Source organism: Aegilops tauschii, chromosome 2 (genome assembly GCF_002575655.3).
Source record: "Aegilops tauschii subsp. strangulata cultivar AL8/78 chromosome 2, Aet v6.0, whole genome shotgun sequence".
Classification (NCBI taxonomy): domain Eukaryota; kingdom Viridiplantae; phylum Streptophyta; class Magnoliopsida; order Poales; family Poaceae; genus Aegilops; species Aegilops tauschii.
The window spans coordinates 261965652-262037145 of NC_053036.3; the positions used below are offsets into that span (position 1 = coordinate 261965652).

Here is a 71494-nt window from a genome sequence, read left to right on the forward strand (position 1 = left end):
AGAGAGGGTGTGTGTGAGCAACATACAAGAGAACAATGGAGAAATATGAGACCCTGGGAGACAGAGTTTGTGTTTGTGTGTGAGAAAGAGATATTGAAGAGGAAGAGTCGTAGGTTCTCATATCTAAGGAGCGAAAGACATCTCTGTATGAGGGGTGTGCGAGTGGCACACATGGGAATAGTAGAGAGAAATGAGACCCCGGGAGACAAAGTTTTGTGTTTGTGTGAGAGAAAGAGATTCCACGTGGAGAATCATAGTTAGAGACACATAGCAGGGAGCGAGGTATACTTAGAGAGAGATAGAGTGATGAAGGTCGAGGGAGAGAGTACCGTCAGTGTGTTACAAAGATAAAAGATCATTGTCGACATACAGGTAGCACGAGATACACCTGAGAGACGATGAACGCGTATAGGTCCAGAGAGATAGTCCTATATAAGCATGAGTGATAGCTATATGAGATGAATATCTGGATTAAAGGGGATTCAAATATTTAAACTGGAGATCACGACATCGATAATATCATAACGCAAATTGGTGTATCAAACATGCATATTCATTTGAATTTGGGCACACGTGTAATGTTATATAGTTTATCAATATTGGTGATCCATAGATTCTTCAATTACAAACAATGCATGGTTTATATGCAATTAATGTCTAAACGGGATTACACTATATGTTGCGTGTGTGAAACACATTATACATGTTTGAGAAGTAAAAAAACCGCATGAAACACACATTAATTGGAGACAGTTAGCGAGGAATGCATACATTGGATTTCAACATAAAGTGGTTTCAAATATTTGAAAATCCAAATTGATGGATACAACCTTATGAATCTGAGATCATGCCATTTGCAAACCATATTTATGTATAAATGGTGTTGTGCTTTTGAAAGTATATATATAAAAAAATGATGTATATAGAATGTAATTCGAATTGAAAATGGATCCCGCCCGGAAAAAAAGAATACAAACGGGATTCGAATTGAGTTGGCACGGTAAACGTGCACTCTGCAAAATTTGAACGAAGCGGGGAAAGTCGCAGTAACCGCCCGAAACCAAAATCTGCGAGATGGAAATCACTACTGCCTATCCCTGCCACGCAAAGCCTATCTGCTGGATTTCTATAGGTTTCGATAGGGGTAGGTTTGTAATTTCACCCAAACGTGACGTAACTGCCTCTCACCCGGATTCATACACGGTGGGCGCCAAAACACAGTGTGTCCTCGGCCGAAATCGACTCCCTCCCCGATTCATATTCATACACGGTGGGCGCCAAAAACAAACTTTCGTCGGCAAATATTCGGTGTATGCGAGATTACCGTCCTATCCCCAACCGACTAATGTTGCTGTGATGTAGTAGAAATTTGAAACGGGGCTAAGTTTGTAAATTTCCTTGCATTTGAGACAAGCGCGCCCTGAATGGTTGCCCCCTTCCTCTCTACCTCCCTTTTCCCCATTCGTACTCCGTGGGCGCCAAAACACCCTCTCCACCCCACCCTCCTCCGTCTGCCGCCGTCCGCCACCCCATCCACCGTCGTCCTCCTCCACCATGCCGGAGCTGATACCCCGACGCCGCCGTCCATTACAAGAGATCGACCTCTCTCATCCACGGCTTCGGACCGGGATCCTTGCATCCCGTCCTCTCGCTTCATCCCCGTCGTCGTCCACCTTGCCGGCGCCGCTCCTACGACCGTCTCGTCCACCGTGCCCCGCCGCCATCGTCTACCCTCCTAGATTTGCTTCCACGCCGCCGACAGCCATCGCTACCGCAACACCGTCAAATTCTCAGCAGATGCGTACACGGCGCCGCACCAGAGGCGGTACTCTTTCGTATCTGCTCAACTTATTTATCGCAGCAAGAAAATAGATCGCCACTGCTTTATTCTGATTTCTTGTCTTGGTTGCGAAGTTGCCTTTGTCCGGTTTGCACCTTCAGATCCGCCATGGCACGCTCAACACTATACTCCCAATGCTTATGGTTTTCCCCTTTTATATTCCACACTAGTTAAATCACAGTAGACTAAATTTCAAAATTGGGTCAGTCGATTTTTCAGAGCTCGCCGGAGTTCGCCGGTGCAATCGAAGGGGCTCGGGTGGTTGTGGGGCCTCGCCGAACGAAGAAAACTCGATGCTGGTGGGGGTTGGGGCGGGGGTGGGGGGTGGGGGTGGCGGAGGAACACAGGCGGTGGGGGCCGGTGGTCCGGCCGGCGGCCCGTGCGGTGTTCTGTATGGGAAGAATCAGAGACGAGGAAGAAGAAGGGTTAGGAGACGTAGGATCTTCATCCAACCGCCTGAAATGGTCGAGAGACAGCTGGGAGTTGCATTCTTAATGCGCTGTGGTTCATCATGTGTGGGCACTGCGCAACCAACATTTTATTATCCAAAATCTGCTTGCTCTTCTTTACCATGTTCCTCTTCCGTTCTTCTTTAATATGTACTCTCTCCGTCCCTAAATACAAGTAAACATAGGAATAGGATTTGTAGTGGCCTGCCCACTTGAATCCTATAAGAATAGCAAGGAAATGCGGGGAGCTGTGTCGCCTTTGAGAGTTACACTGATATTAACAGTACCGCACCTTCAGTTGAAGAGAGCTGGTATCCGAAGCCTTTCTAGCCGTACCGGCAATACTAGCACATATATTCCAGCAAGTTCCACTTTGATGATTTTACTCTGATGCTTAAGGTTTTCCCGTTATATCTACACTATGATCTGTGTAGCTGCTTTGTGTCGCACTAGCAGCAGTCCACTCTTGAAGCTAAACACTGCAATGACTTACAAAATTAGCACCAAGGCATTGAGTGCCATTCTGGATGCAATGAAACTCATACGCTCCCCACCTGTTGATTCTTGTTCAGAATATGATCCTAATGACTATTCTAACCTCGAGGAGTCAAAGGAAGATGGCCTGTCCTGTTCACCCATCAAGGTGCCTGTTCTAATTTGGCAATGTTTTATTGATTGCGGGTATCTTGCATATGTTGTCTTGCATTTCTTCTACTTTGTTGCACCGCCATCTGCTTAGTTTACTCATCATATATGTCAAGATGCCATGCGCATCCATTATCAATACATATTCCATCTGTCATCATACCATGTTTTTCCACTCAAATGTTGTTCTTGTGCATCAGACATCAAAAAGTAAGAGGGTGATTGCCAAACCTGAAGGAGCACTAGCAAAGTCCTTGAAAAACGTGGTGGTGCCGGAGAAATCAGACAGCACCCCACTTATATTGGCTGTACAACCAGTGACACAAAACATAGGACCGACTCCAGCAGACTGTACCCATACTTCACTGGCCACACCACTAGCCCCACCACACAGGACCTGCACTCCAGCAAAAGGTATACCGATTTCATTTGCCATAGCACCAGCTGTACCACAGAAAAATCCCACTCCAGCAAAAAGTACAGCAAGTCCACCGGCCGAAGACCTATCCCAACTGCAGAGACGGCCAATTCCTGCAGATTGAAACCCCATTCCATTTATTCCCAGTTTAAAAGACAATGCTTTCAATGTTGTTAGGGACTACGTGCATATATTCCCATCATCGGAAGATTATTGTGAAGACAAACATCATTTTCACATCTTCCTGTCCAACTTACGTGTAAGTGCTATTATTCATGGTTATTATTTTCCTGTTTTCTGCTGATTGAACACATCAATGATTTACATTACATTGTTGTAACTAGGCGAGGGTCAATCTGGATAGTCATGACGAGCAAAGCTTGCTTGTGCTTTTCTAGGAAGCATTGAGTAGTATCGGTGTTACCTGAGGAAATCACACTTTGATGGCAAGTCTATAAACGAATTTCCGGTGAAGTCTCCTGTGCTAAATTTAGAAGACATTGAATGGAAAAACCTTGTTATGCACTGGTCTCGTTCCCAGGATGAGGTACTGTCTATGAAATCACATGACAATTTGAACTTCTACTTTTCCGCATGTGCCTTACGGATCTTTTTTGCAGGAAATCTGCTCGAAGAAGAATTGCGGTTTGACAAGAACGACAGGATATCGCAAATATGCTGCCCGCTGCTTTGCTCTTGTTAGTACCTGTTGTGCTGTATCACTGTACTTGCATACGTACCTGGTTCATTATGTGACAACAATATGCATGATAGCTTGCTTATCAATTGTTCGCTCCAAATTATCTGACCTGTATGAATGGTTACATTAGTGTAGAATATATCCAATGCCAATGTTTTTTAGCTCTGCGTTGTTCTTGTAAGTACATGCTGTCCTTTATCAGTGTACTTATAATGACAGGTAGTTGTTCATGTACCATCACTATGCAGCTTATTTTCCTTTGCCCTCCATTTTCTACACATCAGATCTATATTTACTCTTACCATAAGGTTGGTACTTAAGAAGTTTAGTTGTGCATTGCTCTTGGCTGTACCTTTTGCCTGTATCGCTGCACTTACATTTATAGCTACTTGGTTATGTAGCATCACTCTTCATCTTATCTTAAATATTCTCCATTTTTTCGTATATTATCACATCTATATTTACTCTTAACAAAATGTAGAATAAAGGCAATGATCTTGAAGAAGATTCTATGGTAAACTTCTTGAATTGCCCCCCCCCATCAGCATGGACAAGGCCTTTATAGAGCCTGTCTTCACCAATAATGTAAGTTTGTCCATCTCAAGCCTTCAAACTTTGTTGTATATATTTGGTTAGGCATGACTGCAACAGCTGTTTATTTTTGGTGTTTACATCAAATTGCTTGTTTAAAGTTTATTATGTAGTTCATAAACAAAAGTTTGTCCTTTCTCAATTTAAGTTTTCAGTTGTACAACCAAGTTCCTTCTTCATACCATGTAAATTAAACTATACAGAGCAAGTGATCTTCTTTTGCACTGCATGTATGCTTCTGTTCTTCATCCGTAATCCAGTGGTGTGGTGAACCTACCCACTACAGCACAATGTCATATTCTGCAATGTCTTAACTATGAACAATGTCATATCATTCTACTATTATTTAAACCGTCTCTTTATTTGCCAATCTGAAATGGTATAAATTGACAGGATACTAACCATTGATACTTATGAGTTCTTGATCTGTAATCCAGTGGTGTCGTGAAGCTGCCAACTCCTTCACAATGTCATTTCCTACCATGTCTTGACCTGAACAATACCATATTGTGTTAATGCAATTTTAAACTGTGTCACTTTATTCGTCAGTAAGAAATGTGATGAATTGTCAGCACTGATACTTTTATGTGCAAAACCTGTCATCTGTCTGCTTGTTTATCTTTCAGAGTGATGAAGATATAAGTGTTGAACAAGTGCAGTCTCATCATCTTGCTCAGCTGCTTGCGCTGCAACTCCCCAAAAGGCTAACCTTTCTTGAACTCTATTGAAGTGCTCTCGGTTTTGTATATTATTTTGTCGGCGTGTTTATTTGCACTGGTGGCGATCTTTGATGCCCAGTGTATGTAATCTGTTGTCTGCTTGTGCTTTATTATCATAGTGGCGAACTTTGATGCCCAGTGGATGTAATATGCCGTAATTTCTTTATTGTATAGTCTAGGTTTTTTCTTATTCATGATGCTGCAGTTATTTTACTGTATATATATCCTGTCTTCGCAGTAAACCGACCAAACCGTAAAATTATGGTACATAATCGGGCCGTCATGCAATCACGATGTAGGTTGGGCCTGAAACGTGCCGAACAGCTCACGGGCCGGCAGCAGCCCGAAATGAACCCCGGCCCATGATTGTGCGAATCAAATCATGGGCTTTTAACAGGACAAAATTGTCTCGGTCCTTGTTTGGCCCAATCAGATATCGGCTGCGAGCAGGCCGGATGCAAAACGGGCTGTAGTTAGGCCCAACTATATGACGGGCTTTTAACAGGCCGAAATTAATATAGGGCCGAAATGTTAAACGGGCCTTTAACAGGCCAAAACTAATATCAGGCCGAATTACTAAGTGGGCCTTTAGCAAGTGGGCCCAAAAGCATAGTGTCCAGTTGATGGACCGAATCTGATATGGGCCATAATTAAGCCCAAAGCCTCTTAAAGGGCCGGACCTGATCTGGGCCGTAATTTGGCCTAGAACGTGGTAGGCTTTTAACGGGCCGGATCTCATATGGGCCACTATTAGGCCCGGAGCATGGCAGGCCATTAATGGACCGGATCAAATATGGGCCGGCATTTGGCCCAAAACATGGCAGCCAGTTAATGGGCCGGCCTACTAGGGTCCTCAAAATCTTGTGGGCCTACAGCTAGGCCGGCCCATTAATGTCGGTGAAATCTCGTGGGCCTTTAGCTGGGCCGGCCCATTATGATCCGCAAGAATCTTGTGGGCCTTTACCTGGGCCGGCCCATTATGGCACACAAAAATCTTGTGGGCCTTTACCTGGGCCGGCCCATTATGGCCCACAAAATCTTGTGGGCCTTTAGCTGGGCCAGCCCATTATGGTCCGCAAAATCTCGTGGGCCTTTAGCTGGGCCGGCCCATTATGGTCCGCAAAACCTTGTGGGCGTTCAGTTGGGCCGACCCATTTAAACTTGATGGGCCGGTCCACGTGCCAAAATATCATAGGCGCGTCTCGCCCATTGGATGAGTGACACCTATGCCAACGCGGACCTGACACGTGTCTCCTCCAGCCAATGATGATTTTACACGTGGAAAATCCCCATTGGTCGGGGCTCTTAACGGGTTATCGGATCCAAAACCCGACCTGATAGCTTAACGGCGTTCTGTTACGGTGGATGCCACGTGTCGGTCACCCTTGACGAAAGCACTTCTGTGACGCGCGATTTATCGTCATGGAAGTGGACACTTCCGTGATGATAATTTTGGTAATGTCATGGAACACTTCTACGACAGGATAGGTATGACTATCTTGATTCTGTCATAAATTTGTCATGGATGTACATGCATGACAAAAAACGCGACCTACTGTGACAAACACGTATCATCACGGAAGTGTATTTTTTTGTAGTGCGTGCCATGAAGCACGCCTCCAAGTGGTGCCCAAGCGCCTCCCTCATGAGGTTGGCAAGGTCTGAGGCCCTCCAGAAGAGAGCCCCCGAGCCCTGCCCGAGAGGGGCGCCAGGCGCGCCTTCCTATGCGATGGAGGGATGCGCCCCTGGAGCGGGCGCTGATCCTGACGAGGCTCCTGCCGCGACGCCATCTTCCTGAGGTCCTGCGCGGCGTGGCTTCTTCTTCTCGGGGATGGCCTCCGGAGGGCCTTCACTTCTGCTCTCGGGGTCGTCGATTGCTGCGGCTTGGAAGGCGCGCTCGAGGGAGCACACCGCATCCCTCTCTTCACACGGGACTATGATGATTCCTCCACTTCCTGGCATCTTGAGAACGTTGTAGCCGTGATGAGTGACTGCCATGAACTTGGCCAGGGCTGGATACCCGAGGATGGCATTGTACGGCAGGCGGATGTGCACGACGTCGAAGTCGATGAGCTCGGTGCGGTAGTTCTTGCGCTCCCCGAAGGTGACAGGCAGGCGGACTTGCCCTATCGGTGTGGTGGAACCGTCGGTCACTCCTGAGAAAGGCTTGGTGGGCTCGAGCTGTTCATATGGCACTTGGAGGTTGTCGAACGTGTCGACGGACAGGACGTTGAGCCCTGCGCCGCCGTCGATGAGGGTCTTGGTGACCTGCACATTGCTAATGACTGGGGAACACAACATAGGGAGGGCGCCAGCGGTGGCTGCGCACTTGAGTTGATCCGCCGAGTTGAAAGTGATGGCGCATTGGGACCACCTGAGCGGGTGCGTGGCTTCGAGCTTGGGGAGCACCGCGTTCACCTCGCGAGCGAACTGTTTGAAGATGTGCTGAGAGGCCGGGGCCTTGGCACCGCCCAAGATGCAGGCGATCGCACGCGGCTCCTGGAAGCCCCCAGCCCCCTCGTCCTAATGGTGGTCATCGTTCCTCCTTGGTGGCGGCAGCGGGGGAAGACCGGTGTTGCCTTGGGGGCGATCCTCACGAGGCGGTTCCCTCCAGGCGCCCTGGCGAGGTTGGTCCTGCCAGCGGTCCTCGCGAGGCCGGTCGCGCCACTCCTGGCGCGGGCCACGGTCGTCCCAGCGTCCGCCTCCACGTCCTCCTCCGCGGCCGTAGCCCCGGTCGTTGCGCTCGGGGCGTCGACCGTAGCGTCCTTCCGATATGGCTCTGAGCTCTTGACAGTCGCTGGTGTTGTGGGTGTTCAGGTTGTGGAAGGCACAGAACGGTAGGCCGTTCTTGGATGACTCGGGCTGATCTCTACCCCGCTTGGTGTCGGGCTCCACTGCGAGCACGACCGCCTCCTTGCGCTTCACGTCCTTGGCCTTGGCCTTCTTCTCCTCCGCTCCTGCGGCTGGCAGCTCGAGGAGAGAAAGGCGCCCCTCCTCAGCTCTTGCGCACTTGGTCGCCAGGTTGAACAGCTCCTGAGAGGTGCAGAGCTCCTCATGGATGGCGAGCTCTTCCTTCATCTTGACGTCATGGAAGCCATCGGAAAACGCGGAGATGATGGCGTTGTCCGTGACCTTGGGGATCTTGAGGCGGGTGTTGTTGAAGCGTTGGATGTACTTCTGGAGGGTCTCTCCTGGTTGTTGCTTGATGCGGCGTAGATCACCCGCGGCCGGCGGGCGGTCGCGAGTGCCCTGGAAGTTGGCGACGAAGCGGTCACGCATCTCGTCCCAAGAAGAGATCGAGCCGTGCTGCAGGTTCAGGAGCCAGGAGCGGGCTCCATCCTTGAGAGCCATGGGAAACCAGTTCGCCATGACTTTTTCTTCGCTGTTGGCCGTTTCGATGCTAAGCTCATAGAGCTGCAGGAACTCCGCGGGGTCGGCGGTGCCGTCGTAGCGAGGAGGCAGATCCGGCTTGAACTTGCCTGGCCAGGCGACGCTACGCAGCTCGGGGGTGAAGGCGCGACAGCCAGCCGTGGTTACCGGGGCCCGCTTCGGAGGTGGAGCTTGGTCTTGGCGGGGTCCGCGCTACGCCGCTGCGGGCGGTGCGCGGTCTTGACGAGGTGGCGCAGGGAGCGCAGGTGCAGCTTCTCGCGGCCGCGGAATTTCTTGGCAGCTTCTCTCTTCGCGCGCGGGCGCCGGGCATGGTGGATCATGCCGCGGAGCCGCGCGCCTTGGTTCCAAGGCTCCATCTTGGGGCAGAGGTGGTGGAGGCATGCCATGAGCCCCGTCGCCCGCGGCTGGTTGAGGGGGAGGCAGAGAGTGGGACGGCGCCGGAGAGCCCCCTGCAGCGCGGACGAGCTCGGCGACGTGGTCGAGCCACTCCTCGTAGAGGTCGTCGACGGGGCGGTAACGCAGGAGCTCGTTCGCCGCAAGGAGCGCGGCCCGTGCCTCCATGGGAGCGCGGTGCGCGTGGGACGAAGAATCGGCAGGGGTCAGTGATGGAGTAGGGGTGCGGCCGTCCTGCCGCACCGAAGGATGCAGCGAGGACGCCTGCTACTCGTTCCCCGCCAGGCCGGTGGCAGCATTGGCGGCGGGAGATAGAGAATGACGAGGTGGCCCGCCGACGGGAGCCGTCTGAGCGACGCGGGCGGTGAGGGCAGCCCGACGCTCAGCTCGAGCACGGCGAGCGTCCGCCATGGAGGCGATGGAGCGACGAACTGATGGAAGGGAAGCTACGGCGCACCCCTACCTGGTGTGCCAAATGTCGGATGTGGGGTTCCGGCAAACCCTTGAGGTTCGAACACTAGGGTGCGTGCGAATTCTTTCCCTCCTACCGATCTACGCCCTAGCTTGCAAAGATCCCGCGGACGAACTCGACCAACTCGCAACACAGAGAGACACGAGGTTTATACTGGTTCGGGCCACCGTTGTGGTGTAATACCCTACTCCAGTGTGGTGGTGGTGGATTGCCTCTTGGGCTGATGATGAACAGTACAAAGGAAGAATAGCCTCCTGAGGTTGAGGTGCTCTTGTGCTTGTCGAACTTGTGCGGGTGAGGATTCGATGCCTCCTACTATGGTGGCTAGACCTATTTATAGAGGCCCTGGTCCTCTTCCCAAATATCGAGCGGGAAGGGAGCCAACAATGGCGGCGAATTTGAAGGGGGACAGCTAGTACAAGCTATCCTGACAAAAGCGGTCTTCGCCTGCGAAAAGCTCTGGTGGTGACGCCGTCTTGGGCTCCACGATGACCTCCGTCTTGCCGTCCTCCTGGTCTTGTTCTCGTTGCACCAATATAGCAACCTTTGCCTAATGCCTCGGTACTCTTCGCCTGCGCTGGCCTCCTTAGCACCAAAGAGCAAATAAGGACGCTGCGCACGCTGGCGCCCGCCTGGTGTCATTCGTCATGGCTCACGTCACGAGGGCCTCGTGAGGTTTTGCCTGCCTTGATATCTCCGCTCCTCGCGAGCCTGCCTGGTTAGGCTACTCCAGAGGAGGTCTTGTGTCGTCCGTCTCGCGAGGCTTGGACCCTCGCGAGGGTCCTGGATGCCTTGTTGATGAAGAAGGGCCGCACAGCCTGCTGGCTTGGCCACGCTGTGGGCCGCAGGCAGGCAAGTCTGGGGACCCCCGTTCCTAGAACGCCGACAGCAATTACAATGCATGAACATGATATCAACATAAGCATGAGGGTTCAACATAACTATCATCCATACCAACAATGAATCATATCCAACTGAGCATGGCATAATGACGAGCATGAATATCACAAGTAGAACACTACTCATAACATGACCACTAGCATCAACCATAAATACCATGCAATAACATTACGATAAAACTACCATGCAAGCATTTAACCAACTGGGTGCAAAAGAACATGCATAACAACGGTACTCGGAACAGACAATAGTCATGCACCGAGGACCATCACCAACATGTACTACTACCAAGCATGGCCAATATTAAGGTAATACTAGCATGAAGAACATAATAACAGAGTGCAAGAAAACATATCATGACGGTAACCACCGATCCGTAAGCATAACCGAAATAACGACAACAGTAGCAAAACAAACACACAGTTATTAAATATTCAAGTTGAAAACCAATGCTACTGCATGGCTATCATGCAAATGGTGGTTTTGGCTTGCCTCGGGGTGAAGAAGGCTCCGGGAAGAGGTGCGGTGAAGCCGCGGAAAGATTCGCCGGAAAGGGTACTCTCTCGGAGGGGGCTGATTAGGGGCAAGGGTAAGATGGTCATTTCCAATATGTCAAACCATAGTGAAAATGATAGCAAAAGTTTGGGCCCGAAGAGATGAAGAAGTGAGCGTGGGTTTCACCTCAATCGGAGTTACGGTTGCGGAGTTATGAGGTGTAGAAGATCAGGGACTTTTCTGTAAAAATAATATTCACAGCCGGGTCCCTGAGTGGATAAGACAGATGCGTAAAGTTAGAAATACGCTTTCTGACTAAGAAAACGTGTTCGAGTGTGAAACCGAGGGAAAATATACTTTCAGAAGAAGAAAGCGTAGCCAACGAGTTTACGTTTTCGGGCAAATGTAAACGTACTCTCGGACTTCCCGTGTCCACTTAAGTGACGTGGCAGGGCGGGGCCGGGCGCTGGGTCGCTGACGAGGGGGTCCCACGGGAGATGGGGCCCGCCTGGCCTGACCGTCTTCAACCTCTCGCTCGGTGAGCTCCTGGCCGAGGGCAGAGGCCCGCCCCGACGGCGCTGGACGGCGAGTCCGGCCACCGCAGGAAACGTGCGACCTACCCAGACGTTCAGGAGGACTAGACGCATCCGTTCCCGGCCTTGGAAATCGCTGGCGAGCTCTGTAGCGGCTGCAGTTGAGCTCGCGGCGGAGGGGTCTTCGGGTGGGGATGGGCGCGGCGCTCCATTGTGGGAGAGGAGGAGGCGAGGTGCTGGAGGGGTTCAGGAGGGGTGGTGGAGGCCCCTAGAGGTGGTGGAACGGAAGAAAAAGCTCGGGATGGCTCGGATTTAAGCCGTGGTGGGGCAGCGGCCATGGTAGCAGAGGGAGGACAGGAGAGCAGCCCCGGCTTGGGGAAGAAGTGGGGCGGGGTCCTGGGAGCGAGGTGAGGCCAGTGGTGAGGTCGAGCGGCCTCGGGGTGGCCTTAAATAGGCGGGGGCGAGGTGGCCGAGCTGGCGTCGCCGCGGACGCGTGGACGGCACCGCGGACGCATGCCCACGCTCCCGAGCTCGATGGTAGACGACGAACGAGGCACAGGCGAGAGCTCACGGGGTCAGAGGGAGCTAAGGAAGCACGGGGAGGAAACGGACGAAGGAAGATGACGACGACCGACTACAGCGTGTCCGTGGACGCGCCGCGACGAGCGCCATTAAAGCCCTGTCGGAGGGGGAGAGGAGTCCAAGGGGATGGTGACGACACGGGGAACATGCTGGACAGGCTCAAGCGCGCGAAGACGACAAGCATGACGAGCAGGGCCGAGGCAAAACAACGCTCTGGACATGGCCGCTGCACGCCAAAACGGCGGTCACCACTGGCACTGGCACGAAGAGGACAAGGGAGGCTGCGAGGAGTTGTCAAGTTACTAGTTCCTGCATAATAGAGGCCGAGGGAGGTGATGGATCAGGGAAAAGTGCCAAGGAGAGGTGTGACTGATCGTCTGAAGTTTGTTGTTGCAAACTTGATCATGAAACAGTGATCAACTGAGGTGAGATTAGAGCCAAAGGAGTTGCCTGGGAGGTTTAAGATAGGAAGGACAAGAATCCTGTGAAGTTTGGAAGGAAATGGGCCAAGATTTAATATAGTTGCTTCACAACTGCTTAAATTGGTCCAGAAAATGAATCATGAAGTAGCACTCACTAGGAGTAACCACTTGAGCTGAAATTTGACAAGGCTAGCTGATTTGGGCATATGAGAGTGCCATAAAAATTTCATGCCATTTGGCCAAGCCAAAATGGTACTTCCTTCATAGCTATCCTCCCTGTCCAGAAAATTGGGAAAATCCTGAGGGAAAATGGCTAGATGAAATGATTCCAAAACTTGTGTAGATAGGTTATATAGGTAGGAGAAGGCATAGGAAAATTTTCAGACATAATGGAGCAAGATAAAATATACTTGCTTCATTAACTAAAAATTTGGACAAAATCAAAGAATTGAAGACGAGCTCACATGGAGGCATGAAATAAGCTCAACTTCTTGAGGAGGGCTTCGATTTGATAAAATGAAAGATCATGCAAAAATTCAACTCAATTGGATTAACCTAGCTAGTACTTCCTTCACAACCAATTCCCTCAGACAGGAACTTTGAAAAATTGCTCAGGAATATTTACTAGGCAAATGAGGTTGCATTTTGGCGTGTGGTAATGATATGGACAGGAAAAGGTGTCCAAGGGGTTTGAGGTCAATTGGGAAAAGATAGATAGCACTTGCTTCATAATCTGCCATTCAGGATAGAATAGGAAAGTAATTAATTAAGCATGATGGGAAACATGGAAAATGAAATATTTTGCCATATTTGAGGAAGATATGACCCAAACAATTTATGAGAATTATTTGGGAATTTTAGGAGTGACAGAAATATAGGTTGTGAAAGGGCAGACATGGTTACTCCTTTAATTGAAAAAAGGAATATTCCCTAGCCATAAGAATATTGGGGTTGGGCTAGGATGAAATGGCAAGGTCTAGGGAAGGATTTGGGTATGACAAGCCACTCTGGAAATAAAGAAGAGGGCATCTTCTTCAGTTTCCAGACCACAAAGCCACAGAAAAAGAAAACTTAAGGAAAAATCTCAGAAAAACAAAAGAAAGGGCCAAAAATCAGGCTGTGATAGTGTACTTATGTGCGAGTTAGTTCCATGTGCAGTAAATTAGAAGGAATTTTCAAACATATTTGTCTCACGACATGGACACATGCATATGTATACATGGAGTGCCATGGCATTTAAATTCCAAAAAATTAAAAAAATATCAGAAACACATGAAGCCTTGCTTGATGTAATGTCATGCCACTAAGATGATGTGGTAAAAAAATTGGCATGTTTAACGAAAGTTTGGACACACACCCCTGACAAACCGGAGCAACTCACTAGAAGGCTCGTGGTTCCGAGAGGGAACAATGCATGTTTGATGACGAACGGAGATAGCTTCCTCTTACGACCTTCAAATTTTTTCTACGTTTAACGTGCACTACTACAACTATAATGTGAAAATTTGGAAAATTCTAGGGGCGATTTGACCTTTTAAAGACATTTAAGTGATTTTCTAGCCATTTAATGACTATAATTCAAATTTGAACTACATCTATATGCAACGCCTAATCATAATGGTTTGAAAAATCATATTTGTGTACTTGTGTGCGAGTTAATTCCATGTGCAGTAAATTAGAAGGATTTTTCGAACATATTGGTGTCACGACATGGACACATGCATATATATGCATGGAGTGCCATGGCATTTTAATTCCAAAACATTAAAAGATGATCAGAAAAACACGAAACCTTGCTTGATGTAATCTCATGCCACCAAGATGATGTGGTAAAAAAATTGGCATGTTTGACGAAAGTTTGGACACACCCCCCTCACAAACCGGAGAAACTCACTAGAGGGATCAGTGCATGTTTGATGACGAATAGGAGATAGCTTCCTCTTACGGCCGTCAATTTTTTTTCTATGTTTAACATGCACTACTACAACTGTACTGTGAAAATTTGGAAAATTCTGGCGGTCATTTGACCTTTTAAAGACATTTAAGTGATTTCTAGCCATTTAATGACCGTAATTCAAATTTGAGCTACATCTACATGCAACGGCTAACCATAACGGTTTGAAAAATCATATTTGTGTACTTGTGTGCGAGTTAATTCCATGTGCAGTAAAGCAGAAGGAATTTTCAAACATATTGGTCTCACGGGATGGGCACATGCATGGAGTGTCATGGCATTTTAATTCCAAAAAATAAAAAATGATCAGAGAAACATGAAACCTTGCTTGATTAATGTCATGCCACCAAGATGATGTGGTAAAAAAATTGGCCTGTTTGATGAAAGTTTGGACACGCCCCCACACAAACCAGAGCAACTCACTAGAAGGTTCGTGGTTTCGAGAGGGAACAATGCATGTTTGATGACGAACGGGAGATAGCTTCCTCTTATAGCCTTCAAAATGTTTTCTATGTTTAACGTGCACTAATGCAACTGTCATGTGAAAATTTGGAAAATTTCAGGGGTCATTTGACCTTTTAAAGACATTTAAGTGATTTTCTAGCCATTTAATGACCGTAATTCAAATTTTAACTACATCTACATGCAATGGCTAACCATAACGGTTTGAAAAATCATATTTTTGTGTACTTGTGTGCGAGTTAAAAAATCATCAGACGATGTAAATATCTGGTGTTCAAACAAGAAAATATAAAGATCTGGCAAGACAACCAGCCCCCACATGATTGGCACTCTATCTCGTGGCTCGAGGTTTGGTAAGTGAGTGGCGGTGATTATTAATCAGACACGATTCTATATTGGAAACCGTCAGCTATTATGTTCACACACGGATTTTGCTGCGGGAATCATGTGTAATTCAAACTACAGTACTCGTAAATTCTAGCGACTGGCATGTGTACTGTTCCCGTCGATCTAGACTCCGGCCGCCAATAAATACTGCCTTGCTCACGTCGTCCCGCTTGCATTCTCATCTACATCCTCCCCTCACTGGCCCTCTCTCTCTCAAATCTCTGCCATGGCGCCACCGACCTGCACACGTGCCGACGAGGAGTCGCCGCCCCCCGAGGACGCTCACTCGAATAGCAGCGACGAGGACCCCTACGCGCCGCTAGAGGAGGTTGCATCAGACCCCCCAACTTTGGATTGGTTTTGGGGCCAGGACAATCTTTGTCTGTCGAAGTCGCTGCCGCTGGCTGAGAAAGCCAGGCAAGTGGTGTTCAAGAAGGAGATGGCAGAGGAGGAAGCCAGGTACCAGGCGGCCTGTGAAGCCCATGACGCCGCCTGGAAAAAGGAGGCGACAGAGCTTTGGGGGCGGGCGCGTCGTCATGCGGAGGAGGTGTACGAAGACGGGTACTTCGGGAGGAAGGTCAAAGGCGCTGGGCGCCTCATCGCTGCATGGAGGTGGGCCGATAAGCTCCAGCATGCTACCGACGAGGAGCTCCGGTGGGCGCCCACCAAAATGGCAAGATCGTTCACGCTCGTCCGCCAGCAAGAGGCAGATCGGTACGTCAAGCGCTGCGAGGCGGAGGAGGCAGAGTACTACCTCCGCACTGGGAAGACGCCGTGCACCAGGGAGCTGCTGGCGAGGGGCTGCAGGAATACTAGCCGCAGGAGGGATTCTTAGTTTTAATATTGTTCGTTTTCAATTTATGCATTGTACCTAGTAGTTAACTATCTTCACGTATATGTGATGATATTATATATATATATATTCTGTGATGAACTAATGAACAATTAATATATATATATATATTATGAATTCCATTTTCTATCTGTTTTTCTATACTAATTTGAATCTAGCTGTTATGATCCACATATACAGAATGGAAAGCATATATACACACATTGAAACAGAACATATAAGAACGGAAAACAGAGTACACACATTGAAACAGAGGAATAAATAGAGCAATACTATGATTGCTGTGAATACATAGCTATCCACGTCGAAATGACTCAACAAGATAAAACGCATCCATGAGACCATGACCAGCAGCCCTTGCCTACGGTAGATCTTGTCTCTGCCTGAACTCGTGCATGCATTCGTCCAAGCGGTCGACACGCTCGCGGTACATCTGGATCGCGATCTCGAGCTCCAAGTTGGCTATTTCATTGGAGATCACCAGCTCGAGGATGCGACGACCATGTTCCTCTACTGCGCCTAGGTGGACACCTAGGCCAAGGAGATGGTCGAGCCTACCGACCAGCGCTTTGGCATCGAGCGGGCCGCGGACAAGGCGAACGGCATGACCCATGCGAACGGCGCGATGGTCGTCCGGTGCAAGTACGGCGCGGCCGACCTCTGGTGCAAGTACGACGCAGAGGGCCTTTCCCCACTCCTGGCGAGGAATGGGGGTATTGACGGGACGTGTACCCAACTGCGACACCGTGTTTCCCCACTCCTGGCGAGGAATGGGGGTATTGACGGGACGTGTACCCAACTGCGACACCGTGTTTCCCCACTCCTGGCGAGGAATGGGGGTATTGACGGGACGTGTACCCAACTGCGACACCGTGTCGGCGCGCCTCTCGCTCTGCGGCGCTCCAATGGTCATTGTCATTCGCTTGTTCGCCGGTGCTCATTGAGGAGACGGAGGTTGCAGCACAGGTCCTCCCGTGCTGGTAGCTCTTCCGTCATTTGGACGTCAAAGTGCGGCCGCACCTGCTCTATGGTGTACACAACATGAACCGGCTTGGACAGTGGCGCCGACTCCTGGTCGGAAGCTACGTCCATTGTCTGATTGTCGTCACTCAGCTCGGGGAGCTCGCTGTCGAGCCAACATGTCCGGCTGCTGGACCGATCTGATGCCAAGCACGAGTCTGACCGCCCTGGCCCACCCAGACCGCCTCCCTCGCCCTAGCGGGCTTTCCGCCCGAAACGGTCAGCGCCGCCAGCGCCGCTTCCTGGTGCATGCGATTGCTCCGCGTTCAAACGACACAAGTGCCATCCGCCCGTCCGTCTGCCACCCATATTAATGATACGCGGTTGCCGAGGCGGCTACTCCGGTGCCACCCATCCGTCCCTCCGCCGCCCACCATTGATATGTAAACTGCTGCACTGGCCATAGCCGTAGTCATCCGCCTCCATTCCATTTCTCCTATCCACACCACTACTGCCCACCATGGCTTCCTCGCGCTCCCGCGCTCTTCGGGACGGGCGGATGACGGACTACAAGGAGATGGCAGCCATTGCTGCCGACTGGCTGGCCGACAGGCGGCCGGAGGACGACGACGTCCCAATGGAGAACATGGTAGTCGATGATCCGGCGCCAACCCCCTCCTCCGCGCCATCCTCGCCGGTGCATTGCACCATGACCATCGGCGAGGCCCGTGCCCAATACATGGACACGATGAGGCAGAAGCGTCAGGAGTAGTTCCGGGAGGCGCAGGCCGACGCCGCCTACAACCACCATCTCCTCCAGGAGCACCTACAGGCGAAGGAGCAGATCGACGCGGAGCGGGCGGAGCAGGAGGCGCTGCTCGACTCATACTACTCCGCCCGCGAGGGCCGCCTCACGCGCTGGCGGTAGCGCATGCGGGTGGCGGAGGTTGCGGCCGCCTACAAAGTGGGTGATGAAGCGGGCAAGGCGTTGTGTGGCGAGACCGAGGACAAGGCAGAGGGCAATGCCGGCTCCGCTGAGTCCACGATCCGCTAACGTCGATGAGGCCCTGCTCTGCCGAGGCCCTGCCGCGCCAAGAACGAGGCAGAGGACATCACCGGCTCCACCGATGCCCCGCCCCGCCGGCACCGAGGCTGTGGATTTCGCCGGCTTCGGCGAGGCCCTACTCCGCCGAGGCACCGCTCCGCCAACATAGAGGCAGAGGACATTGCCGGCCCCGCCGAGGCCCAGCACCGCCGGCACCGAGGCGGAGGACTTCGCCGGCTTCGGCGAGGCCCTACTCCGCCGAGGCCCCGCCCCGCCAACAATGAGGCAGAGGACATCGTCGGCTCAGCCGAGGCCCCGCCCTGCTGGCAACGAGGGGGAGGATTTCCCCCGCTCCGCCGAGGCGCCGCCCCGCCGGCAACGAGACAGAGGACATCATCGACTCCGTCGTGGCCCCGCCCAGCTGCCAACGAGGCCGCACCACACAAAAAACAAAGAAGAGTAGAACACGGTAGGTCGCCGCCACTCGGGTCCAAGTAAGGCCACCGCTGCTACCCTCTGGTTGACCATTGACGGCTGATTAGCTTCTTGGCGGCGACGTGGAGTCGGAGAGCTAAGTTGGAGAAGGAGGCTGCTTTAGTTACTTAACTGCAGGTGCAGTTGGGTCACTGACATGTGGGCCCAACAGGCATCTGGGCCACATGTCAGTTATGCAACTACACCTGCAATTAAGTCACTGAAGCTCAGTCCGCTAGAGAAGAAGCTTCTGTTCGGCTCAGCCGGACATGGGTGGGTAGCTTCTGTTAATTAATTATACCTCCAGTGCACTCCTTTTTAGTTGAAGAATGTATGAAATGTAATGAAATCCAACATGTTTATATGAAATCCGACCGTGTATGAATGAATTTAGTTCGATTAGTTCGAATTATTGTATCACTGGCATTGGATGAACATGCAAAACAATACGTACTAGCACTATTCCCAGGGTGATCACCTCGTGTGTAGCAGTTTCACATGTACTCCCTCCAGTCCTTTTTAGTCTGCATATAAGTTTTGTCTGAAGTTAAAGTATCTCTACTTTGACCAATCTTATAGAAAAAAGTTTGAACATTCACAATGTAAAATCAACCGACTTGAAAGAAATCTAATATGCGAAGTAAAAAGGAACAGAGGGAGCACAAAGAGTTTGAGCAGCTTTTTAGCGTTCCTGTACATTGCAATCAAACACACAGGCCTAGTGTCGTGGTGGGCGCACGACAGATGCCAAGGGATGGCTAAAGATGGGAGGAGGCTCGAGGGCACTGGTGGGCTCCAGAGGCGAGGTTGGCATGAGCGAGCGCGGGACGCAAGACATACCCAGGTTCGGGGCTCTCCGGAGAGATAACACCCCTAGTCCTGCCGAGTGTAGTTGATGTGTATCAGTACAGATATGCTCCTAGAGCTGTATGGAGGAAGAAGTAAAGCAAGTCAAGGCTTAGGCTGCTCCCTCTCCTTGGGTGTTGCTTGCTGTGTGTGTGTGAGTGATTGCTACGGTTCTCGTCGTGCGTAAGTGAGCTCTCCCTATGCATGAGGGCTCCTGGGGGGTTTTATAGGTCAACCCCCTAGGGGTACAAGGGTAATGTTACATGGCCGTGGGGCCAGATTGTCATTGTTCGGGAAGCCGACGCTGGGACCCGCCGGGGGTCAGGGCTCGCCGGGTTCTCCGGGCGCGGGGCCTGCCAGGTACGGGGGCACTGTTGGCCGTCTTGTCGATCGTCATGGAGTGGCCGGGTTGAGTCGGCTACAGTGGCGCTCCATCAGGTTGCCGCTTGCTGGCGTCATTGGTGACAATAGTTGCATTGTTGCCACGCCGGCCCTGGTCAGCGGGTAGGTGGGGCACTGTTACCATGCCCCGGCTGACTAGAGGCATGTGCGGGGCACTGTTGCCTTGGTCATCAATAGGTGGATACTCTTCCCATCGTATGGCTGGGATGGGAGCTGACCAGTGGCCGGGTTGGAGAACACGCCAAGGGTGGAGCCGGCATGTTGGGAAGTCTTGGTGCACCGGGCTCGGTTGTCTTGAGGCGGTTGTTGGGGCCGAGTTGAGGAGTCCGGCCGGGTTGGAGAGTTTGGCTGGGTCGAAGGGCTTGGCCGGGTCAAGCAACCCGGCCAAGCGTGGGCCGGCTTGAGGGGCATTGCTAGCCCCGTTGTTTTTGAAAAGGATTCGGGTTCCGTTGACTTCCTGGGGTTCATCCCCCTGACAGTAGTCCCCGAAGCTGTGAAGGTCCGTCGTCTTCGGATGGGAGGGCCTTCGCAGTTTCCCTTCCCTAAGGAGGCGAATTTTATGGCCGCTGGGTCCGGCAACACCCACTGTGTGCCGGCTTCCGGAAGCTGGATCGCGGCACCCCGTCGGGGGCGGGAAACCGAAAAGTTCGCCGAATCTTGGGGTAATCTTTTGGACTTCGCGCGGGCGCCACATGGCGCCTGGAAGCCGGAGGGGCTTGACAGGCCATGCGCGCGACAGGACAGGGCAGCGCGCTGGGGCCCGCGGCTACGTGCCCTCGGCCCATGCATGCGAATTTATTGCGGTGTCCGCAAGTCGGTTGCCATTCTTGAGGCAGTTATTGCGCACGTACGTGCGCGGTTATTGCGGGGAAGTGGGAAAGGCGGGCGCAAACGATTCCACTCGCCCACGTTTCAAACCGTGGTTTATAAATTGGGGCGAGGAGGGGGCAGCGGAAATCATTCTTGCTCACGCCCCCTGCCTTATTCTTCTTTTCTCTGCTTCTTGCGACCGCCGTGCCCTGCGACGCCCGTTGCTTTGAGCAGAGCCTCGTCGCCATCTTCTTCCTTCTTTCTTCCGCACCTTTGTCGATGGCGCTGCCGTCGGGCTCGTGGATGGGTTCGACCGTCACTCTGGACGACACTGCATATCTTCACACCACCAGGCGCCTGCCGGGGGAGACAGAGGTCGCCGCGCGCCTGCCGCGGGGCGAGCGGGAGCCGCGGCCCGAGGTCACGGAGTGCGTGGTCTTCTTCCCGCACTTCAAGCGCGGGTTCATGCTTCCCGCGAGTGCCTTGTTCCACGACTTCCTGGAGTTCTTCGGGCTCCAGCCCCATCATCTTGGCGCCGGCGCCATCGTGCAGCTTTCGGGCTTCGTCACCCTCTGCGAGGGGTACCTGGTGTCGGTGTCAAAACCGGCGGATCTCGGGTAGGGGGTCCCAAACTGTGCGTCTAAGGCGGATGGTAACAGGAGGCGGGGGACACAATGTTTACCTAGGTTCGGGCCCTCTCGATGGAGGTAATACCCTACTTCTTGCTTGATTGATCTTGATGATATGAGTATTACAAGAGTTGATCTACCACGAGATCGTAGAGGCTAAACCCTAGAAGCTAGACTATGATTATGATTGTTGTCGTCCTACGGACTAAACCCTTCGGTTTATATAGACACCGGAGGGGGCTAGGGTTACACAGAGTCGATTACAAGGGAGGAGATCTACATATCCGTATTGCCAAGCTAGCCTTCCACGCAAAGGAGAGTCCCATCCGGACACGGGACGAAGTCTTGAGTCTTGTATCTTCATAGTCCAACAGTCCGGCAGAAGTATATAGTCCGGCTATCCGAGGACCCCCTAATCCAGGACTCCCTCAGTAGCCCCTGAAACAGGCTTCAATGACGATGAGTCCAGCGCGCAGATTGTCTTCAACATTGCAAGGCGGGTTCCTCCTCCGAATACTCCGTAGAAGATTTTGAACACAAGGATCGTGTCCGGCCCTGTAAAATAAATTCCACCTACCATCGTAGAGAGTATAATATTTTCACAAATCTTAATCTGCTGACAAGTTTCATAGTGTGACATCACGCCACGGCCCGGTCATTATTCGAACCGTTTCTCCTAACCAGCTACTGCACATATTGCGAGGCGGTTTTCTTGGCACGTCTTGTCGAAGCAGAGACTGTGTCCCCCTATCACGGGATTCTCATCAATACGGGTGTGGGTAACCCAATCGCGCCATCAATTACGGCGCTTGGGGAATAAGCGGTTTTACCAGGCAAGTGGGGAGGCGCAGAATCCCTGCTGCCTTTATAAGGGGCTAAGGACTCCCTTTCGCACCCACACTTTCTTCTTCCCGATCCATTCCCCTTCGCTCGAGCTCCAGCGCCCAAGCATTCATCTTCTCTGCCCACAAAGGCCTTCCGAAAATGTCCGGATCCAGAGCAGGAGGCAAGTGGATGGCCTCTACCGTCCGGGAGAAGGATATCAAAAAGCTTCGGGAGGCCGGGTATCTGGCCAAGAAAATCAGCCACCGTCTCCCGACGGCGGGACAGATCGTCCCTACTCTGGAACCCCACGAGAGAGTTGTATTCCTCCCTCACTTCATCCGCGGGCTAGGGTTTCCCCTCCACCCGTTCGTTCGCGGCATCATGTATTATTATGGGATCGATCTTCACGATCTGTCCCCTAATTCCTTCCTCAACATCTCGACATTCATTGTCGTGTGCGAGGCTTTTCTCCGCATCTCGCCACACTTCGGCTTATGGCTGAAGATTTTTAATGTGAAGCCCAAGGTAGTGGGCAGCGAGCACGCCGAGTGCGGGGGCGCTATGGTGAGCAAGATGCCCAACGTCACATGGCCAACAGGCACCTTTAACGATTCCGTCAAGGAGTGGCAACAGCAGTGGTTTACATCACCGAGCCGCGCGGCACGGAATGGGCCGCTACTCCGGAGTTTCGATCCGGAGCCCCTCTGCGGCTTACATCCTGGGTCAAGAAGGGCCTGGACTGGTCTTCATCCGACGAATTTTTGGTGCTCCAGACGCGCGTTAAAGATATGGGAGAAAAGAACATTGAACTTGTCAATGTAGTCCAGGTGATGTTAGTTCGCCAGATCCTGCCTTGTCAACACCGGGCTTGCAATCTATGGGAATTCGATCCGGCCAAGCACCAAACCCCGCGAGAGCTTTTCGGCTCCTCGCACAAAGACATCTGGAAGGTGCTTTTTCAAGTCCAGCAAATCATGGCCGGACTCCGCCGAAGACCGTGGGTACCAACTGTCCCGCCCTGCAAGTTCGGTAAGTCATCATACTTTTTATCCGCATAACCCAAAGGAAGCGCTTAATGTGTTTTCTACAACTCTCCTAGGGCTGGACGAAGAAGACGGAGTGGATCCATTGTCCGGCCCCGCTGCCCGAAGAACCGGCCGTCCCACTTCTGACGAAGATGCTGGTCCCGGCGCCTTACAAGGTGCCAAAGAAGACGGCCGAGAAGGAGGCCAAAAAGACCCGGGGCGGCCTTCGTCGCCGCGGCACTTCGGACACAATATCCGAAGGCTCTGATGCCCGTTCCGCCTCCGAAGAGGACGACGAGGAGGGGGAAGATGAATCCCCTGCGGGGGGAAGAAAGAAGAGGACGGCCTCCGCACACTTGGAGGCCGAGTTGCCTAAAAGGGGAAAAGCTCCTCTTCCGGAGGAGTCTACTGCCGCCGCCGACAGCGGCCCGGCATGGGATCCCAGGGCCCAGCCCATGGTGAATTCGTGAGTATATTGAGTCCGAGTACGTTTATGCGTCCAGACTCATCATGGCATAATATTTTAACCTGAGCCATATTTTTTGTAGTCCGGCGAGGTTCCGTACCAAACAATCCTCATCAGAGGATTCACTGAGCTCGGATGCTATGGAGAGCGGGACGCCCCCGAAGGCCCCTTCCTCCAAACAGGTGAATAACACCGAGGCTTGGTCCCCGAGGGACCCCGGCCAAGGAGGAGAGGGAAAGACCGTGAAGGCGGCGCCTGGAGGTCAAACTTCAGGGGCCGGACACATGGGGGAGAAAATTCCCATGGGAGCTGATGGCGGGGGCCATCTTGAATTCGGCTCCCAGCCGGATGCAATTCTGGAGACCAATACGGCTCCAGAATCAAGCAGGTAGCCTCTCTCGGCTGGAGGGGGCATGCCTGTTCCACCGGCAATCTCTTTCCAACCAGAGGTGTCGGATGCTTTTTTGGTGGCGCTGAAGTGCGCCTCCATCGTCGATGAACACCGTGCCCTTATGGGTGCGGTGATTGAGAAGATTCAGTCTGCTGAGAGTGGACTGATTGGAGCCTGTATCAGTCTTATAAAAGGTTTTGAGGTATGTTTTATGAGGTTACGAAGAGTGTCATGGTATGGATAGTAGCCCCTGATACACTGTTCGGTGAAAGAAAGAACCGGACAGAGGATCAAATTTTTGTTCACAGGAAGACTCATTGGATGACATCTATTTCTCTTCTGTCATAAGCAGGCATCTGTAGCGGCTGCTGCCTCTCATACTGCGGAGGTCTCCAGACTGAATCAAAGTCTAGAGCGGTCCAAAGAAGAACTTGGCCAGTTGAAAATGCAGTTGGGAGATAAACAAGGTATGCGCAAGTCTTGCTCGCGTTTATTGCGAATGAATTTTCAGTATGATAAAATATGTTTCATGATTTGCGCTAGGGATGATGACCGAAGTCGAGGCTCTTAAGAAGGCTGTGGCCGAGGCCGAAAAAAAGGCAACCACAGAGCAGGCTCTTCATGAGAAGCACGAGGCCAGGGTTATTGAAGCTGAGCAGGAGTTGCAAGAGGCCGTGAAGAAATGCAACCTTGGAGCAGAGTTTAGCGGAGAAAGAATCCGAACTCACCAAGGCACATCAGGCCACGAGCGATGCCCGGGGGGAACCCAAAGCGCCCTGCAGGGGATCCAAGAGGCGAGGAAGATCGCGGCGGGTAAGGCTTTTTCCATGTAAAGCAAGTATTTGAGGAGAAAATCATGTTTCTAATTTGAATTCGGATTTCTGAGGGGTATTTGCTGAGCTACCCCGCAGCATATCGGATGCCGACCAATTCTACCGAGCCGAAGAAAGGAACACTGCGGATAAGCTCTTCTGGTCGCAGTATTTGGCACCGAATTATCCGGTGCCTTTTGTCGATCAACTGAAATAGCTGATCGACCTGCATAAGGCAGCGGAACTAGCCATGAAGGATATGATTATCCGGCTATGGCCCGCTGAGCCGATTCCAAGCAGCTACTTCGGGCTCGTGAAGCGGCTTGTGAGTGCCTGCCCTCGACTTGTTGTCATTAAGTGGTCGGTCTGTATAGAGGGTGCGTGAATGGCCTTCGCCCGCGCAAATGTGCATAGGGGGAAGATGGATGCTGAAAAGCTGATGATCGAAGGACCGCCAGAGGGGAAGGAGCACCGCAAGCCCGAATTATATTATGAGAGTGTCCTGAAAGGATCCTACCTTGTAGCGGAGCTATGTACCAAGGACATTATATTTCCATGAATGCAAATCATGTTGTCCTTTGTAATGTTTGAACAAGGTCATTTATATTATTTATTGCCTATTATATAAAAGTTTATCCTCCTGCGCGGCCGTTTTATATATTAATCCTGAGAGTTGGCCAGTCGTCGGCTTCTGCCCCCACGTAAGAAGTACGGGGGTGTTCGGGATAGACCTGATCACTCTTTATCCCAATTTTGGGTCCTTCGTAGGAGGTGTTCAGCAGAACGAACCAGGCAATCAGACTATAGGGCTTTATCGCTCTCACTGAGCCATAGGAGCTTTAGGAAGGTAGGCGCAGCCCCTGGTGTTCGGAAGACCGCACGAGGGGCTCTATAAGCACCTGATCGGAAGAAAAAACCGATCCATCACACGCTGCATTGGTTATGGCATTATGCGGGAGAAATCCTTAAAGATTTTACAACCTCTCGAATAGCTGACCAGCTCTCGCCGTATCATGACAGTCAGCTCTACTGAGGTGCTCGTCCGGAAGAACCGGGACACAATCGCAGTAGTTCTCCCAGTGCTACCTTAGCCGATATAGCGGAACGTAAGGTACCAAAATGTGGGAGCCGGGCAAACCCAACTATTGACCCAAGACATGATTCGGAGCTGATGCATATAATGCTATAGGTTCGGGGATCCGAACTTATGTGAAGGTGTTCGGACTTTATTGCCATATTATGGGTAAAACGAAGCCCCTGGCACATTTGAAGGCATATCGTGGTGTACGGATGCCACTTGACAAAAGAATTTTAATAAGAAATAGCAGCAGATAAGCGTCATATGAATCCATATGTTGTATTTGAATAGTACGTCGATGCGTATAAGTACAGGTAATGTGATAAAAAGGAAATATGACTATGGAACCTGCTGAGACCAGGGGGAAGAAGCCGTGTGCGGATCCGGAGTATAGTCGGATAGTCATCACGGGGAATATCTACGGATTCCCTTGCGCGTTCGAGCTGCCTCCATATCGCCCGTCCTGGTCGGTGCAAAGGTGAACCTGTGATGGAAATGTAAGAAATGTTTGCGTGCCGGAGAGCGGTTGAGCCGCTGAGTGCGGCCTGTCCTGGCCTTCGCCGGAGTGTTTAATTGAGCTCTGGACGAGCCGGGCTATCCTGCCGCGAAGTAGTTCGGAGTCCTTTGACGGTGTCCGGGAGCCTGGCCGTCGACTCGAGGTTCGGTTGCAAGGTGCTGCTCGTTGCTTCTGCTGTTAAGGCAGCAGTGTACTCGTTGGTGCCGAAATAAAGTTCGTCCTTGCCATGAACCGAGATGACGCCGCGTGGACCAGGCATTTTGAGCTTATGGTAGGCATAATGTGGCACCGCGTTGAATCGAGCGAACGCGGTTCGTCCGAGCAGTGCCTGATAATCACTGCGGAAAGGGACGATTTCGAAGATTAACTCTTCGGTACGGTAATTGTCTAGTGATCCGAAGACTATCTCAAGGGCGATGGAGCCTGTATAGCTGGCTTCCGCACCTGGGATAATGCCTATGAAAGTGGCTTTAGTGGGTTTGATCACCGAATGATCGATGCCCGTCTTGCGCACTATGTCCCGGTAAAGCAGGTTTAGACTGCTGCCTCCATCCATAAGGACTCGTGTGAGGTGGAACCCGTCAATTATTGGGTCGAGGACTAGTGCGGCCGGATTGCCCTGATTGGCGTTAACCGGACGATCTGTGCGGTTGAAGGTGACCGGCCTTAGTTTATATTGTGGGACGACTAGTTCCGTTAAGTCGGCATCCCTAAGGGTGCGTATCCGGTCCGGGTTGGGAATTTGGGTGGTGTTTACCACGTTCACCGTTTGGATTTGCGGGGAAGATTTCTTTTGCCCTCCTGTGTTCGATGATCTGGGCTCTTCGTCGCCATCATAGCTTTGAGACCCCCCTTCTCTGTTTTTGGCGCCTGCCCTGCCGGCTTGTTTGAAGACCCAGCATTCTCTGTTGGTATGGGTGGCTGGCGTTCCTGGGGTGCCATGAATTTGGCATTGGCGATCGAGTATGCGGTCCAGACTAGATGGACCCGAATTGTTATTTTTGAGTGGGCCTTTCCGCTCACTGGAGTTTGAGCCACTAACCCGGCATTAACTGCCGTAGCTTCGGCGTTTTCACCATATTTGCGGCGCTTGTGTTTGTTGCGTCGTGGTTTGCCGTTGCTATCCCTGGCCTCTGATGCGCTAGGCTTCCTTGCTGTGTTGTTGCTACGAGCCAACCAGCTATCTTCGCCCGCGCAAAAGCGGGTCATAAGTGTCGTGAGGGCTGCCATGGATTTTGGCTTCTCTTGGCCTAGATGTCGGGCGAGCCACTCGTCACGGATATTATGTTTAAAGGCTGCTAGGGCTTCGGCATCCGGACAGTCGACAATTTGGTTCTTTTTAGTTAGGAAACGAGTCCAGAATTTCCTGGCTGACTCTCCGGGCTATTGTGTTATGTGACTTAAATCGTCAGCATCCGGTGGTTGCACATAAGTGCCCTGGAAATTGTCCAGGAATGCGTCTGCCAGGTTCTCCCAACTTCCAATGGAGTTTGCCGGCAAGCTATTCAGCCAATGCCGAGCTGGCCCTTTGAGTTTTAGCGGGAGATAATTGATGGCGTGTAGATCATCCCCGCGGGCCATGTGAATGTGGAGGAAGAAGTCTTCGTCTTCGGCACTGTCCGGAGCGTTATTGTCTCTTGTGCCGGCATCGCTGCTTTTGCTATGGCGGGACTTAGAGCGGCGCCGCTGACGCCGGTGCTTGGATTGCTTCTTGGAGGGATTATCCTCCGTTGCCTTATCGCCATAGTCTTCTTTGGGGGTTTCCACCATGTATATATCATAGGAGGTGGCAGTCCAGCGCCCTGTGGGCGGTGGTTCCTGTTCGTCTCCTGCATCGTCGTCCATACCGTCGATGTCTTCGGAGCCGAAATCGAGCATGTCGGTTAAATCGTGACAGTGGCTACTAAGTGGGTGGTGGGTGGGGAGCGAATTTCTTTGTCGTCCGCATCCCACTCTAGCCGGACATAGTTTGACCAAGGGTCTCCTGACAAGGAGAGAGACCTCAATGAGTTTAGCACGTCGCCCAGTGGTGAGTGCTGAAAGATATCCGCGGAGGAAAACTCCATGTTCGGTGCCCAATCAGATTCGATTGGCACGGATGCAGGCAGTTCGGAGCCCGTGGCCGGGGACGAATCCAAGTGTCCGGCAACACGAGTCTCATAAGAGGTGAAGTCAGTATTCGACTCTATCGCCGCTACGTGCACGGCCTCCGAGGCGGGGTCAATCCACCCGTCCTCGGACGACACGATCTGCTCCGGATTGAGGGCCGGAGTAGTCGTAGGTGTGATCTCCCGAACACTGTCCGACGACAGAGCTAAGTCATGCTCGTCGTGACTGTGCGGCACACCTGACATGGGCTCGAATCCATCGAAGATCAAGTCTCCGCGGATGTCGGCAGTATAGTTCAAGTTTCCAAACCTGACCTGATGGCCAGGGGCGTAGCTCTCGATCTGCTCCAGATGGCCAAGCGAGTTGGCCCGCAGTACGAAGCCGCCGAATACGAAGATCTATCCGGGGAGGAAAGCCTCGCCCTGGATCGCATCATTGTCGATGATCAAAGGATCCATCAAGCCTTTATCGCGACGGCACAGTGGAACTCTCAATGAAAGCACCAATGTCAGTGTCAAAACCGACGGATCTCGGGTAGGGGGTCCCGAACTGTGCGTCTAAGGCGGATGGTAACAGGAGGCGGGGGACACATTGTTTACCCAGGTTTGGGCCCTCTCGATGGAGGTAATACCCTACTTCCTACTTGATTGATCTTGATGATATGAGTATTACAAGAGTTGATATACCACGAGATCGTAGAGGCTAAACCCTAGAAGCTAGCCTATGATTATGATTGTTGTCGTCCTACGGACTAAACCCTCCGGTTTATATAGACACCGGAGGGGGCTAGGGTTACACAGATTCGGTTACAAGGGAGAAGATCTACATATCCGTATTGCCAAGCTTGCCTTCCACTCAAAGGAGAGTCCCATCCGGACACGGGACGAAGTCTTGAGTCTTGTATCTTCATAGTCCAACAGTCCGGCAGAAGTATATAGTCCGGCTGTCCGAGGACCCCCTAATCCAGGCCTCCCTCACCTGGGGGTCGAGCCTTCGATCGACCTTTGGGTGCGCTTCTTCTCCTTGAAGCAGCAGGGGCCGAGGGCCGCGGAGATGTCCGAGTTCGGGGCCGCCGTCATCTCCAAGCGGTCGGGCGCTGACTGCATGAAGATGCCGCTGGAGGATTCTGCCAAGAAGTGGCAGAACTCTTTCTTCTACGTCTGCAACCCCGGCATGGACCGCATCAACTCGCCGCTGAGGGAGAAACAGAACTGGGGGTACTACCCGAAGCATCCGCCGCAGGAGGTGCTCAACCTGTGCGAGCGGGTGTCGGTGATGAAGGAGCGGGAAGGGCTCACCGGCACCATCCTCATCACCGCCTTCATCGTCTGCCGAGTGCTGCCGCAGCAGCAGCGTAGCCACCTCATCGGTCAGATGACCTGCCTTCAGGACCACAACCGCATGGCGAACTTGCGGCTGGGGGCGGACAAGGTCGTGCGCCGGGTCAACGACATCTCCAAGGCCAACCTGCGGGACGACTGGGAGTTCGGGAAACCCCCATACAGCCACGCGAACCCGGCACCGATGGTGAGTCCTTGGTCTTCATACTTTGCTGCCTCCCATCTTCTCATTCGCCCCGACGCGACGCGGGAGGTGCATCTGAATGCCATCGGCATCCTTACGACCGGGAGCGGACGCAGGTCATGCGCGTTGCCTCGGAGGAGCCTGAGGCCCACGGCGGAGGGGAGGGGACGACCTCCGACGCGGGTGCAGGGCACCGAGCGGGTAAATTTGTCTTCACTTCTTGAGTCGCCGGTCGCGGCACGGTTTTGGGGTGCTAACGCAAGTTGCTGTCGTAGTGGCGCCTGGTGGAGGAGGCGGCGGCGTGGCCGGAGACGGGTCGTCTCGGGGGGCGCCGGCGGCGAGCCGGCCGCACGGGAAGGACAATGTCACACCACGGGCTCCGGCCGTGAAGCGCACGGCGAACCCGGCCAGGGGCGCGAAGCCGCCCGCCAAGAGGAGGCGTGGGGCTCCGCAAGAGAGGGCGGCGAGGCCCGCCATTCCGGTTGTGCTGGGGTGAGTTCCTTTCTTGCTTGGACCGAGTGGCTCTGCTTGGCTCTTGCGTATTTACTCTGTCTTGGGTTCAGGTCGCCGATCTCGTTGGCGCTGGCGGCAGCGGACGCTGTGTCCAATGAGGGCGCCGCATTCCGGAGGAGCCGGTCTGACACCGTCGACCGGGACGAGGAGGAGGAGGAGCGGGCGGATCCGGATCTTGGTCTGGACCCGGCCGACACCGAAGGCCTGGCCTGGCGGGACCGGAACTGGGCCGAGGCGCAGTTGGAGGTGGCATCGATCCAAGCCTGGGTTGACGACGTGGGGGCGGGCCGTTGAGGAGCCGGCGTGGCCCGAGATGCCGGCAGGGACGATGGCGGCGGCGACGGTCTTCGTGCCGTCGCTGGAGGGGGCGCGACCAAGCCGGCCGTGCGGATGTGATGGACCTCGACCAGGAGTTCGTGGTCATCGGGGACGACACCCCACCGCGAACCGACGTGGTCGAGCGGACGGGGGCCGATGGAGAAGGCGGCGACATCGCCTTGGAGGAGGAGCCGCGGATGGCGCCGGAGGGGGCACCTCAGACACCTACAAGCGAGGCGCCGCTGGTGGTGGAGCCGCAGGCCACTCCAGCCACCGGACCGGCGACGGAGCCGGTGAGGGTGCCGGAGAGGGCGCCGTCCGCAGGGGAGGCGGCCATCGGAGAGCCCGCCCTGGTGCTCAGGTCAGGGGGGTCGCCGGGCCGTCGGGTCGCAGCCAGCGCGGAGCGGGACCAGCGATGTCTTCTTTGGGCCTCTCACCCAGGAGGAGGCGGCAATGGCCGCCGTGACCCCGCGCCTGCGAGGGCGGACGGACCGGATCCTGGCCTTCGCCCAGGCCGAGGTGGAGCAGACACGGGAGCTGGAGCGGCCGTGTTCATAAGTTTCCCTTGCTTTCTGGCTTTCTTTTTCTGTTGCTTCTTCTTCGTGGGGGCGCGCTAGCGCACCCACTGGGTGTAGCCCCCGAGATTCGGGCCAACTACGTAGCAGTTGGGTCGAATCTTAAATTGATGTCTTGTGTTGATCGTTGCCTTCTGCAGCAACTGGACTCCTACCGGGTCAGCGTCATCAACCGGCTTCTGGAGACGCACCGGCAGCTCAAGGAGAAGCTCGCCACCAAGGAGGAGGAGCTCCGCGCCGCGACAGGTATTCTTTTGCGTGCTCTTTGTTAGTGGGGGCACGCTAGTGCACCCACTGGGTGTAGCCCCCGAGATTCGGGCCAACTGTGTCGCAGTTGGGTCGAATCTTAAAATAGTACTTTGATTCTGAATCTTCCTTCTGCAGTCGAGGTGCTGTTCTGGAGGACCCGACTGCCCGCTTCCGCTACGGTCGGCTCGTTGCCGACGCTGGCCGGCTTGGAGCCGATGTGGCGAGGGCGAGGGCGGAGGCGACGGGAGCCCGTCAGGCGCTCGATGAAGCCAGCCGGCTGCGGGAGCAGCTGGCGGGCGACAAGGGCCGTCTTGAGGCCAAGGTGGAATGCCTCAAGGCAGAAGCCGCCAAGGTTGTGGAGGCATAGCAGGCCCTTGCCGAGGCAGACCAGCAATGCGGCTAGCTGGCCGACGACAAGGGTCAGCTCCAGGCCGAGGTGGAGCGCCTGAAGGCGCTGGTGGCCGCGGCGGAGGAGACCCGTCAGGGCGAAACCCAGCGCCACGAGGAGGCCACGAATGCGGCCGAGGACAAGGACGCCGAGCTGAAGGTGGCCCTTGCCAAGGTCGCCGATCTGGAGAAGACGCGCCAGGAGTGCGACCGCGCCATCGCCCGGGAGCTGTGCGGTACGTTGCTCGAAGCGCAGCACCTGGAAGAGTCCTTCTCCAGTAAGTGCTTTCCTTGGGTTTTTTGCCGGGTTGGGACCCCTGCTTCTTGTCCTTGGTGACTTTCTTCTGACTTGCTTTTCTTCTTAACAAGGGCCTTCCCGGAGACGCGCCAGCTAGTGGAGGAGGCGGTCCGCTTTCAGCGCGACCCGCAGGGGATCATCGGCTCTACGACTGACCCGCAGGTGGCCTTGACCTTCCCGAAGATCGTGACCACCGCCGTGGCCCGTCTGCGAGTTTTGAGCGAGCAGATGGGGTGGCTCTCTGAGGCCGGCGCGGCGATGACGGCGGCCCTCTGGCCGGGTTCCCTCGCGCCGAACAGCTTCACGCGGCTGGCGCGGTGGTTGGAGGCGGCGCCGGATCGGCTCCATGACTAGCGTGTTTCTGCCGCTCGTGCTGGCACCGAGATGGCGCTCAGATTCGTGATGTCTTGGCATCCGGACCTATTGCTGGACGCGTTGATGGGCCAGCGAGCCGACTCGGAGAGCCAGTTGCAGGTGGAGGCCGGCTGGATCGCTGCTCGGGCCAGCTACATCACCGGGTTCGCCTTCCACGACGAGTTCCGGCCGAAGTGGGCGGAAGACGGCGGAGTCGTGCCTGCTGATGACTACAGCCTGCTTCTGGACGACCCGGAGGGCAGCTCTGAGGAGACGGATGTCTGCCGCGACGCGGACGCTGAGGAGGGGGACACCGGCACCTCGGCGAACCCGGAGGTCGTCGAGGGAGATGCCTGAGGCTGCCTGTTTTCAACTTAGTAAAAATTTCTGTTAGGTAGCAGGTCCACCCACCCACTGGGGGTTTCCGGGTGTAATGAATTCTGGCCCTGGGCCTGTTTGAATTTGAACTGGTGATGTATAAATTTCGTGAATGTTTGCACTCTTGCTTTTTGTCTTTTGTGCCGTTTTCTTGCAATTTTCCCCTCTCGGGCTCCCCCCGCCCCCGCGAGTCTGTCGGCCGAGGCTCCGGTCTGTGACAAGGAGTTCGGCCTTTGAGAGGAGCGCACAGTACTTAAGCTGTCGAAATGTTGAGCGCGAGCGAAACACCCACTGGGCCGGCTGGCGGAAATCCGGCGAAGCCGGTTGGCGAGCAGCCGGTCGTGCGGTGGTGTTACAAGTGACGGGGCCGGGTTGATCGACCCGACGGTATGTATGAATTTCGTGGATGCCTGCTCTTTTGCTTATCGTCTGTTGAGCCATTTTCTTGCGACTTTCCCCTCTTGGGCTTCCCCCCTCGAGTCTGACGGCCGAGGCTCCGGTCCGTGACAAGTAGTTCGGCCTTTGAGAGGATCGCGCTATACTTAGGCGTTCGAAACGTTGAGCGCGAGCGAAACACCCACTGGGCCGGCTGGCGGCAACCCGGTGAAGCCGGTTGGCGAGCACCCGGTCGTGCGGTAACTTAAAGTGGCGTGTCCGGGTTGGGTAACCCGGTGGTCCTTGACTTAGTATTCGTGGCATGCTGGTGCTCTGGCCTTGCGCGCTTGCCGGTCGACAGCCGAAGACGGTTCTGTGGCTTAAGGCAAAGAGGGAGGCCGCGGCGATCCCAACGCATCAGGAATCGCTGAGTAAGACCCCCAAGATTGCCAGTGTCACGCCCAAGATGCGACCCTATCCTAAAGGAACACGAAGGTCCCACCAAGGATAGAAGCGCATCTTGAAGACGCTTTTGCAAGGTGGATATCATTACATCAACATTACACAAAATTTGGGGATACATACAAGGCATACAAATGCCGCAAGAATACAACAATACAACATACATAAGATCAACATCCGGCTACGGATGAATCACAAACAGAAGCTCAAACGACATCCACCCTGCTAGCCCAGGCTGCCGACCTGGAACCTATCCCTGATCGAAGAAGAAGCAGAAGAAGAACTCCAAAACAAGTAAACATCGCTCTCGCGTCATGATCATCGCAAAAACCTGTACCTGCAACTGATGTTGTAGTAATCTGTGAGCCACGAGGACTCAGCAATCCCATTACCATGGGTATCAAGACTAGCAAACTTTAATGGGAAAGGAAAAGGATAAGGTGGTGAGGTTGCAGCAACGACTAAGCAAGTAGGGTGGCTAACTTACGCAAATGAGAGTGATAAGAGAAACAAAGGAACGGGCGTCAACTAGTAATGATCAAGAAGTGATCCTGAGCTCCTACTTACGTCAACCATAACCCCGAAACCGTGTTCACTTCCCGGACTCCGCCGAGAAGAGACCATCACGGCTACACACGCGGTTGATGCGTTTTAATTAAGGTCAAGTGTCAAGTTCTCTACAACCGGATATTAACAAATTCCCATCTGCCACATAACCGCGGGCACGGCTTTCGAAAGATAATACCCTGCAGGGGTGTCCCAACTTAGCCCATTATAAGCTCTCACGGTCAACGAAGGATATTCCTTCTCCCGGGAAGACCCGATCAGTCTTGGAATCCCGGTTACAAGACATTTCGACAATGGTAAAACTAAACCAGCAAGACCGCCCGATGCGCCGACATCCCGATAGGAGCTGCACATATCTCGTTCTCGGGGCACACCGGATGAGCAGTCCGTACAACTAAAACTAGACCTCAAGTTTCCCCGAGGTGGCGTTGCAAAGGGCTCTAGTTCGGACCAACACTCGGAGGAGCACTGGCCCAGGGGGTTAAATAAAGATGACCCTCGAGAGCGTGACTCCCAAGGGAAAAAGGCTAGGTGAGGCAAATGTAAAACCAAGGTTGGGCCTTGCTGGAAGAGTTTTATTCAAAGCGAACTGTCAAGGGGGTCCCATAAATCACCCAACCGTGTAAGGAACGCAAAATCCGGGAACATAACACCGGTATGACGGAAACTAGGGCGGCAAGAGTGGAACAAAACACCAGGCATAAGGCCGAGCCTTCCACCCTTTACCAAGTATATAGATGCATTAATAATATAAGAGATATTGTGATATCCCAACATAAACATAATCCAACATGGAGCAATCTTCATCTTCACCTGCAACTAACAACGCTATAAGAGGGGCTGAGCAAAGCGGTAACATAGCCAAACAACGGTTTGCTAGGAAGGGTGACAAAGGTTAGAGGTTCATGGCAATTTGGGAGGCTTGAGGAGCAAGTGATAGGTAGCGCAGCATAGCGATAGAACGAAGCAACTAGCATAGCAATGATAGTAATGAGATCCAAGGTGACGGACATCTTGCCTGAAATCCTGCTACGAAGAAGAACGAGTCCATGAAGAAGATGAAGCCACGAAGACGAACGAATCCTCATGATCGCAACGACACGGGAACTATCGAGAAGAAGCACACAACAAGGTAAACACACCACACATGAACAAGGCATGACGCTCAACCAAGTATGATGCATGACAAGGCTATATGAAGCTACTCATGACAAGAGATGATGCATACAAGAACAACACATCAAGGCAAGTTTAAATGAGGCCGGAAACAACATATAACAATTCCGGTAAGTTCTCATATGCAAATTTCAAAATTGGTCCAGAACTGAACAAGCATTAAGTTGAAGTTGTTAAACAGCAAGTTAAAGAGCACCATGATGATCTACACGAAATTCTAGTCAAGTTACATATAAATTCATTATAATCGGAGCTACGGCCTAGAAGATATGAGCAAAACAAGTTAAACATGGCATTGATGCAAAATGCATACAAACATCAAGCAAACACCTCAAAACAAGGATGCAACATGATAATATGGAACTACATATAATTCTAAGCAAGTTTGATATAGAGCATGCTCAAAACGGAGCAACGGTGCAACACATACACTCCGAACAAGATATAACAACAATCTGTCGAAAACATCAACTAGGCATAATGCAAGCATCAAAACAATATGCTACAGCAACTCAACGTGAAAACAAAAGGCATGGACATGATTTACAGGTAAATTGCAACAAAACATGAACACTGAGCTATCTCCAGAAATCACTAGAACAAGCTCAAAAGGACATGGCAAGATTGCAAATAATAACAGATTCACAGACTTGGCAGAAATACTGGACATGGCAGAAATAACATCAGGTTGCAATGTTTAGAGCTATCAAGCAACATGCTACAGGAACATATCATCTCAAAGAAAGGCATGGAATGAATCTACTAATGGCATATAACAAAAGTCCCTTACTAACCATAAGACAAAAAGGCATAGAAGATATGATGGCAACCATGTAAACATAGCAAGTTTCGTTATCAGGTTTCAGACTTAGCAGAAAACAGAGCATGACAGAAACTATAATATGGAGGCATCTTTGTGAGCTTGATGCACTCATCACAAAGCAATGCATGACAAAACAAGCATTCCTACAGCAAGATGGCATGTTTATCAAGCTATCCATGGCAAGATAAAATTCATAGCATGTATGGACCAACTACAACAAGCTTGGCAAAATTGAATAACACGTAAACAATCTGCCAGGAACATTTTATAGCCAAAGTAGAGCAAGATTGAGTCATGCTATGACACTCCATAATTGCAAACAAGGGCATGGATGGAACAATTACAACAATATCTACAAAACATCGTTACTGAACATCTCCAAAATATGCATGAATCTCTCTGTACCATCAAGTTTACATGGCAACAAAATAACAGCAGACAAAGACTTGGAGAAATCACCAAGTTCCTGAAATCAGAAACATTACGGGGCCTAGTTTGCATGCTTGTGCTAGTCACCACAGAGATCAAAAAAATACATGGCATACACCACTGGAAAGATGGCATGGCATAAAACAAAACACATGTAGAGCTCATACTCATAAGATGCACAGATAAAATGCAACAAAAATAACAAATCGCCAAGTTCTGATAAGTAACAGCAGATAACAGCAACTAGCACTCTTGCAACGATGATTTGGGCATCAAGATGGACTCAAATGAACATGGTGCAATGGAACAAAATGAAGAGCATCATGAGGCGAATAATTCAATATATCACACGCACGAAACGGAGCAGCATGCATGGAGTTATGGCATGACAAAGTGGGCACCAGAATGTAAAATTCCCAGGACTTGGAAGAATTTGAGGGGGGAAGTCAACCTGCGGGATCAGATCTGGGCGCGAGAACCGAGGCGGGGCCGGCTCGCCGGAGACGAAGCGGCAGCGGCCGGAGCGGAGGGGAGGCGATGGCCGGTGGGCGGGATCCGGAGGCGGGCGCGGGATCCGCGGCCGGCGGCGGACGGCGCGGCGGGATCCGGGCGGATCCGGGGAGCGGGCGGCGAGGCGCAGCGGCTCGCCGGCGGGGCGGCGGCAGAGCTCGCCGGCGGCAGGGAGGAGCCCGGCGACGGTGGGGACGGGCGACCGGCGGCGGGGCGAAGGGGCGCCAGGGCGGCGCGGAGCTCGGGTAGGAACGGAGGCGCTCGAAGCCCGGCGCGGGGACGGGCGGGCCGGCCTCGGGCCTCGCGGACCCGCAGCGGCGCGCGGCGGTGCTTGCCACGCGGCGGCTCCTGATTGGCGCGGGGGCGGCGGCTAAGGGCGGCGGACATGTCCGGGCGGCGGGGATTTCGTCCGGTGGCGCGAGGAGGGGGAAGGCTAGGGTTTAGACTGCGAAAAAAGGAGGGGGAGGAGTTTATATAGGTAGATGCAGCTAGGGGAGTCCAAATGAGGTGCGGTTTTTGCCCACACGATCGTGATCGAACGACCGAGAGCATGGAGGGGGTTTTGCTGGGTTATTGGGCCACTTTGGAGGGGTGTTAGGCTGCACACAAAAGAGGCCTTTGCGGTTCCCCGGTTAACCGTTGGAGTATCAGAGGACCTCCAAATGGCACGAAACTTGACAGGCGGTCTACCGGTGGTGTAACAAGGCCGCTTGGAAAACCTCGGGCCATTCCGAGAAAGTTTAACACCCGCACATGAAAAGAGGCAAAAGGGGCGCCGGAGGACATAGGAGTGCCGAATTACAAAACGGACAACGGGGAAAATGCTCGGATGAATGAGACGAACACGTATGCAAATGCGATGCACATGATGACATGATATGAAATGCAGATGATGACATGGCAAAGTGCGACACGCAAGCAAATTACATGGCAACAATGACGAATAACTGGCAGACACCTGGCGCATCGAATCCGGGGCGTTACAGCCAGCCCCCAAGCCCCCTGGTCGAGCGAGTCAGACCGGTGGCCGGGTTTGATGAAGAGACCAATAACGCATAAATGTGGGAGACACAATAGCTTGGTCAGAAAGGGCAGCCCCCGAGCATCGTTCGGGGACCCCATAGTTTTCAGATGATTACAAAAGGCATCGATACATACGTGCACACGGCTAGCTATAAAATGGGCGGAGGAGTTCTGTGTTCCACGGCCGAGTTGTTTCTTCGCCGGCGGTGTCCCTCTTGCGCTTGTTTGACTTGCGGGCATCGATGAGGTAGTTAGCATTGCAATCGCACAAGGCTTTGCTGACGATGAAGGGGCCCTCCCATGGGGAGGACAGCTTGTGTTGGCCGGTCTGCTCTTGGACGAGTCGGAGGATGAGGTCTCCCTCCCGAAAGGCGAGGGGCTTGATCTTCTTGCTGTGGTAGTGCCTCAGGCCTTGCTGGTAGATGGCTGAGCGGCTGAGCGCTAGGAGACGTGCTTCTTCAGCAGGTCGACACCGTCCTCGCGGGCATCTTTGGCTTCGGCTTCGGTGTATATCGTGACGCGCAGCGAGTCGAACTCGACGTCGGTCGGGATGACGGCTTCCGCTCCGTAGATGAGGAAGAACAAGGTGAACCCGGTCGACTTGTTTGGTGTTGTTCGGAGACTCCAGAGGACGGCCGACAGCTCGTCGAGCCAGCTGCCGGCTGAACAGATGAGCGGCTCGACAAGCCGCGGCTTGATGCCGGATAGGATCAGGCCGTTGGCCCGCTCGACCTGGCCGTTGGACTGCAGGTGTGCAACGGAAGCCAGGTCGAGGCGGATGCCGAAGACGGAGCAGTACTGCGTGAGCGCGCCCTTGGCAAAGTTGGTGCCGTTGTCCATGATGATGTTGTTTGGCATGCCGTAGCGCACTCCGATGTCCTTGACGAATCAGACGGCCGTTGGCCCGTCAGGTTTCTTGATTGGCCTTGCTTCGATCCTTTTGGTAAACTTGTCTACCGCCACCAGCAAATGCGTCATGCCGCCTTGGGCGGTCTTGAAGGGCCCCACTAGGTCGAGTCCCTAGACCGCGAAGGGCTAGGCGATCTGGATGGTCCGAAGTGCCAACGCCGGCTGGTGGCTGCGCTTGCTGAAGCGCTGGCATCCCTCGCACTTGAGGATGAGAGTCTCGGCGTCTTTGAGGGCCGTGGGCCAGTAGAAACCATGGCGGAAAGCCTTGGCCACCAGGGACCGCGAGGCGGCATGGTGCCCGCACTCGCCCTGGTGTATGTCGAGGAGGATATCAATGCCCTTGTCTTGCTCGACGTAGCGCTGGAACACGCCGGTGGGGCTGCGTTTGACGAGCTCGTTGTTGATGATGTTGTAGGCAGACGCCCGGCGCTGCACTTGCCGGGCTTGGGTCTCGTCCATGGGGAGGACTCCGTTCTCCAGAAACTCTGAGATGGGCAGGGCCCATGATGGCGCCGTCACCACGGCAAAGACGGCCACCATGGCGGGTTCTGGGATGGCAGCCCCCGAGCCGAGTTCAGCGGCCCCTGGGTTGGGAACAGCGGTGCCCAGGTCGAGGGTTGCAGCCCCCGGGCTGGGTTGAGTAGTCCCCAGGCCAGGCTCGGCAGTCCTCGGGCCGAGTTTGGTAGTCCCCGGGCCGAGTTGAGGTGCGGCCGGGTCATCCGGGATGTAGATGGATTCGGAGTCGAGAGACGGCTTGACGGATGGCTTGTGCAGGTGCTCGAGGGAGACGCCAGACGGGATGGATTGCCGGGACGAGGCGATCTTGGCGAGCGTGTTGGCCGCCTCATTTTCCGCGTGCGGGACGTGGAGGAACTCGCAGCCCGCGAAGAATCCAGACAGCTTCTGAACGAGGAAGCGGTAGCTCGCCATGTTGTGGTCGCGGGCGTCCCACTCGCCGGAGCACTGCTGAACCACCAGGTCCGAGTCGCTGTAGCACAGGATGCGCCGGATGCCGAGTTCCTTGGCAAGCCGGAGGCCATGCACAAGGGCTTCGTATTCGGCGACGTTGTTGGAGGCGGTGAAGTGGATCTGGAGCGCGTATTTGAGCCGGTCGCCCTTCGGGGAGGATAGCACAATGCAGGCCCCTAGGCCGAGACGCATATTCGAGCCGTCGAAGTGCATGCGCTAGTGCGTTGAGTCCGGCGGCGGCGGCAGATACTGGGTCTCGGTCCAGTGGACGAGGAAGTTGGCCAGAGCTTGGGACTTGATCGTAGTGCGGGGCTCGTAGAGGATGTTGTGGCCGGCTAGCTCGAGCGCCCACTTGGCGACCCGGCCAGAGGCATCCCGGCACCCGATGATTTCGCCGAGAGGGGCCGTGCTGATCACGGTAACGACCTGCTCTTGGAAGTACTGCTTCAATTTCTTGGTGGTGAAGTACACGCGTAACACATCTTCGGATAGTGCGTGTAGTTCTGCTTGGAGGCAGAGAGAACCTCGCTCAGGTAATAGATGGGACGCTGGATGGCTTGGATCTTGCCCTTCTCTGGTCACTCAACCACCATCACCGTGCTGACCGACCACGAGGTTGCGGCGATGTTGAGCAACAGCGGCTCCTTCTCGGCCGTGCGGCCAGGACGGGTGCGGTAGAGAGCATGCGCTTGAGGTCCCGGAAAGCCTCGTCCGCCTGGTCGTTCCATTCGAACGGCGTCGTCTTCTTCATCAGCTGATACAGGGGCAAGGCCCCCTCGCCCAGCCGGCTGAGAAACTGGTTGATCGAGGCCAAGCAGCCGGTGAACTTCTGGACATCGCGCAGCCGAGACGGCTTGCACATGCGCTCGATGGCCTTGATCTTCTCCGGGTTTGCCTCAATGCCGCGCTCCGAGACGAGGAAGCCGAGTAGCTTTGCGGCGGGGACGCCGAAAACGCACTTTTCCGGGTTGAGCTTGACCTTGTACTCGCGCAGGTTGGCGAAGGTCTCCTTCAGGTCATCAAGGAGCGTGAGGTGCTGCTTGGTCTTCACCATGATGTCGTCCACATAGATGTGGATATTGCGGCAAAGTTGCGGCAGCAAGCATTTCTGCATGCAGCGCTGGAAGGTGGCGCCGGCATTCTTCAGGCCGAACGACATGGTGATGTAGCAATACGCCCCAAAGGGTGTGATGAAGGACGTCTTTAGGGCGTCGGCCGGGTCCAGCTTGATCTGATGATAGCCGGAGTAAGCATCCAGGAAGGACAGGAGCTCACACCCGGCAGGGGAGTCAATGACTTGGTCGATCCGTGGGAGGGCGAATGGATCCTTGGGGCAGGCCTTGTTCAGCCAGGTGTAGTCGATACACATGCACCAGGTCTTGTTCTTCTTCAGGACGAGGACTGGGTTGGCCAACCACTCGGGGTGAAACACTTCCATGATGAAGCTTTTGGTGGCCTCTTCACCAATGGTTTGTCTCTTCTCTTCGGAAAAACGTCGCAGGGGTTGATGGACAGGCTTGGAGTCCTTGCGGACGTGAAGTTTGTGCTCGGCGTACTTCCTCGGGATACCCGGCATGTCCTTTGGGGTGCATGCAAAAATATCCCGATTCTCATGGAGGAAGTTGACGAGCTCGCCTTCCTATTTGTTGTCGAGGCGGGTGCTCACAACAACGTACTAGCTGCAGCTGGGGTCTTCCGGGTTCAGCTTCACTTTCTTGGTCTCCTTGGAGGGCTTGAACGAGGCCTCGTCGGCCGGCTCCTCGGCCGGGATCGGTGGGACCGACGCCTCTTTGGCCAAGGCGACGATCCAGTCGAGTTCGCGCCACTCCTCGGCTACGACTAGCGACTCGGCCAGCTTGGCACCGTCTCGGGGGCACTCTATGGACTTGCGGTAGTCGCCGGTGATGGTGATGAGGCCCTTCGAACCCGACAGCTTCATCTTTAGGTAGGCGTAGTGGGGAACCGCCATGAATTTGGCGAGTGCGGGCTGGCCCAGCAGCGCTTGTGTCACATCCTAGCTAGTTCATGCATTAGAGTGTTGCATCATGTCTACTTTTCACAGAAACTTGAAATGGGGATGCCAGAAACCCCCAGCACCCCCCCTGAACACAACTAGGGTTTACTAAAACCCTTTTTCAATGAACCTGAAATGCCCTCCATAAATGTTCACCATCTTTGGTCCTGGCTAAAACCTCTGCCAAAAATGGTTTCATATTTTTGGAGGCTATTCTGGATTTTTCACCAAGCCATAAGTATTTGCATTTGGGCAATTTAAATCCTATAAATATTTTGAAATGCCCAAATAATCTTGAAGGTATTTTTAGGCTGTTGAGAATATTTTCAAATGTGCCTCTGAATATTTTCAGGTTTTTCCTAAATGGAATAGTATTTCTACTATTTCAAAACACAGAACAGAAACAAATAAAAAAAAGAAAAACAGAAAGCAGAGAAGGAACTTACCTGGCAGCCCACCTGGCGGCCCAGCACTGTGCTGGCCCATGGCCAGTCAGCTTCTTGCTCCCGCCAGAGCAGGCACAGAGGTGACGCCGGCGTGCGCGAGCTCACCACGACGCCACCTGCTTGCCGCCTCGCCCGTGGACGAGCTGGACGACCTCCATGTCGCGCCCCCGAGCCCCTGGACACCCCCATTCGCCCCCATCGCCTCTCCCTCGCTCTCTCTCGCCATGGCCGACGCAGCCGCTGCCACCTCGCCGGCGTAGCCGTAGCCACCGCCGTCCTTGCGCCGCCCCACCGTGTCCAGCAGCTCCGCCGTCGCCTTCCCCTTCGAGCAAGTCGAGCCCCGAGCTCTCGCTTGCCCCGAAGCCACTGCTTCGACCTCGCCTTCACCGCCCACCACCGGAGATCCCCTTCGCCGTCACCACCGCAGCAGTTCGTCCCCGACAGCGCCACCTAGCTCATCGCCTCTGCCGTGAGCTTCTGCCCCTTCCCCATCCTCTCATTCTTGCTGCCGCCCTTTGCGTCGACCGTAACCAGCAGCACCGCACACGGCGCCGCACGAGCTCGTCGCCGACGAGGCTCCGGCCATCCAACGGTCGCACCACCATGGCCGTCAGCTTCACTGCATCGCCAGGAGCCCGTAGCACAATCGCACGCCCGTCGCCATGCTCTCTAGCGACGGGTTCGACTACACCCGTACCCCGGCAGCCGCACGGCTCGTCGCCGGCGTCGATTCCGGCGACCCCGAGCTCCACCACCATCACCAGTCGATGCGGCTCGTTCCCAGCTGCGTGTAGATGCTCTCCGCCGCCCATTTGGTCGCCGGAGCACGGATCCCGCACCCCACCGCTGCGTCTGGACGTCTCCGGCGGCTAAACGCCGGCGAGTCAGCGTGGTTTGACCACGGGTTTGACTCCCCAGAGTCACTGACAAGTGGGGCCCGCCTGCTAATTAACCTGGGTTAGATTTAAGTTAATCCTAATTAGTTAATTATCTAACAGTGACACTGACACAGGGGACCCACACGTCAGGTTTGACCTGGACGACCCCGTTGACCGCTGACGTCATCATGACACACTGCTGACTTAATAAGTAACTTAATTACTGGAATTATTCTTATACAGGAAATTCCAGAAATTGCCACAAACTTCAAGAAATCATAGAAAATAATCTATAGCTCAGAATGAAAAGATTTATATATGAAAAATGATCAGAAAAATCCATTCTATCCATCTGTACTGGTTTCATGCATGTTTAAGCAAGTTAAACTACTGTTTAATGCAGAACAAGATAAAGCACTAACATGGGCCATTTATGAACTTGGAATTTGAATCTTTGATTCAAAATAGTCCAAACCCATCTGGTCTTAGTTGCATTAGCCCAATACATCCATTTTGCCATGTCTCATGCATGCATCATATTGTTGCACTTGCTTGGTGTTGATTGTGCTTCGATGTGTTCATTGTGGTAGGTTCTGCCTCCGAGGATATTCGCGAGTATCCAACTGAAGGGCAGTATCCCACCACCACTCCGTCAGGCAAGCAACCCATTGATCATTTCGATACAAACCCATCTTCTCGCTTCTGCTCTCATTTACTGCATTAAGACAACGCGATTCAAACTGCTGTGTGTTGCGGTAGTTGAACCCACTTTCCTTTGCATGACCTGTCATTGCCACAGTAACTAGATGAAACCCACTAGCATGTGTAGGAGTTGATTGAGCCATGTTGTGTTCCTACAATGCTATGCTTGCTACGCTTAGAGTCGTGTCAGGTCTGGCTCATCAGGGTGATGAACTAGAGTGAAAGCGTGTGTCGGTAATGAGAGTGAGGTGTTGAATACGATTTGGTAAAGGTATCGATGGGAGGCCATGTAGGAGTACATGGTGGGTTGTTTCATTGAGACCGTCCCTAAGAACTGAGATCTGTATGCGTGATTTAAGATTTAGCTACTACCACGCATTGGGCCCGAAACCAATGGACCCCCTCGGCTTCTTAATCACCCTTGTCCTTTGTCTAGGAGTTGCACGTAGTTTCTGGTGTTTGTAGTAAGCTGGAGGCCGTGGACAGCGCTGACCAAGGGGTGGGCTGTGATGCGGTAGGCTCGTGGCACGGTGTACCGAGTCACCCGTTTGGTGTCCGGGAACCCTGCACACATCGTTTGGGGCCGTATGTGGAAACCTCGGCCGGACTCCCTGCGGATGGAACCTGAATAGGCGATAAACCTGGACTAGAGACTTGAGTGTTTAGGTAGGCTGTGGCCGACACCCACGTTGGGCTTCCGCTTGAAGGTTGCCGAGTACACGTCGTGTAGCGACGGTAAGTGGTGAGAGCGTGTGTGACGAAGTACACCCCTGCAGGGTATGAAACTATTCGAATAGCCGCGTCTGCGGTAAAGGACTACTTGGTCGCTTATGCAGTTCATAGACAAGTAAATGGATACTACTAAAAGCCTCAAGATAAGTGTGAGTACCGCGGATGGCTCTCTCGTGGGATGCCGAGGGAGGATCCACGGTGGAGTATTGGAATGGTGATTAGTGGACTCGTGTGCGAAAACTATTTTACAAGTGGTGTCTCGTAGGATAGCTTAGCCAAGAGTCAAAGCTGGCTTGCTGCAATAACTCCACTTCCTTCCTGAGAATGAACATGTATAGTAGGATCTGTTGTAAGACTTGCTGAGTACCTTTGTACTCATGTTGCTTCAATTACTGTTTTCAGACGACAACACCGCCCCTTCTGATGGGTTCTATGTAGAACTCGACGACGACGAGTGACTTGCCACCCAGGTGGTGATCTAGGCTTGTGAAGGGCCTACGTAGATAGACATGCTTCGTCAAGCCTTCTTTCTTTCTAGTGTCTGTACCCAGACAAGTTGCTTCCGCATGTGTTTGTATGATTGTATGACTTGAGTGTCGGGTCTTGTGACCCCTATCTGTATGAACAAGTTATGTAAGGCTCTCTGGAGCCCTTTAAATAAAGTACTTTGAGTTGTAGAGTTTTGTTGTGATGCCATGTTGTATTTGCACATATCGAGCATATTGTGTGTATGATTGAAATGCTTGGTATGTGTGGGATCCGACAATCTAGTTGTTTATCCTTGGCAGCCTCTCTTATGGGGAAATGTAGTCTAGTGCCTCCTTGAGCCATAGTAGTCCGCTACAGCCCGGTTCACCGGAGTCCTGCTAGCCCAGCACTACTGCTCTGGACACTTGACTGGCCGGCATGTGTTTCATATCGTTCCTGTGTCTGTCCCTTCGGGGAAATGTCACGCGGTGACATCCGGAGTCCTGCCTAGCCTACTACAGCCCGGGTTCCCGGAGTCCTGTTAGCCCAGTGCTACAGCCCGGATTCACACGCTGCTGACCGACACGTTCGATGTTGATTCATGTATGCCTGTCCCCATACGTTAGTGCCGCTTTGGGTTCACGACTAGCCATGTCGGCCCGGGTTCTCTGTCATATGGATGCTAGCGACATTGTCATATACGTGAGCCAAAAGGCGCAAACGGTCCCGGGCCATGGTAAGGCGACACCCGTGGGAGTACCGTGCGTGAGGCCGCAATGTGATATGAGGTGTTACAGGCTAGATCGGTGTGACTTAGAATCGGGGTCCTGACAGCGTTGGCATCAGAGCCGGACTGCCTGTAGGTGCGTTAAGCCAAACTGGTCGATGTCGAGTCTAGAAATGCTTTAGTTATATGTAGGGGAATTGATTGTGGGAGGGAACGTAAGGCGCTTTTACTCCTTACCCTATGCCCTCTGATCTGAGTCATTCTCTTCTCATTCTATGTGGGTTAAGGACTAGGCTCTCTTCTCTCTATCAGGTTCACGTGTTACTAATCCATAGTAACTTATAGGATTGCTGGTTCCATGCTTCGGTTCGGTTTCTACTACCTTTAGTATGTTGTCGGTTGAACCAGAACCTTGATATGATGTTGTTGAGTGGTATTGCAAACTGTTGCGAATGTCTCAAATCTCTTTCCGAGCATTTACAGCCGTTATGCTGTCTGAATTCTCCTAGAGATACTAATGCCTTGCATTATTCCATGCTTTCAGATGGCCACCCGTTCCCAGAATCAAGTGGTTCGTCTGACCCGGTGCCTCGGCGTACCTGGTCACACGGCCATGCTGGTTCGAGTGATGGTTGAGACAGGCTATCGGTGGTATCCCGAGTATACCGTCGAGGAGCAGTTTCGAGACTTTAATCAAAGCCAATATTTTTGCACAGTCAGGATTTACCCTTCCTATCCTGGAGCTACTGAACCCCTCCATTGCTCTTATGGAATCGGGGTTACCATCGAGATGTCCGTGCAGGACGCAGCTTACTCGATGATGACTATCATGCGAGCCAGAACTGCCTTGCTTCAGAACACTGACTTCCGCTATATGCCAGCATCACTCCCTGGGGCACAGGGGTACTATCAGGCTACCTACTGTGATCCTACCCATGAGGATTCACTACTCCGCACCACCACCGAGATGCTTGAGGACAAGGACTGTTGAGGATATAGACCTTAGACTCACCCGCCAGGAGGGGCCGGGTTACTCATATGGTTGTTGCCAGAAGCCCGGAGCCAAGCTTGAAGACGATGGGCCAGAGATGGGCTTAAGACCCGGATATGGCTTAAGGCCCGCAGTTACAATCATTATTATGTTAGAACTTGTAGTGTAAGGCAAGTATAGTTGAGAGTTCGAGCCGGACACTCTTATGAGCCGACCGGGACTCTGAGGGCTGCTGGGCGTCAGCCTCCCTATATAAAGGGACGACCCGGCAGCAGTTTAGGGACAAGAACAATCTCATCGAGAGCCGGGCATAGCAGTTTAGCTCCCTGGTGATCGTAACCCTAATCAATACCACCTCAACTGGACGTAGGCTTTTACCTTCACCGCAAGGGGCCGAACCAGTATAAACCCTCGTGTTCCTTGTCCCGCATTAACCCCTTCAAGCTTCCTAGCTGCGATGGCTCCACGACTAAGTCCTAGCTCGAGGACATCTGCCGTGACAATTCCACGACAGTTGGCGCCCACCGCGGGGCCAGCGCACGGTGGATTTGAGTTCTTGAAGGGCAGCTTCAAAGGGCTCAAGGGATACGCTGTGGGCCGGATGACCAAGAGTCGTCGCGGCAAGCTCTACATCGACGATGCAAACTGGGGCCCCGACGCCGGCTCAATTGAGTACGGGTACCGGGTCCCCTTCGGCGGAATTCATGTTTTCATTGGCAAGATTGGTGAGCCGGGCCCTGAGCCGGGTCTCTGCGCCGATCTCATCGAGACGGCTCAGCGTGCGCGACCCGCCCGGGCCCGGCCTGCCTTAAGGCATGCTTTTGTGGGGTGTATCCATGGAGGACTCTCTGATCGATCTGGATCTGGTGATGAGACGGCCACCGGCTCTGACGGCGAGTCGGCCACCGATGAGTCAAACTCGTTGTACCAACTTCAAGATGGCAGGCTCATGGGTTGTTCCGATGGTGACAGTATTCCGGACCTATTTGAGCCGCCAAGTCCGGTTGGAGTTTTTATGGCTGGTGCGCAGCCTGTTCAGAACCCCGCTGCTGGAGCGGGAAACCCGGTGCCTTCTCCGGCTCAGGTGCTAATGGATCTCACGGACAAGATGACGACCCTGTTAACCGCTACGGTTGACCCGGCGGATCAAGCTCGGCATGATGCGGAGGTGGCACAGTTAAGATTGGATCTAGTGAAGGCTAAGGAGGATCTAGCAGCGGAAGGGATCAGGATGACTGCGGAGCGGGCGGCTCTCGATGCCCAAACCCAGTTGATTCAAGCGCAGTCCTTCCGGCTCACGATGGATCAAAACGTGGCCAATGAGGTCCTGAGAAGGAGGCATCAAAAGGCCCAATCTCGACTCCCTCCGGTTTACGATCCACGCAACCTTTTCAACACGCCAGGTGCAGGGTCTAGTAACCCGCCAGGGGTCATAGTGCCCGGGTCCGGGACCCCTATTCAGCCACAAGTGATGGGGCCTCCCCAGGTGCCCCCTGCCCCGCCTCAGTACGTGCCAATACCCCCGGGTCATTATAATAACCCGCTGAAGAACATGGTCGCTGCGGCAGCACGGCTGGCGGCTCTCCCAGTTGACGGCGACTCTCCGACGGCTATTGAAACCCGCCGGGTCAGGGAACTCCTTTAGACGGCACTGGCGCAGCAGGAGGCGTACTCCTACAGCCGGGATAGGATCCACTCGACCCCTCGTCCGGGTCAGAGCCCGAGTTACAGCAGGCACATGGTCTCAGCGACCGGCTCAAGTAACGTCCGACGCCATGACCCGCCCCCTGGCCATGGCCCGGCTTATAACGGAGCCTTTCACGCAGCAGACCAGGACAAAGCACGGCAAGAGGCGGATCAAGTGCCTCAATTGACGGCTTATCAGACCCCCCCCCCCGGCTTATCCGATGACTTCCGTCGACGTGGGTATCCCTACCAGGACTGGGGGTGTCCCTTGTTTAGTGCCAGCTATCCGTAATGAACGTCTACCCAAGGACTTCAAAGGCCCTAGAAAGGTGCCTAATTACACGGCTGACTTACAACCCGCAGCCTGGATCGAGAGTTACGAGATGGCCATGGAACTACTGGAGGTCAGTGAAGCGGCAATGGCCAAGTACTTCACCATGATGTTGGATGGGACTGCCCGCACTTGGTTGAAAGGGCTACCACCAAATTCCATCGGGTCTTGGGCTGAGCTGAAAGCCCGGTTCATCCAAAACTTCAAAGATACATGTAGGCAGTCTATGTCAATTGTAGATTTGACTAACTGTAAGCAGCAGGAGGGTGAATCCACGACCCATTGGGTTCGCCGGGTTAAGGAGATCATACATTCATCAGATAAGATGGATGCGGGCTCTGCAGTCTTAATGTTGGAACAGAATTGTCGCTTCGTGCCCCTGAAGATGAAACTCGGGCGGCTTAAGCGTGACTGCAGTGATATGGGTACACTAATGGCGGCTCTTGTCAAGTACGCTGATTCTGATGGTACCAAGGATCCCCCTTCAGATGATGAAAGGACAGGGAAGGGAAAGAAGAACGGCAATGGCAAGGGTCCTCAGCATAACCCGGGGAACCAAGGAGGAGGCAAGCGCAAGGCCGACGACAGCCTAGAGTTTGTGGCCAACGCCAGCTCACAAGGGAATAACCAGCGACGCAAGGGGAGGCCCCCTCCCCGAGGCGGCGGGTCAGGTCCGACGCTGGAGCAGCTGTTGAATGAGCCTTGTCCAAGGCATGGCTCTAGAGAGAAGCCAGCGACTTATCTGTGGAAGGATTGTGCAATCATGAAGGCCTTTAAGAATTACAATGGCCCGGGCGGCGGCTCAGGCGCCGGCGGCTTTCATGGCCCGGGCGGCGGCTCAAATTCTGGTCCTCAGAGCGGTCAAGGGGGCTTTAATCAACAGTCTGGCCAGGGTCATCAACAACAGCAGGGGGGTTATCATACCAATCCAAAGCAGCTTAGCGGTGGACAGTATCATGTGTTTACCACCAGTCTGTGCAAGCGAGATCAGAAGCTTCATAAGAGGGCAGTGAATGCTGTTGAGCCGGCAGTCCCACGCTACTTGCGGTGGTCTGAGCAGCCCATAGTGTGGAGTAGGGGGGATCACCCTCCCCGGGTGGATAACCCGGGCCACTTGGCCTTAGTGGTGGCTCCTCAAGTAGGAGGATATAAGTTCACAAAGGTGCTCATGGATGGAGGCAGCAGCATCAACATCCTCTATTATGAGACTTTTCGCCGCATGGGGTTGGTTGATAAGAACCTCAGCCAGTCAAACACTATCTTCCATGGTGTGGTACCTGGTAAGTCAGCTTATCCACTCGGCAAGATCGAATTAGAAGTGGCCTTTGGAGATGAGAACAACTACAGGGTGGAGAAATTGACCTTTGAGGTGGTCAAGATAAGAAGTCCGTACCATGCTATATTTGGACGGCCGGCTTACGCCAAATTTATGGCACGGCCGTGTTATGTGTACTTACAGCTCAAGATGCCGGGTCACAATGGGACCATTACGGTTCACGGCAGCCGAAAAGTGGCTCTGGAGTGTGAGGAAGGCGATGCGGCTTATGCAGAGTCTGTTTGTGCTACAGAGGAGTTGAAGTTTTACAAAGACAATGTTGACCCAACAGATATGACCTCTCTGAAAAAGCCGACTACAGAGAATGAGCCGGCGATGAAATTTAAGTCGGCTGATGAAACTAAGCTTGTTGATTATGTTCCAGGAGATTCATGTCAGCAGTTTAGCATCAGTGCCAATCTGGATCCAAAATAGGAAAGCGCGCTCATCGAGTTCATCCGTGAGAATAGGGACATCTTCGCATGGAAACCTTCTGACATGCCAGGTGTACCTAGAGAACTCGCTGAGCACACTCTCAATGTTGATCCAAAATTTAAGTCGGTCAAGCAGTTCCTTCGGCGGTTTAATGAAGAGAGGCGGAAGGCTATTGGTGAAGAGGTGGCCCGGCTCTTGGCAGCCGGGTTTATTGTTGAAGTCTTTCACCCAGAGTGGTTGGCTAACCCGATGCTCGTACTCAAGAAGAACGGCACCTGGCAGATGTGTGTGGACTACACGGACTTAAACAAGGCGTGTCCGGCTGATCCTTTTGCCCTCCCCCGTATTGATCAAATCATTGATGCTACGGCAGGTTGTGCACGCTTAAGTTTCTTGGATGCTTATTCTGGATATCATCAGATTAAGATGGCAGTTAAGGACCAGGAGAAGACGGCGTTCATCACTCCCTTTGGAGCCTTCTGCTATGTGTCTATGCCCTTTGGACTCAAGCGTGCACAGGCAACTTACCAGCGTTGTGTACAGAACTGTCTTCATAAACAGATTGGGCGCAATGTTCACGCTTATGTGGACGATATTGTGGTTAAGTCCATAAAAGAGGAAACCCTGAAAGATGATTTAAGGGAGACCTTTGATAATCTCCGGGTCTACAAGATGATGCTTAACCCGGCTAAATGTGTCTTTGGTGTTCCTGCAGGCAAACTCTTGGGTTTCTTGGTTTCTGACAGAGGCATTGAGGCTAACCCGGAGAAGATCAAGGCCATCACCTCCCTGGCTAAGCCGGCGTGTATTAATGACGTTCAGCGCTTGGCGGGTCGCATCGCTGCTTTAAGCCGGTTTATAAGCCGTTTGGGTGAGAAGGCCATGCCCTTATATCAGTTGATGAAGAAAACTGATAACTTTGTCTCGAATGATGCAGCTAATACTGCCTTTGAGGATTTGAAGAAGCAGCTCGCAGAGCCTCCAGTCCTTGCTGCTCCGGTTGACAAAGAGCCCTTATTATTATATGTGGCGGCGAACACACGAGCTGTCAGTGTGGCTATGGTGGTGGAGCGCAAGGAGGAGGGTAAGGAGCATCCGGTTCAGCGGCCGGTTTATTATGTCAGCGAAGTGCTCATTGAGTCCAAGCAGCGATATCCGCATTGGCAGAAGCTTGTTTATGGTGTGTTCATGGCGAGCCGGAAACTTAAGCATTATTTCCAGGGTCATCCCATAACCGTGGTCAGTTCTGCCCCTCTGGGTGATATCATTCAAAATAGGGAGGCCACAGGGAGAGTAGCTAAGTGGGCTATAGAGCTTGGACCTCATGGTCTCAAGTATGTGCCACGCACTGCTGTTAAATCTCAGGCCCTGGTGGACTTCATCAATGATTGGACAGAGTCACAAGTCCCCGAGCAGAAGCCGGATAACACGTATTGGACTATCCACTTTGATGGGTCCAGGCAGCTGGAGGGCTCGGGGGCTGGAGTCGTGTTGGCTTCCCCTAAAGGTGACAAGTTCCATTATGTGCTACAGTTGCTGTTTCCTTGCACTAACAACGCGGCTGAGTACGAGGCCTTGCTCCATGGTCTTCGGATGGCTAAGGAGATGAGCATAAGCCGGGTAAGGTGCTTCGGCGACTCAGACTTGGTGGCTCAACAAGTCTCAGGAAAGTGGGATTCCAAGGACCCTCTCATGGCGGCTTATCGCCGCGAGGTTGATGCCATTGCTGGGCATTTCCAGGGTTACCAAGTGGAACACATTGATCGCAGGAAGAACGAGGCGGCGGATGCTTTAAGCCGGCTGGGCTCTTAGCGAAAACCGGTGCCGCCTAACACTTTCCTGGACTGTCACGACCGGATTTTTGGGATATAAATTCCCAGAAAAACGGCCTGTGTGCTCACCAGCCCCAGGATTACTGTTAGCTGATGAGGTACCAACTTGATACAAGAATTCCAAGCAAGGAACAAAAAATATGTAGTACAAGAACATTTAGGCCTGGGAGTACAACACTTGGTTTCTAATGGTTGAGGGCGGAAGCGGTTGGAAACATCTGCGTCTATGGGACTCCATTTCCCACAAGAACAGCTGACCAGGATAACTCCTATCTTCGCGAGGCTGCAAACGTCAACAGTGTAGGTTCCAAGGTTGTCACCGCGATGCATACCTCCATGCAAGAAATCTGGCCAAGACAATAGCCAGGGACAAGCCAGTGAGTACGTTTGAATGTACTCGCAAACATTAAGAACAAGGGTATAATAAATCAAAACATGCTCCGAATAATTATGTGATCACACGCCTGTCACGAAAAGACACGAAAACCATGATGCACACATGTGGTTAAAATAATTCAAAGTAAAATACTGGGTGCCAAGCGAGGGTCTGAATGACGCCTCGAGCGGAAACTGCCGAATAGTAATACAGGTGCCAAACGAGTGTCTGAAAGACTCCTCGAGAGGAAAATGCGGAAAATAATACAGGTGCCAAACGAGTGTCTGAAAGACTCCTCGAGCGGAAAATGCGGAATAATAATGCAGGTGCCAAACGAGTGTCTGAAAGACTCCTCGAGCGGAAAATGCGGAATAATAATGCAGGTGCCAAACGAGTGTCTGAAAGACTCCTCGAGCGGAAAATGCAGAATAGTAATGCCGCAGCCGGGCGTCTGAGCGACACCACAGAAAGGGCTTATAAGAGAAAAAAATACAGTGAATATCCAGGAGGTAGAACCGTCCCAGGGATACTCGATAATACACGCAATATAAATGGTTAGTCCAAAATAATAAAGATCATAATCCATATGCCAAAACTTACACAAAATTCAGTACAGTCGTTTCTCCAACCGAAAACCGATAATATTGTCAAGCCGTATCTCCATCCGAATACCGTTACTACGATCCAGTTAACCGTGTCTCCATCCAAATACCGTTACAGAGATTCGACTCAGACTGTAGTCTCTACTCAAGAACATGACTATCCAACAGGATATATCCTCTGCAGAGGGAGTACCATTTTCCAGGAGTAAAGGGATTACTCAGTCCCTCGGGACTAATTCCATCTACGGTCTTTTGATTGAAAACACGCCTGACCTGCACACACCAGCTTAACTCACCAGTGTCTGGAATCACCCACGACACCTGCCAAGCAAAACTCTAAGTGGGGAGGCTACAACCTCGACGTAGCATGGGATCACAAAATTTATACCGCACGCAAACCGGGGAAGCTATCCCCTTCGGCTACAACCGAAAACACCCATGCCCCCGGACCGGATGACTGGCTTTAATCCATGGCCATGGGACCCTCATCACGGCCTCTCTGTACGGTGTGTGCTTTGGAAAGGGGTTGACAACCTACTGAACCATACCCTGTCCCCTGCTGGGACAAGTGGTGGTACCGGCAAAGAAGGAAGCTATTGATCAAGACTCGGTCTACAACCGACTCAGGTGGTCTAAGTATCCACCAACAACATTACCACTAGCGAAATAAATCACCACTCCTCGAGCCTCACCATGCTATGCCGGGCATACTCGTCTCGACGAGGGATTAGGGACAAGCTCGTGTCTACCCAAGACCACGACTTTCCCGGCTTCCTACCGGTGTGCAAGAGAAGCTCACGAGGATGATCCAAATCAGTAGCGTATCCATTGTTGATCACAAAACAACTCCAAAGTGCACCTCATGCACGAGACTATATCGATACATAAGGCTATCACATACTCCAAGACAATAGATGCTGCGATCGCATCAAAACACTACAGCAAATATTATGCCAGAGTTCAGAAATGCTTGCCTTCAAGAGTATGCAAAGGATGCACTTACTGGAAGCTTTCCTTTTCCTCCAAAACTCCTATTTTGCAAAATACACAAATACAAATATTTCAAACACAGTACCAAAACCTGTCTCAAATAATTTTGAAATAAATCTTAAAATAAACTAGATGAAATTTGAGAGAGGTAGGAAAAAGAATCAACTCATTTGGAGTTTTATTTTAAAAGTTATAGCTGGTCAAAGTTTGGTCAAATCTGTTTTTATTAAAAGTCAGAAAAAAGGAAAACGCTTCAGCAGAAATACGCTTTCGCAGTAGAGAAACGCACTCGGGGGTTTTGCGCCTTCACTTAAACAGAGAGAGGGCGGACGTGCGAGTCGCTGATAGTGGGTCCAGAGGGCCCACTAGTCAGGTTTGACTGGTCTTCCCCTCCCTCCTTTCTCTGTGCCCGAACGGTGGCGGGGTTCCGGCGATCGCCGTCGACAAACGGCTGCACCACATGGGCATCCAAGGGCGGGGATGGAATGGCTAGACCGAGGCGGTCCTTTGGGTGGTTGGAGGGTCGACGGAGGTGGCAGGAATCGCCGGCGGCGAGCTCCGCGGCGGAGGGAGGCTACGGTGGTGAAGTGACATTGGTGCTCCGGCGGTCTCCGACCGAAGTTGGGTAGCTGGGCAGCTCCGCAAGACTACGGGGAGGTTCTTGGTGGCGCTGGATTGGCAAAAGGGTGGCCGGCGGCGACGAATCGCGCTGGAGCTTGGCGGCGGCCGGGCTGGCCGGAGTTGAGGGAGACGGCCACTACAGGTCGATTCACTACGCGGGAAGCTCTACGAGGAGTGTCTGGAGTCGCGTGAGTGCTCGGAGGGGCTCGGGGACCCTTTATATAGCGTGACGAGGCTTGCTCCGCGGCGGCAGCAGATAAGATCGCCGGCGACCGCTTTCCTGTAGTTGCAGGGCATCGTGGCGGCGACGAACGCGTTCCGACGAGTGGGAGGATAAGCACGGCCTGTGCTCCGGGGCAGCTGTCGTGCGCTAGTGGCTTGGGCGGCGCCGTCCGCGGCGGAATCCGCTGCCGACGCCGGCGTGCCACCAAGGGCGCGGCCAGCGGCATAGCAGGGCGCCAGAGCGATCGTGGAGCAGGGGGCGACTAGTGCGCGGCTCAGCGATGCAGAGGGGGCCAGGGTCGGGTCGCGTCGCGTGCGGCAGTGCGGCGTGTCGGCGTAGTGCGCGCGCGTGCAAAACGTGCGCTCTGGGCGCGCCCAGAGCACGCACGGCACCTGTTCGACGCAATGCCAGCGCGCTCTAGAGCTCGAGGGTGGAGCTGGCACTGCACAGGATGACGGTGGGGGAAGCAAGACACTTAGTGGACAAGGTGGATAGGTCAGGGGTTCAAGTCCATAGTGCAAACCAGAGAGCTTGCCAAAAGTGGCTGTGCACACCAGGTGTTCGACAGAATGCCAGATGCACATAGGCAACTCTTGGAGTGGCCAAAAACTCCAGATCAGTGCCTCCTTAGACACAGGAGATGGTGGTAGGGTCAGTTTGGCAAAAACAGAAAGTTGATAGTGCAAGCTTTGCAAAACTCCAGTCCTGGACAGAAAACAGAAGGGTTTAGGGCATGCACTTCAAAACCTCCAATGAGCCCAATCTCTTGGACTTAAGAGTTTGGTAGGGAGGGCTACAAGTAGGAGAAAGCTCAGGGTCACTAGAGCAAGGAAAAATATGGTTGCAGTACAAATTACCAATTTGGACCAGAAAGCAAAAGAGGTTGATCCACTCAAATTTTCCAAAGAACATCATTGGGTTTTTGCTTGAAGATGAGTGGTATGCATCCACTGACCTCTCCAAACAATTGGAAGAATTTTTAAAGAAATATTTAAATGGGTTGTAGTGCAAAAGTGCCTACTGGACCAGATTGGAAAAGTTGGTGAAGAGCTCAAAATCTCCAGTGCCCAGGAGGTATTTTTGCATAAAAGTGATGTGGAACCATCACATGACATCCCCAAATTTTGGTGGAATTTTTAAAAGCATTTGTCAAGTGGTTGTAGTGCAAATAGGCCCCAAATGCAAAAGGAATCATTTTAAAGAAAGAAAGCTTTTTGAATAAATAAATCTTGCAACATTTGAATCCACTGATAAATAATGGTTTTATAAAAGAGAGTAAACAAATCCAACAATACCTTTGAAGGTTTCTCCCACTAGAGGCAAAAATCCAAAATCACAAAAGGTAAAACTTGACAATTTGGAAAAGTTTTATTTCCTGGCAACATTTTAATAAATAAAACGAGGCCAAAATTTTGGGTGTCACAACACTACCCCCCTTAAGAAAAATCTCGTCCTCGAGATTTGTTAAAAGTTGTTTTGGACAAGAATTATTTTTGAAATAAAATTGCTTTTATCAATGAAATCCTCTAGTTGCACAAAAACCAAAAGGCTACAGTGAGAGGGCAATAAGTGGGGTAAAACCACAGTGTGCTACACTGGCGCAGCGTGGAAAAATCCACGGTTAGGGAAAACGAGATATTTCTACGGGATACAGTAATTTAGAATAAATTCTAAATTACTAAAATACGCTGGTCGCACCCGTGAGCACATTGCTCTCTCTGGCTGACAGGTGGGCCCAGGGCCCACTGTCGGCCTCTCCTCCTACCTCTGGCTCTCTCGTCTCTCTCTCGCGCTCTCCCGCGCTTCCTCCACCGGCGATGCCTAGCTCGTAGGGCATCGAGGCCGTACCGTGGTAGTGCGCGGCGTGCTAGCTGCCGGTGCAGCGTGCACTCACCTCGTGGGCCAGGGCGCTGTCGGCACTGCTCGCGGACTCGCCTCCGAACACCGGCGGCCGAGCGACGAGCGGCGCTGGTGGACCTCGCCCACCGTACACCGATCTCGGGCTATAAAACGCTCGCGGTGCTCCTTTCTTCTCCCTCACATCCGGCCTCGCTCCTACTCCTCCTTCCTTCTCCTCCATAGCTGCTGGTAGGAGCTCGGGCCGAGGCTCCAATGGCGGAGGCAATGCCGGACTGGTATGTGGTCCTGGTGTGTGGGGGCTTGGCGGTGCTGCTGGGGTTCTCCGTGCTCCTGTGCGCGATGATCCTGGACGATCGTCGTGATGCTGCTGCTCGAGTGTTAGCTCTTCGCGGTGGCGGCGATCATGTGGATTAGACGCGGCACCGGGGCTGACTGCTGTCGGAGTGCTGGGGCGGCTCGCGCTTGAAGGAACACTCACAAATCTCTCTTACTAGGACGGTGGTGTCCTCGAGTGTGGTTAGATAGGCGCAAAAATGTGCTCAAGGGTTTGCAACAGAGCGTGCGGTCGAGTGGTGGCTGCTGAGAGTCTGCTGTAACGATGATGCGTGAATAAAAGTGTGGGTCGAGAAAATGCATATACGCAGTAATAACTCGGGGAAAAGAAATCTCCTCGAAAACATGTAGCGAGAGGAAAATAATTAAAACAAAACTAACAGCAGTAGCACTGCTCACAAAACAGGAACTAAAGAAAAATCGGATCCGTCGCACAAAGATTTTACGGACATGCTGCATCACATAAATACAAGTACTGGGACAATAAATACATCGGAGGCGTTTACATGGAAAACGGTAAAGCGACAGGGTCCTGAGAAAACGCCTCTGGCACCGGGGCACACTCCTCTTCTATCGGGGGAAGCGGGTTGACCAGTCGATGAATGCGTCCTTCTTGGTCAGGCCTCAGTGGTCTGCCAATAGCGATCCGAGGATTTAAATCAGCGAGGTTCTGGAGATAACCCATTACTCGCTGAGTTAAACGCTCCTGAGCGATGACGTACTGGGCAAGGTTGGCTAGTACTGGATCTCTCTCAATGCGCCCACCGGGAAAAGATGCAACTTCTCCGGGTGCTGCACGACTCGGAAAATAATAGTATCCTCGCTCGCTGGCATAGGGTACTGGGAATCGAAGACGAGCGATCGCCTCGTACGCAGCAGCTTCTATAGCCATATGCGGAGTCGGCATGGATTTCCCCACGAAGGAGACTTCCGTGGGATCTTGGTTTGGGTAGGCGGGAGGGATGTGCACCACTGCCCAATATTTTGAGGTGGATGGAGTGATCCTCGATTTGAGCAGCTCGTACTGGGGTGGACGGGTGGCACTCATAGTACTGCAGGTAAAGTCCCACAATAATTTGACAAAACTGCCGGGGGTTGCGTCTGGGGTTCTCAGATAAATACTGGGGGTCGACATGGCAAGGAATGGCTGTGAGCGCTGCGCACAAAGGTGAGGGGTGCTCGGCAAGGTCGCGAAGTGGCCTTTATATAGCACCGGGGCTGGGATTTCTACCGGGGTGAAGGGTAACTGATTGCCGATCCTGTACTCGGGTCAAAGCCACAGATATACCCATCACCTAAATGGGACGCATTACTGTGGGAGCCGACGGGGTTGGTCTAGGTAGTTGCGCCCGAAATATATAAAAAAAATGCAACTGTACGCCAACGTACACATGCATAGCTACTACTCCAAACACAAAAGCGCTCAAACAGACATCATGCAACAAAAGCGATACAAGGCCACACATTACAAAGCGTAGGAAAACTAAGGCTCGATACAACTTTGAGCGACTTAGTCTACTTCGTTAATGTCCAAGTGGGCTGGCCTTGCGGATGCCGATGCTTCTCCACGGTTCTCACCGTCGGGATTTGCTGGTTGAGGCTGAGGTGCTGCAGGGTCGGGGAGATGGTGATGACCATCCCGGGGTTGTTGGCCCAAATCCCGTTGGAATGGGTTCCCAAAAGGCGACGAAGCGCTTCTGGGGTCACCAAAGTACTCTGGTTGAGGGCTGGCGCAGACCTCAAGGGATCGATCGGGTGTCCGAACAGCACGACTGGGTTGTCGGTGTCGGGCTCCGCTTCTCTCCTCGCTGGGGCTCGGTGAACCAGCTCTCCACGAGCTGCGATCAGATCAAGAGTGACCTGGTCAAACAGTTGCTCTAGTGCGCTTACATAGCGCACCAGATGCAACAGCGCAGGGTCCGTCTCGTGGTCTTCGTTGGCAACTTGGGGCGGCCTACCATACCCGTCACGACTGGGGTAGTAGTAGAACGAGCGACAGTTAACTCTGGGCGACAAGTGCCGGAGTTGAACTATAGCTTCTCGGGCTACCAGTTGGATGGCTTGTGGCTCGAAGGGAGTTGTCCTTCCAGTGAACCTGTAGGGGCGTTCTGGCGACAGTCCCCTACCGTAGATGTGCACAGTGGCCCAATACTGACGGCTTTCACCGTACATGGGTCCTTGGTACACAACATACTCAGGAGGCTCTTCTAACGCATAGGCACGGCGGGTGAGGTTTGCGAGCATGGTCACAAAACCTCCAAGGTTGGTCGCTGTGGTCTCATTGTGAACAATGGGGCCAGGCATCGTGGCTGGGTTTGGGGAAAAGAGGTTGTGTTGCGATTGAGGCTAGTGTGCCCTTTTTATAGGGAAAGGGGACGGAGTCTTCCTCCGCACGCTTGCGATAGAGATGGGTTGGGTGTCGGTCACTGGCGCGTGATCGACGGCCTAGGCTGATAGGTTGGGCACCGTCCGCCGAAAAGGGCGTCGGGTCACTGTGGAGCTATCTTACACGGGAAGCTTGACCGGGGTCAGGCTAAGGTCCGGTGGTTTGGTTAACCTAAGTTTATTGACCTGGCTAAGATAGGATTAGCCAATGGTCAGCCTGGCTCTGATACCAAGTCTGTCACGACCGGATTTTTGGGATATAAATTCCCAGAAAAACGGCCTGTGTGCTCACCAGCCCCAGGATTACTGTTAGCTGATGAGGTACCAACTTGATACAAGAATTCCAAGCAAGGAACAAAAAATATGTAGTACAAGACCATTTAGGCCTAGGAGTACAACACTTGGTTTCTAATGGTTGAGGGCGGAAGCGGTTGGAAATATCTACGTCTATGGGACTCCATTTCCCACAAGAACAGCTGACCAGGATAACTCCTATCTTCGCGAGGCTGCAAACGTCAACAGCGTAGGTTCCAAGGTTGTCACCGCGATGCATACCTCCATGCAAGAAATCTGGCCAAGACAATAGCCAGGGACAAGCCAGTGAGTACGTTTGAATGTACTCGCAAACATTAAGAACAAGGGTATAATAAATCAAAACATGCTCCGAATAATTATGTGATCACACGCCTGTCACGAAAAGACACGAAAACCATGATGCACACATGTGGTTAAAATAATTCAAAGTAAAATACTGGGTGCCAAGCGAGGGTCTGAATGATGCCTCGAGCGGAAACTGCCGAATAGTAATACGGGTGCCAAACGAGTGTCTGAAAGACTCCTCGAGAGGAAAATGCGGAAAATAATACAGGTGCCAAACGAGTGTCTGAAAGACTCCTCGAGCGGAAAATGCGGAATAATAATGCAGGTGCCAAACGAGTGTCTGAAAGACTCCTCGAGCGGAAAATGCGGAATAATAATGCAGGTGCCAAACGAGTGTCTGAAAGACTCCTCGAGCGGAAAATGCAGAATAGTAATGCCACAGCCGGGCGTCTGAGCGACACCACAGAAAGGGCTTATAAGAGAAAAAAAATACAGTGAATATCCAGGAGGTAGAACCGTCCTAGGGATACTCGATAATACACGCAATATAAATGGTTAGTCCAAAATAATAAAGATCATAATCCATATGCCAAAACTTACACAAAATTCAGTACAGTCATTTCTCCAACCGAAAACCGATAATATTGTCAAGCCGTATCTCCATCCGAATACCGTTCCTACGATCCAGTTAACCGTGTCTCCATCCAAATACCGTACAGAGATTCGACTCAGACTGTAGTCTCTACTCAAGAACATGACTATCCAACAGGATATACCCTCTGCAGAGGGAGTACCATTTTCCACGAGTAATGGGATTACTCAGTCCCTCGGGACTAATTCCGTCTACGGTCTTTTGATTGAAAACACGCCTGACCTGCACACACCAGCTTAACTCACCAGTGTCTGGAATCACCCACGACACCTGCCAAGCAAAACTCTAAGTGGGGAGGCTACAACCTCGACATAGCATGGGATCACAAAATTTATACCGCACGCAAACCGGGGAAGCTATCCCCTTCGGCTACAACCGAAAACACCCATGCCCCCGGACCGGATGACTGGCTTTAATCCATGGCCATGGGACCCTCATCACGGCCTCTCTGTACGGTGTGTGCTTTGGAAAGGGGTTGACAACCTACTGAACCATACCCTGTCCCCTGCTGGGACAAGTGGTGGTACCGGCAAAGAAGGAAGCTATTGATCAAGACTCGGTCTACAACCGACTCAGGTGGTCTAAGTATCCACCAACAACATTACCACTAGCGAAATAAATCACCACTCCTCGAGCCTCACCATGCTATGCCGGGCATACTCGTCTCGACGAGGGATTAGGGACAAGCTCGTGTCTACCCAAGACCACGACTTTCCCGGCTTCCTACTGGTGTGCAAGAGAAGCTCACGAGGATGATCCAAATCAGTAGCGTATCCATTGTTGATCACAAAACAACTCCAAAGTGCACCTCATGCACGAGACTATATCGATACATAAGGCTATCACATACTCCAAGACAATAGATGCTGCGATCGCATCAAAACACTACAACAAATATTATGCCAGAGTTCAGAAATGCTTGCCTTCAAGAGTATGCAAAGGATGCACTTATTGGAAGCTTTCCTTTTCCTCCAAAACTCCTATTTTGCAAAATACACAAATACAAATATTTCAAACACAGTACCAAAACCTGTCTCAAATAATTTTGAAATAAATCTTAAAATAAACTAGATGAAATTTGAGAGAGGTAGGAAAAAGAATGAACTCATTTGGAGTTTTATTTTAAAAGTTATAGCTGGTCAAAGTTTGGTCAAATCTGTTTTTATTAAAAGTCAGAAAAAAGGAAAACGCTTCAGCAGAAATACGCTTTCGCAGCAGAGAAACGCACTCGGGGGTTTTGCGCCTTCACTTAAACAGAGAGAGGGCGGGCGTGCGAGTCGCTGACAGTGGGTCCAGAGGGCCCACTAGTCAGGTTTGACTGGTCTTCCCCTCCCTCCTTTCTCTGTGCCCGAACGGTGGCGGGGTTCCGGCGATCGCCGTCGACGAACGGCTGCACCACATGGGCATCCAAGGGCGGGGATGGAACGGCTAGACCGAGGCGGTCCTTTGGGTGGTTGGAGGGTCAACGGAGGTGGCAGGAATCGCCGGCGGCGAGCTCCGCGGCGGAGGGAGGCTACGGTGGTGAAGTGACATTGGTGCTCCGGCGGTCTCCGACCAAAGTTGGGTAGCTGGGCAGCTCCGCAAGACTACGGGGAGGTTCTTGGTGGCGCTGGATTGGCAAAAGGGTTGCCGGCGCCGACGAATCGCGCTGGAGCTTGGCGGCGGCCGGGCTGGCCGGAGTTGAGGGAGACGGCCACTACAGGTCGATTCACTACGCGGGAAGCTCTACGAGGAGTGTCTGGAGTCGCGTGAGTGCTCGGAGGGGCTCGGGGACCCTTTATATAGCATGACGAGGCTTGCTCCGCAGCGGCAGCAGATAAGATCGCCGGCGACCGCTTTCCTGTAGTTGCAGGGCATTGTGGCGGCGACGAACGCGTTCCGACAAGCGGGAGGATAAGCACGGCCTGTGCTCCGGGGCAGCTGTCGTGCGCTAGTGGCTTGGGCGGCGCCGTCCGCGGCGGAATCCGCTGCCGACGCCGGCGTGCCGCCAAGGGCGCGGCCAGCGGCGTAGCAGGGCGCCAGAGCGATCGTGGAGGAGGGGGCGACTAGTGCGCGGCTCAGCGATGCAGAGGGGGCCAGGGTCGGGTCGCGTCGCGTGCGGCAGTGCGGCGTGTCGGCGTAGTGCGCGCGCGCCCAGAGCACGCACGGCACCTGTTCGACGCAATGCTAGCGCGCTCTAGAGCTCGAGGGTGGAGCTGGCACTGCACAGGATGACGGTGGGGGAAGCAAGACACTTAGTGGACAAGGTGGATAGGTCAGGGGTTCAAGTCCATAGTGCAAACCAGAGAGCTTGCCAAAAGTGGCTGTGCACACCAGGTGTTCGACAGAATGCCAGATGCACATAGGCAACTCTTGGAGTGGCCAAAAACTCCAGATCAGTGCCTCCTTAGACACAGGAGATGGTGGTAGGGTCAGTTTGGCAAAAACAGAAAGTTGATAGTGCAAGCTTTGCAAAACTCCAGTCCTGGACAGAAAACAGAAGGGTTTAGGGCATGCACTTCAAAACCTCCAATGAGCCCAATCTCTTGGACTTAAGAGTTTGGTAGGGAGGGCTACAAGTAGGAGAAAGCTCAGGGTCACTAGAGCAAGGAAAAATATGGTTGCAGTACAAATTACCAATTTGGACCAGAAAGCAAAAGAGGTTGATCCACTCAAATTTTCCAAAGAACATCATTGGGTTTTTGCTTGAAGATGAGTGGTATGCATCCACTGACCTCTCCAAACAATTGGAAGAATTTTTAAAGAAATATTTAAATGGGTTGTAGTGCAAAAGTGCCTACTGGACCAGATTGGAAAAGTTGGTGAAGAGCTCAAAATCTCCAGTGCCCAGGAGGTATTTTTGCATAAAAGTGATGTGGAACCATCACATGACATCCCCAAATTTTGGTGGAATTTTTAAAAGCATTTGTCAAGTGGTTGTAGTGCAAATAGGCCCCAAATGCAAAAGGAATCATTTTAAAGAAAGAAAGCTTTTTGAATAAATAAATCTTGCAACATTTGAATCCACTGATAAATAATGGTTTTATAAAAGAGAGTAAACAAATCCAACAATACCTTTGAAGGTTTCTCCCACTAGAGGCAAAAATCCAAAATCACAAAAGGTAAAACTTGACAATTTGGAAAAGTTTTATTTCCTGGCAACATTTTAATAAATAAAATGAGGCCAAAATTTTGGGTGTCACATGGACGTCCTGTATAGCCCTTCTGTTAAGTTGCCTACGGAGGAAGACTTAGCTGTCCCTGACCCGGAGGCACGACTGGTGGCGTTCTCCATATCATACCAGACTGGACACTGCCATATCTGACTTATATGACCCGGGGCGAGTTACCTGAGGATGAAACTTTGGCCAGGTAGATAACCTGGCGGGCTAAGTCAATGATCGTTATCAATGGCGAGTTGCATCATCGCAGTGTTACCGGAGCATTTCAGCGTTGTGTCTCCCCTGAGGAAGGTCAAGAGATCTTGCGTGAGATCCATGAAGGGGATTGTGGCCATCACGCCGGCTCAAAGTCCCTTGTGGCCAAGGCTTTTCGTCATGGTTTTTATTGGTTGACGGCTCATGCTGATGCAGAGGACTTGGTCAGTAAATGTGATGGTTGCCAGAGGTTTTCACGACGAGCTCATGTGCCGGCTCAGGAGCTGAGGATGACCCCAATCACTTGGCCCTTTGCGGTCTGGGGGCTTGATATGGTTGGACCTTTCAAGAGGTCCAAGGATAAGAAGACCCACCTTTTGGTGGCTGTTGACAAGTTTACCAAGTGGGTTGAAGCGGAGCCAGTTAGCAAGTGTGATGCAGCCACGGCGGTTCAGTTTATGAAAAAGGTGATCTTTCGCTTTGGTTTTCCACACAGCATTATAACTGACAATGGCACCAATCTCTCCAAAGGCGCCATGGAGGAGTTTTGTCAACGAGAGAATATCCGACTTGATGTTTCCTCAGTGGCTCATCCTCAATCCAATGGTCAAGCTGAGAGAGCTAATCAGGAGATTCTGAAGGGTATCAAGCCCCGACTTTTGGTCCCTTTGCAACAGACGCCGGGTTGTTGGGTGGAGGAGTTGCCCTCCGTGTTATGGAGCATCAACACTACTCCTAACAGGTCTACAGGCTTCACACCTTTCTTCATGGTTTATGGAGCAGAAGCAGTCCTCCCCAGTGACATCCATCACGACTCACCTCGCGTGGCGGCTTATGTTGAGACGGATAATGAACAGGCACGCCAAGATGCTCTTGACTTGTTGGACGAACAGCGTGATGTGGCAGCAGCCCGTTCAGCGATTTACCAACAAGACCTGCGCCGTTATCATAGCCGCCGGGTCAAATCCCGGGTCTTCCAGGAAGGCGACCTCGTGCTCCGGCTCATCCAGGATCAAGCAGATGCACACAAGTTATCCCCACCTTGGGAAGGGCCCTTTGTGGTCAGCAAGAACTTGCATAACGGGTCATATTACCTCATTGACATTCGGGAGCACAAAGATTCACGTAAGTCGGAGGAAGAGACCCGTCGGCCGTGGAACATAGCTCAGCTTCGGCCTTACTACACTTGAGCCACCGGCTCTCGTGGTGTACATATTTCTCTCAACCATGTATATATTATGATAAGCAATAAAGCAGGACCTCTGTCCTTTTTTCTCCTCCCAATATGCACGTGTTGTTTTTATTGCAAGACTACATGATGACTTAAAGGAGGATCCGGCTTATGATCGTATTCGAATCTAGCCGTAAGCAGTGAAGTCACTTGCGGGCTTCCTGTTCAAACATGGGTCGTATTCGAACCAAAGAGAACATAGCTGTCGATACCCATTTGATTGGCAAAGTGCCGAGCTCATTGGGAGGTTACCTTTGGTCATATTTGAATCATAGTTTAACCCCTCTGAGAACCGACGTGGATCGTATTCGAATCAGCGTCGTTAAACAATTCTTAAAATCACTTGGGGGCTTCCTGTTCAAACATGGGTCGTATTCGAACCAAAGAGAACATAGCTGTCGATACCCTCTTGATTGGCATAAACCACACCCACTGGGGGCTATATGATCGTATCCGAATCTTAGCTTAACCCCTTTGGGCCGGGTCTCTGGTCGTATTCGAACCGGAAGCCCCTAAGTTCTTCTGCTTTATCACAAGTTTTCTTTGATTATGTCAAGGTGTGTCCAGCCGGGTCTCACTTTGACCGGCTTAACCTTGGTTTACAATATTGCTAAACGCAATGGGTGTTATAAGGCTGGTAAACCGGAGTTGCGGTACCAACTTTCTCATCCGGATTATCTAAGCCGGAAGTATGCTTGCAGGCCGTTCAGCATGTTCTTACGGCTGTATTCCGGATACTATTGAAGACAAGTCTTTTTCGATTCATATTCCGGGTTATCTAAAATTTATAATTCTCAGGACGGTAAGACGCCTCGAGACTTGTGATTTGCCTTTCTATGCAGGATAATTAAAGGCACCTCTTTTGAGGTTAAGAAAAACAAATGATGGATTATGACCCGGAGAAACATCAAAGAGACAACTTCAAAAGCCTTTAGCATTCAATACGCGCACGATGGCACGGCAGAGATAAGCTGTTGCGCCTACTCTATTACAAAACTCATCAAGTCTGAAAAGGGGTGGAGCATTGTTTGGTAAACCGCCAGCCGAGTTACGATGCCCGCTGAGTTGAAGTCTCCGGATTGTTTCCATCCTCTCCTCCGGCTGATCCCAAGACCTGGAAGGTTGATGACTTCCAGTCGATGCCGCTGAGAGCTTCAAATTGGGCTTCCTCGTCAATTAACCCGGCTGGGTCAATCTCCGGGGCGAAGGTGTGCTGACGAGCCGGCGGGATCAAGTTGAGGGCTTCATAGTGAGGGGTTGGAATCCTCTGATTCTCCGCATCATAACCCGGCTGGTACTTGGTCAGATCTGTGTCGTTCCCGATAAGGGTGGCCACCGAGCGTACAGCCTTCACGCAAGCTGCGAAGTCCTTCTGATCGAAAGCTGAGCCGTCTTCCTTCAAGCTTGGATAGCCAAGGGCGATGTCCACCGGGTCTAACTCCAGCAGGAATGCCTTGGCCCGGCTCAGCGCGGCGATCGCTCCGGCTCTCGCAGAGGCCCGTCGCAGCTCTTGGATCCGCTGAGGCAGAACGGCGAGCCGGCGCAGGACTTCTGCCAGGTGAGTCGGCACCTCGTTGGATAGGGCCACCACGGCTAAGGCACGCTGTGACCCGGTGTAGAGCTGCTCCACCAGGGTATACACGGCCTTTAGCTTGGTGACCACGCTCTGGTTGAGGTTGGCACTTCTCGGACCTATTTAACAGAATCAGATAAGCCGGCGACAAGGATGACTCATGAGATATAAACATTTTAAACTTGCTGAAAGCCGGTGAGGCGACTTACCGAAGATGGCGGCCACCATCTGGGAAACCTGGCGCTTTAGGCCAGAGAGCTCGGCGGTCTTCTCAGAGAGAGCCTTCTCCGCCTGTTCAGCCCGGGTCACCAATGCGGCCTTCTCTTCGGCCCAGGCTTTCCGCTCAGCATCAAATTCTGTCTTCAGCTTCTCTTGAGCGGCGATGCTGGATACAAACTTGGTGTTTGCCTTCTGGGTCTCCATCTCTTGCGTCTTCAGCCGGTTCTTGAGATCCGCAAGGTCCGCCTCTAGCTTCTTGCCAACAGCCTGCATATATTACCGGGTTATTAACAGTTACTATATAAGTCCCAAGCGTTTTCCAAGCAAAGACACTTGGCACTTGGGGGCTAATGCATATTGAACGTATCTATCTACAAACTGCCGGCTCAATGGAGTAAGCCGGAACCTAAGTCTACAACATATTCAATCATAAGTCGTTGACTTGGGGGCTAGCATGGCAAAGGTAACTATGCAGTAAGTAAGAGGACAGCAGAATGATACCTCAGATTTTTGCTGGATCTGGTTTACCATGGTGACCTCTGTGTCCCGGCTCTTGTGTACTTGGCTGATGTAGCCAGAGACGAGCTCTCCAATGCTCAGGTTGGTGTAGTTGGAGAGGTCTAGATTCACCCGGTGGGGCTGCAGCAACTCCCCCTTAGCGGAGCACTTGGCCAGCACGGTCGGTCTCCCCGGCTCAACAAACTCCGTCCGGGTGATTACCACGTCCGGGTCGTCTGCTGGTGGAGCTGAGCCGGAGGCCTCTGGGTTAACCGAAGCTTCTGTAGTTGCCTTGGTAGTTGGGGCAGCGGCCTCTGGCGCCTTGTCGGTTGGAATGGTGGCTTCGGGGGCGGAGGCAGCTGGCGGTTCTTGAGCCGTCACCTCTGGTGCAGGTAAATCCGGCACTCCGGCTGACTTGGTCTTCTTCGCTCTGTTGGTGAGCTTTGCCTGGGCGCTGAAAGGACAGAAACGTTAAGCACAAAAAGAGTAAGTACAGACAAGTATAATATGAGATGGTTGTCATTACCCGGGCGCGGTCTTGAAAGTCGGAAGACTCGACTGCATAGAGTCGCCCGAAGAGGGGGAGGTCTCCTGATAATTGGAGTTAGAAGAGTTGAGTGGCTGACGAATAACACCCGCCAACGGATGAAAGGGGTACAAGTGGGAAATAACCTCAGTTCGGCGCTTCCTTGTTGCGTCGGGTAACCCGGCTGAGAGGTCGGTATCCTTGTTGGTCCGGGTGTGACGCCGGCTTTCATGAACCTGTTGCTTCAAAATAAATTGAGGGTCTTGATAAGCTAAAGGATGTGAAAAGCTTACTTTCCGGGTTACCCTTCGGACTTTCAGCTTTGGCAAGGGCTCCGAGTCGGAGGAAAGTGACATTACCTCTTCAACCACCGGGTTACTTGCGCTGGTGTCATCCTGTCAAATAAGCAAGTATTGATAAGGCAGGACAGCAACAAACAGTGAATATAGCAAGGACTTAAAGACTCAGGGGTTACCTCTGACTCGGAGCTGTCGCTTAATTGCATCAGCTCGGAGGCAGTAGGCCTGCTTCCTTTCCTGCGAAGGGCGGCTTTCTTGGCCGCCTCATGGTCGTATTTGACCCGCCAGAACTTGTCGTCAGCCTGAAAAATACAATGGTGGTTTCATTAGAAGATTCAGGTGAAAGTTATATACAGAAGAAGATTGGATATTCAGATTGGCGGCTTACCGCTGGGGCTGGGTTGGTCTTGCAGAAGGGGGCTAACCCGGTCCTTCCACAGTCTGCCAGGCTCTCGTTCAAGAGAGCCTTGGTCATTTCCTCTGCAACGTCTTCAGGAAGATCATTGCGGCTGTGTTTCTGAGGGTCGTCTTTTCGGCCCGTATACTCACACATTAAGCCGGGGCGGCGGCTCAATGGGATCACCCGCCATGAGACCCAGACCCGGACCAGGTCGATTCCGTTCAGACCATTGCCCAGGAGAGCCTTGATCTTGTTGATAGTGGGAAGCAGAGGCTGGCGCTCCGCTTGAGTCAGTTTGTCCGACAGTGGGTGAGTCGGCTCCAGACGTGTTGGGCGAAAGCCGGGCAGCGGGCTTTCATCAGCCGGGGACGTATCTTGGCAGTAGAACCAATTCATGTTCCAGTCCTTTGGGTGGCTCGGCGGCTCTGCATAAGGGAAAAGGCAGTCCCTACGCTGCTGGATGGAGATACCACCTAACTCCAGACTTTGCCCATTGGCGCACTCATTCTGGCGGTTTAAGTAAAAAAGCTCTCTGAAGAGCAGCAGACTAGGTTCTTCTCCAAGGTAAACCTCGCAGAAGACTTGGAAGTTGCAGATGTTGGACACTGAGTTGGGTCCAATGTCTTGAGGTCGCAAGTCGAAGAAGTTTAGCACGTCCCTAAAAAACTTTGAGCCGGGCGGTGCGAAGCCCCGGCTCATGTGATCCGCAAAAATCACTACCTCCCCATCCTTTGGCTGTGGCCTCTCTTCTGACGGGTCAGGGGCACGGTAGGACATGATGTCTTTCTTGGGCAGATATCCTGACTTAACAAAATCAGCTAGGGTCTCGTTGGTGACATTAGACCTCATCCAGTTACAAGTAATGGGAGCTTTGGGAGGCATGGTGAAAGTCGGCAGTCTATAACAAAAAGGAAAAACGTCCGGGTTAATTATAAGCCGGAGGAGATCTACAGTTGAAAGCTACGACGGCGGCTTATAAAGGGGACTAATGATATATACCTAAGTACAGCGGGTTATTAAGCCGCAGGGGCATTCAGAATAAATTGATTATCTACGGCCTTATCGCATCTAAGCCGGAGGGTTCTACGAAGCATGGTTTTCTGTCAACCGGAAGATTCTACGGCGCGTGGTTTCTTTAAACCGGAATTGTAAACCGCCAAGATTCAATGATTGCAGTTTTTTTTACCAAGTGTGGTAAAACAGGTTTCACATATTGCAGTAACTTTTTTGGATCAAAATGGTCGGGCACAAGAAAAATTTTCTAGACCTAGAAACAGAAGTGAGGGAGTTCTTGGGCTTGAACAAAGTTCTTATGCAGTAAAAGAGAGCTGCTTGCGTGTAAAATGGGTACCAAACAACCACCGCACTAGTTCTATGCAGGTCTAAGATCAAACAGGGGCAGTAACTATGAGAACTACCGAAACTTGCGGGCAATGGCGACGAACACGAAGAACGCGGACGAATCCTACGGCAGATCTACTCTACAGGACAAGCAGGACTTACAAGAGCTGGAGAGTCGCGGAGATCGCCGCGTTTCTCTGGTCAGATCAGGGTGATGCAGCGGCCTGAGCTGGTGACGACGAGGAGACCCGCGGCGGCGACGGCGGTGGAGCTCGAGCAGTACGGGACAGTGAGAGGAGGAAGACGACAGAGGAAGGAGCGTGAGAAGAGCCCGTCGGGCCGGCCTATTTATAAGGCGAGCTAGTAAAGCGGGCGCGAGAATCAAGGAGACCGTGGCGTGGTTATCTCCCCACGGAGCG

At 52.6% G+C, this 71494-nt stretch overlaps 1 protein-coding gene and 1 long non-coding RNA gene across 2 annotated transcripts; both read right to left on the reverse strand.

Moving 5' to 3' along the window:
• Positions 1 to 9764: 9764 nt before the first annotated feature.
• Positions 9765 to 12128, reverse strand: LOC141041639 (uncharacterized). Its single transcript, XR_012202441.1, has 2 exons — positions 11428 to 12128; positions 9765 to 11281 (listed from the first exon to the last, which is right to left on the reverse strand). It is a non-coding gene; the product is annotated as an uncharacterized lncRNA (long non-coding RNA).
• A 25837-nt stretch (positions 12129 to 37965) lies between these two features.
• On the reverse strand, positions 37966 to 41547 carry LOC120973966 (uncharacterized). Its single transcript, XM_040400303.1, has 5 exons — positions 41393 to 41547; positions 39949 to 40452; positions 39738 to 39843; positions 39288 to 39434; positions 37966 to 37977 (listed from the first exon to the last, which is right to left on the reverse strand). The coding sequence occupies exons 1-5, from the start codon at positions 41545 to 41547 to the stop codon at positions 37966 to 37968; spliced, it is 924 nt and encodes a 307-aa protein (XP_040256237.1).
• Between the last annotated feature and the right edge of the window lie 29947 nt (positions 41548 to 71494).

What these genes read in the sequence shown, in the direction of transcription:
- LOC120973966 (XM_040400303.1), bottom strand. Translation starts at nt 41,547, where the DNA reads ATGCAGAAATGCTTGCTGCCGCAACTTTGCCGCAATATCCACATCTAT. An exon ending in GTCAAGCTCAACCCGGAAAA is followed by an intron (nt 40,453 to 41,392) that starts GTGCGTTTTCGG and finishes CCTGTGCTACAG; the next exon opens with CGACTCGGACCTGGTGGTTC. An exon ending in TGGGCCCTGCCCATCTCAGA is followed by an intron (nt 39,844 to 39,948) that starts GTTTCTGGAGAA and finishes CGTCAAACGCAG; the next exon opens with CCCCACCGGCGTGTTCCAGC.